General features: G+C 36.5%; 3 protein-coding genes across 4 annotated transcripts; 1 reads left to right on the forward strand and 2 right to left on the reverse strand.

Moving 5' to 3' along the window:
• Positions 1–410: 410 nt before the first annotated feature.
• On the reverse strand, positions 411–4039 carry LOC127813744 (uncharacterized). Its single transcript, XM_052354877.1, has 3 exons — positions 3765–4039; positions 2989–3174; positions 411–796 (listed from the first exon to the last, which is right to left on the reverse strand). The coding sequence occupies exons 1-3, from the start codon at positions 3828–3830 to the stop codon at positions 587–589; spliced, it is 462 nt and encodes a 153-aa protein (XP_052210837.1). The 5' UTR covers positions 3831–4039; the 3' UTR covers positions 411–586.
• Positions 4040–16079: 12040 nt separating this feature from the next.
• On the forward strand, positions 16080–40004 carry LOC127813086 (26S proteasome non-ATPase regulatory subunit 13 homolog B). 2 transcript variants are annotated; one of them, XM_052353824.1, is made up of 6 exons: positions 16080–16402; positions 21911–22357; positions 24447–24527; positions 29150–29346; positions 29425–29524; positions 39421–40004. In XM_052353824.1, the coding sequence occupies exons 1-6, from the start codon at positions 16253–16255 to the stop codon at positions 39604–39606; spliced, it is 1161 nt and encodes a 386-aa protein (XP_052209784.1). In that variant the 5' UTR covers positions 16080–16252; the 3' UTR covers positions 39607–40004. The 2 variants fall into 2 exon arrangements, with proteins under 2 accessions (XP_052209784.1, XP_052209785.1); XM_052353825.1 differs by having other exon boundaries at positions 29425–29568; positions 39421–39561.
• Positions 40005–44131: 4127 nt separating this feature from the next.
• Positions 44132–51817, reverse strand: LOC127812804 (G-type lectin S-receptor-like serine/threonine-protein kinase At1g67520). The gene is made up of 7 exons (XM_052353332.1): positions 51766–51817; positions 46149–47366; positions 45892–46052; positions 45433–45643; positions 45080–45317; positions 44815–44965; positions 44132–44729 (listed from the first exon to the last, which is right to left on the reverse strand). The coding sequence occupies exons 1-7, from the start codon at positions 51815–51817 to the stop codon at positions 44424–44426; spliced, it is 2337 nt and encodes a 778-aa protein (XP_052209292.1). The 3' UTR covers positions 44132–44423.
• Positions 51818–72089: the final 20272 nt, after the last annotated feature.

Below are 72089 nucleotides of genomic sequence, written 5' to 3' on the forward strand. Positions count from 1 at the left end.
TTTTACCTCCTTTCTGTAAATCCGTCAGTAAACCCTTCAGGCCTTCTAACATTTTCCTATTATGAGATTGTTCTCTTCGTATTTTAATTTTAAAATTTATTTTTAATTTTATATTTTAAAATTATTAAAAACACATTCTTTTTATTTGTAATATTTTTCACATTTTAAAAATTTTGAACAAAATAGGCAAAATGACTTTATGTTATTTTAAAATTTCTTTACATTTTTTTTATTTTTAAAAATATAAAAATAAACACATTTTCATTATTTTAAAAAGTTAAAAAATTATAAACAACAAAAAAAAACAAGGCCTTATATTTCATATGAACATGTAGTTATTTGATTTTCTTATTTTCATTATCTCTAAAATAAGAAAATAAATAAAACTTTTATTTTTTGCGAGAAAGCCATTGACAAACAATACATATATCATATTGACATATTGACAACAATATATTTGGTATTACATATTTTCAAGCAAAACTAATTCTAAGAGCAGCCGAAGGTAAAGGACATGAAGAGTGGAGGCTTTATACAGTGACTGTGATAAAGCAACAACTCACAAGCTGGTGTTACGTAGTGGGCTTTAGATCCCAGATGTGTTACATTCTTCAAGCAGTTTAATGATATTGTGTTCTGGGGCACTGATAGATGGCAGAATCATGCGGTTGGATTTTGGCGGCCGTCTTGTTTCTGTGGCCTGGGGGGGCTCGGTGGGAGTCTCCTCCTGCATAACAGGCAAGTCGGCTCTCCTCCTGGCGCCTGCAGATACGCGCTCCTTCCAGATTCGTCCATCCTAATGTTTTTTGAGGAAACAAATATTGTGTTAGTACAAAGACATGAGGATTGCGAGTAAATTAAGGAGGAAAGCAAAACATAGAGACTTCTTTCAGAGGCCGCAACGGGTCACTATGTTTTCAGAATACCCGTCAGATTTCATCATTTTGTCAAGAAGATCAGTTACACATGTTTGTTTAGATCTGTTATTTGATGCAAACGAAAAATCATACGACTTTCAACCACTATTTGACGCAAAAATTATATGACCAACTATGATCTAACCATCCAAGAAATCAACTGCAATGGTAAGTCTTTCTCGAGCCAATGCATTAAATAGAATTTAATGGGAACCAAACAAAGATGCTGGGATTTGTTGGGTCTGCCAGAACAACTCCCTCACATTCATATGTTCTGTTTGTCTCCAAAACAGACATGAGGTAGAGCATTATTTGTTCCTTCACAATATTTCCATTCAAGTTATGAGAAGCATAACATGCATCTAAGCAAATGAACCACACTCATCCTGCAATTTGGACATCCAATCACAATTATACTAGTTGAGATGCAAAACAAAGTTTACACATTCACAAAAATGATTTTGTAACCAGATTAGAGGGTAATGATTGTTTCTTCTATCAAATCTTCAGCAACCTTTGAACCTATCCATCCACCGCATTAGGACTAACCAACTAAATGATAAAACGTGAGAAAAGTTATAGCATTCAATCTCCAACTGGGAACCAACCAAATTTGAAAATATAGTGCATTTGCTCTAATTCATTGTCTTCCTTTCTTGCACTCTTCCACAAAGTTCCTCTATTTTGTTTTTTTGTGTACAGAAAACATCCTCTTAATCTACATAACGGAATTTAATCCTTCATACAGCCTTTTGTAACCACATGTAAAAAGACGCATGACAATAAAGATACTTGGTTTGTGTTTCAATGATAAATGAACAGCAGATTAAGTTTTCTTGAGCCTTGGCATTATTTTTTGATAAGAGAGTCCAAGAAAAACCAACAAGGATCCATAACTATAAGTATCCAAGTTCCTCTAACAATGACCACCTTATAGACTGTATGCAACAGATTATATTGGAGGATTATAAGGAATTGTCTTTTGAAGCATAAGTTACTGTGTTTAAGCTCTTCTAAACTTTTTTACTTTTAAAAGTAGCAGTACATGAGCTCCCTTAAAATTAGCAGGTACTTTGTCCTAGTCCTAGTCAGAAACCTCGAGTCTTCGATCAAAGATTGTCCCCTGAATGTAATTGAACAACAATAAATCACTGAATATCATGTACTTGATTAGAAAGGAAAACAGGTTATTTTGCTCCATCGACAAATCCATAATTATGTTCAATGACATTGTATGATGATTGATGCATTCATATAAAAAATCAGCATGGACAGGCATGGGGCAATACACGTTCACATCTGTCTCATCATCCCATTGTTACCCTGAACTTCTAAACGTAGAAGTCCATGAAATGAATTGTAAATTGCTCTTTGTGCCTATGCCTGTGTCAATCTTGGTTGTGTGCGTGTAACAAAGATAAGAGAGGGAGAAATTCCACTTCATAGACAAAGAGCTTCAAAGTCCCTGTCATTCCACCCCGACAATTGAAACAAATCTCATGAAATACACAAGTCCATTCTTAATCAAAACAAAATCCTCCAACCTAGATGAAATACACCTCACTCAAAATTCTTCTGACTCTTAAGAATTATATCCTTGGTCAAAGTGTGGGTTTAAGGCTGGAAAAAGAAATGGATACAGGTTTGGGTATGGCAGCGGAGATAGCTCACTAATACAGTAAAAACCAAAGTAATCCTGAGTTTCAATGAAGAAATGTAAAACTATCCAGGGAAAACCACAATTTAAACATAAATTTTACTATAAAACTGTCATGATGACTCCTCTAAGCGTGCTGTAAAACCTTTCTCTTTTTGGGAAGAGGCGTTGGGCATCAGCCCAGTATAAATCCATAAAAAGCCTCTAATGACTTCCCTAAGTTTCTAGTGTTGGCAGCCTAATTGACCCCTTCAGCTTCATGCATCCCACCAAAATGAACCAAGAACAAAACCAAAAAAGAGAGGCAGGTTGCGCACAAATTATATTAGTTTTATGACATCTTTGTACACAAGAAAACTCCTGGAAAGATGTACAAATTCAATTATTGGGAATAAGGTAGCAATCCAAGCTTACATTGAGAATTGATGGCTCAGGAAGTGGACATTGGATCGGTCTATCGTTGTCAAGGGGTTCAGTTGGGTGTTCAAGTGGCTTAAATTCAACTGCAACTGCAATCCCATGAGCAGCAGCTAATCCAGAACCAGTAACTGGAGAAGGACCTGTGCCCTCTGTGTTAGGGGGCAATGCTTCTCTCTCATCCTGATCAATGATTAAGCAAAGCAAAATATTAGAAGATACAAAGCTTCAATCATCTTAAGTATATACAACTAACACCTTCTCCCCAATTATCTAAACTATTGCATGCAATTCTCATTGGATTCAATAAGGTATTGAACCAAGTAGACTTCAATAAGTAGAAAATCATCTATGTATCCAAGAAGTGGCAAAAATCTAACAGCCAAAATAATCAAGATGCAAGAACTGGATAATTCAGGAATCACTGAACTCAACTATTTGAACCCGCCATAAAAATGGGTGCAAGAAGTTCTCATAAGAACATAAGACCAAATCAAACCCTATTTCGAAAATTCGGGCCCCAATGGAAATGTCAACACAAATCGTAATTTTGTCAAATAAATTCCAGATGCCGTCTAAATCCAAAATCAAAACGTATATTAGTAAAACGGAATACTATCTGACCAGAATTCTACTCTCAACTGAGAAAACAATCATCTCAAAAGCAAGCAAAACAGAACACGCACACAGAATTACAGAGACCCAGACGATCCAGATCAGAAAAAACAGAAAACTAGAAGCATCAGTTAAGAAATAAAAAGAAGGGGGCTTACAAGCGCACTCTGAGCTCGCCGGTGACCATTTTTGCTGCTGGAAAATCTGGAGAAAATACCCACCATTTCTGGGTCCTCACCGCCAGAACAGCACTTCACCCAAAAGGGTGTGCTCTGATCCTGGTTCTGTCCTATATTTCACTCTCCAACCTCCCCTTCTCTAGATAGAGAGAGAGAGAGCGCAGAATCAGGTGATAAGGTGGGTTCCGCGAAACGTGCCTTCTCCTTGGATCCTCTCGTTCTCCAGGCAATAAATGAGAGACAAAGTGGGTGGTGACAAAGGATAGAGACCCGGGGGGGGGGGGGGGAAGATATACGTAAGCTTGAGAAGTTTCGAGGGTTGTGATGAAAAGGAAGGGATTGCGATTTGCGAATGGAAACGAAAGGACGGTTAAGGAAGGAATAAAGAAGTGAGCGAACTGTGGGAGCCCCAATTGGTGGTAAGCGAACTTGGCGATGTGGGTTGGGTCCCTCTGCTTACTAGCTGTGGGAGCCCCCAATTGGTGGCAAGTAAGAGAACTTGGCCATGTGGGTTGGGTCCCTCTGCGAAGCAGAAAGAGACGTTTACAGAGAGAGAGAGAGAGAGGCAATCTAGTGCAGTTGTCGACTGAACCGGCCCACCACCCACTGCCTGCCATGCCCTTGTTGGAATAGTATTTATTTGTCAAACCTAATTTTTTGACATGACACCTGAATTTAATAGCTTTGGCGGCATGGGTGACGAATGTGGAATTATTGGAAATTTAGAGGGTTTTTAAATTTATTGAGTATGATTATTATCCCAAGATTTAGCGGATTTTTAAAATTGAATTAAAAATATTAATATCTTACCGGGTTTGGAAATCTACAGGTTTGGGACTAGTATTCCATTCAAATTAAGTTCCGAAATATTATTTAACTTGTCAGTTGTGATATTTTTAATGACACTTGTATGTTAAGATGTTATATTTATTTTGATATGATATAAAATATAATATATTAATATATAAAAAAAATTACTGCTTATACAGAATTTGTTAAAAGAGTGTTTTACCGATAATATTTATTTTATTTTTTATTTTTTTATTACTTTTCATCTTTTATTTTCCACTCTCTCCTTCTTGTCACAATCGGTACCGTCGTCGTTGCCACCACCGCTCGCGCCGCCATTGCCACCCACAGTTTCTCGTGCCGTCGTCACCACCTATTACCTCTCTCACTCTTTCTTTCACCATTTTTCTCTCCCACCTATCACCGTCGCTCGCACTGTCGTCGCTCTCGCCATCGCCACTTGCTCCGCCATCACCACCCACAGTTGCTCGCGTTACCATCGCCCCCCGCCACCGTTGCTCGCATTGTCATCACCCCCACCAACGTCGATCTCACAGAAATTGCGTCGCACCCACCACTGCCACTCGCATCGTTTGTCCCTTTCTTCTCTGCTCAATTTGTTGTCACCCCCATCCTCCACCGCTCGATCCGCCATTCTGTTTGTGTTCTTACTATATTTGGCATTTAGTTGAAGTACAATGTGTGCAAATAGGGATTCAAGACCGAGATTTGTTGCTCTGATGTTTCATATGCCTACTTTTTGAATTTTTTCAGTTTGGAGCTGCACATTGAATTGGATTTAGAGATCTAAATGCATATGATGCCTATGTTTTCTTTGTGGGAAGTACCTCAGCGAGGTATTGGTAGTTCCACAAATTATGTCTTTGAATGTTATTAAGTGGCATATGGATGAATGTGAAAATCAAATTCCCCAGGATTGATAAAGAATGCCCATGGTAGGTGTATATTCTTGTTTTAACTAATCTTTCCTACTTTCTATGGGATTTATTTTGGCTACGTATACTTTCTACGAGCTAGAGTGCTTATAGTTGAGTGGGATTAAGATATCACGTTGTGGCCAAGTCTACTTTCTATGGGACTTTAGTATTTAACAGGTTGAAGTTTTTTGCCCAAGATTTGCTAATATTTTGGTCTAGTATCAGCATTGAAGATTTTCTTCATTTTCCTTGATTCCCATAAGTAATTTTATTTTTATCATGAGGACGTTGCCTAAATTTTGGAAGTCTTTGTTTGTACCGCCATTCGTCCCTCCCTCCTCCGCTCGATCCGCCCTTGCCCCCGCCGTCCGCTGCTCGATCCGTCCTCTCTCCCTTCCTCTGCCTCTCGATCCGCCAGTTGCACCCCATACTTAACAATGTATTGGCATTTCTGTACAAGTAGGATTTCTCGTTCTCCAAACATAGTTAAGAAAGGGAGGAAACAGAAAAAAAAGGGCAATAAAGGGTACCACAACATGACAAGTTATCAGTGAAGGACTTTTCTATTGGCACATGAATACAAAGAAATGAATAATGTTTGATATGTAACAAAGTATATTGCCAAATGCCAATACATGGCTAAGAATTGGAGGAAACAAAATTGAAGAGTGTAGGGGTTACTGTTTCTACTCTTTTGTCCTATCATACCAAATGCCAATACATAGTTAAATAAAATTAGAATTTTGCTTGAAATCTTCTGCTTACCCATAAGGAGCATGGATCTGTTATTGTCATTGTGCATCATGTTAGCACAAAGATTAGAATGATTTCATTGGGTTGGGGGTTGGAATTGGAAAATCTCAAAATCAAATGAGCTTATGAAAACAAAATTGTTTTAAGCTTTTTAAATGAGAATGTGAGAATAGCGAGAATGTGATTCTATCAAGATTTAGAGTGAACTCATAAACACTCCTTTGAATTTCATGAATCGTAACTTTTAAATACATTACACAATATAAAATTAATTATATTACACAAAATCTCATGAATGGTAATTTTTTAAATATATTACACAATATAAAATTAATTATACTACATGAATTTCACAATATAAAATTAATCACATAAATTCTAATTTTTTAAGAACTAAATTTACACTCAAATAACAAATTTTAATCAAAATTACAAGAACTAAAATAATTACAAACAAAGTAATATTTAGACATTTTCGTGTTTCTCAACATCATCTTCAACTCTTTTCCAACTACATTTGCTAGCAGGTAAATTTTGTTCCCTAGCCACATCATATAAGCCTAATACACAATCAAATTGTTAACGTTCAGAATTAACCAATCGTGATTTGTAGGCGCGCAATGAGAAAATAAGCCCAAATGCAAGGAGGAATGACTAAGCAGAAGCAAAGATAAAGGAATTTTACGTGGTTCGGTCAGAACGATATCTACTCTATGACTGTTCTCTAGATATTCTAACAGAGTAACAGTATATTATTATGGTTGTTCTCTTTCTTCCAATGGTATTCTTCGCCCCCTGTTTATAGTAAAGGATGTTTATAATTGCATAAAATATAAAAGTATAGAAATGATATCACACGAGACAAGATGTTCATATCATCTCCATAAAATCGAAAGTGGGGCTCCGTATTACCAGAGATCCGATTTGCATCAGATAAAGTAGATGGGCCCCTACCTCCAGCTATTTAGTAACAATGTTGTTATGCGATTTGCAGAGCCGACCCAACCAATCTAGGGGCTCTAGGCAAAAAAAAATTATCGAGCCCTTCTTAAGAGTATTAATTTTTTTATAAAAAAATAAATAATATATTTTTTTACTAAAAAATTTTATCATTTCATTAAATTAAAAAAAATTAAAGTTCAATCAACTACAAAATCTGATAATTTCTTAATGATAGTGAATTTTTAACTAAAATACAATATCTCAGAGATTAAAAAATGCTAAACAACCTATTACAATAAACAAAGAAAAAATAAAACTAATTTTTTCTCAAAACTAAAGTTAATGCAACTCAAGTAAAAAACTATACATTCCTGATTTTTATATAGAAGAAAACAAAATAAAGCATTAAACTGATAACATTAAAAATGTAAAGTTCACAAATAATGAGCAAATTTTATTCCATAAATATGAGTTAAACTATACTCAATTTTTTGTAAAATTAATTTTTCTTACTTTTTGAGATACAAAATCGTTGATTAAATCTCCATAATTAAGTTTATCTAATAAACCATATTCAATGGATAATATAGCTAATCTATTTAATATTTCTTGTGACATAGTTGACCTCAAATATGACTTTATCAATTTCAATTTTGAAATTTTTTTTACAGCACAAGCCACTGAAATTGGAATTGTGAATAATATTCTATAAGCAACAATATATGTATTTAGAAAATAATCAACTATTTTGATGTAGTGAAGAATTTTCAATGTATCATTTTTTCCTTTTAAAAAGTTTCTCTTAACACTCTTAATTCTAAAAATAAATCTAAACCATCTATATTACAAAGTCCATCAAATTTAAGAACATTTTTAAGATTCAAACAATATCCTTTTAAAATGTCTTCATTCATTGATTTTAATTTCTTAAAATTGCATAAAAAAAATTTATATATTCCAAATTACTCAAATCTATTTCAAAGAAATAACTTGATCAATTGTGTACTTAATAATCAACTCTAAAGGATTTTTCAACAGATTTTATTTTATCATCATTGATATTTTTATCAAATTATATTTTGTATTTAATTTTTTAATAAAATATTTATTATTAAAAAATAAAAATATATATAAAAAACAAATTTTTAAAATTTGGGGCCCTCCTAATTTGGGGGCCCCAGGCAGCTGCCTTGCTGGCCTTACTATAGGGCCGGCTCTGGCGATCTGAATAGTTTGTTCGGCAAGCTGACCAGTTAAACCAGCGAGCTTGAAGCATTGCTGAGAGCTCGCTTGATTTCACGATCTGAACTCAGATTTCAGTGATCTATGAGCTTGCCTAATGAGCTCGGCTGGGCCTACTGGGCTTTAGGTGATTAGGTTGACCTGCTGGGTCAAGCCCACCCCATAAGAAGTAGTGTGGGAAATACCCGTAACACAAATAGAAAAATAAATTATGTTATTACAACTCAAAGCAAATCATGTTATTTATTTTCTATTTTTACAACCAAATCATCATCACCACATAAAAAAATAATAGAAGCAAATAAAAAAAGAAAAATATATAAATATATATATAAATGTATATGCGACTCAGGGAGACGATGACAATGTGGTATGAGTGGTGGTGGGTGGGGCCAAACGGTGATGTGGGTAGATGTAGGGGATGACTTGGTGGGGGCAGACGTAGGTGACTGGGCCGATGGGTGGGGCAACAACAGGCGAAAGGGTTGGGGGGCCAACAAGTTGTGGTGACGACCGTAGGAAGGCGACCGTGGTGCAGTGCGAATGGCGATGAGGGGTCGACAATGGTCGTCTAAGTGGCGGTGTGGGTAGTGGTGGGGGGCGACGGCGGGACGATGCAGTGTAAGGGGCTGGCGATAGCGATCCAAGCCAGAGTGTGAGGGGCGATGGCAGTTTGTGGTTGGTGGTGGGGGCAACGACGGTGCGAGCAAGCAAGGGGGGCGACAGCATACGATGCTCACGACGGTGCTAGGATTAAGAAAGAATGTGGGAAAGATAGTGAAAGAGGGAGAGAGAAAGAAAGATAGTGAAAATGAATGGATGCAGTTGGGCTAGCTTTAAAAAGAGAAAAGGATGAAATAATAATTTAAAAATAAATTATTATTTTTGATAAAACTTGTTACTCATATAAATATCCAAGAGCTAGTGAAATGGGTTTTTTGAAAATATTTAATTTTTGCTCTTTGTTGAAAAATCTTTTTAATGTAATCTTTTAACTTAGATTACAATAAATATGAAAATAGATAAATTATGCGACCACAAAATATAAGAGAATTTTATAAAAGTTTAGGTTTATAAAGAGTTTAATCCTCTCTCAAGACTAAACTTAAGGTTCCACTAGAGAGTGAATAACTCTGGCTTTTAATTAAAACTAAAACTAATAAAAAATCGCTTACCTTAAGAATAAATACTAGTTTACCACTAACACATACAATCCTCTCACATACAAGTAAGTAAATAACAAACCTACAACCAAGAGTTTCAATCAAACAAGTAATTAACAATGGCAACAAATTGTTCACCAGCACTTAACTCTCTTGTTTGAATGCTCTTGAAAGTTTGTTCAACATCTCTATCTTTCATGAATAGTTGACTCTCCTTATATAGTGACCATTTTAAAAAAAAAAAAAAAATTGTTACAAACACAAGAAGAGAAAGGAATATCTAAAGGGTTTTAAATTACTTCAATTTTTCAACTTTATCTTCATTTTTTTTCCAGTAATTGTTGGGATCAACATAAACATAAGAGTGCTTTGTTACACAAGGCCAAATTGATAAAGATGAGAAGACAACCTAAGGCATAATTGAGCATAAAATTTATGGAGACAAAAAGTAGTGTATATGTTAGAGCAAATCAGAATTTCAAAAAGTTAACCAAAAGTAGCTTTATTTATAAAAAAAAAAAAAAAAAAAGCTTTACATTTATGAATAGAAATGTCAAATCTGAGTAATAGGGCACAAAGGAAAAAAAATGACCATGGAATATACCTTTTAGCGTGCACCAAAAAAGATACGAAGAGGGAAGAAATCAAAGATGATTGCTTAATTTCGGTCGACTGAAGTTACATCTTTGATCAACTGAAGATCAAATGTCAATAATCTAGTTGCCTTCAGTCGATTGAAAATAATTCTTCGATTGAATAAAGTTATTCAGTAACTGTAGACAAAAAGTTTAATTGTTTATCAACTGACTAAAGATGGAGGCCAAACTTTCTAGTCAATTTCGATCGACTGAAGATGTTCTTCAGTCGACCTAAGTTACACATAGACAAACATACATTTTTTGTCTTACTTCGATCGACTGACACACAGTATCAATCAACTGAAAATACTTGGACACGGAAGAAATATAGAGTATGCACACACAAATGTATACAACACCTTTGAGCATAAATTTTATAAGAATCAATTTTTTTTTTGGTAAATTTTAAGAGAATAATTTTTTATAAATATTAAAATTATTTTATTTTAACACCTTCGAGCATAACAACGCTTTCTCTACAAGTAGCATTTTCCATATACAAGATATCACTAAAAAGTGTTAATGAGTGATTAAATAATATCACCAAAATTAAACAACAGCTACAGGTTGAATAAAATATAAATAACACAACATGTAGAACCCCTTGGTGCTTGCTTATTTATATGTACGCATTCGTCTCCTGTACAGATAATAAATTTTAGATGTGGGACAAGGTGTCAATTTCAACACCAAAGAATACCTTAACCCATACATAAATTTCATTATTAACTTAGGGATCATTATCTACCTTAACCCACAATCTAATGGCTTTAAGTCACAACACTTGGAATTTTTCTTAATGATTATATGTCCAATGTAAGATTGCTAGCTCAATCGGTGATCCCATACCATGTTAAGCGACTCAAGCAATGTAAGATCTTCTTCCAACACAAGATAAACACTCATCTTATACTATAATATAAGATGGTATTTTAGTAGTTATGTACATTAAACACAGCGTCTTGTGAATTTTAGATTGTTTCCAGTTGTATTATTTTTATTACTGTTTGGGCGACAAGTTGGTGATGCTATTAAGAGTGTCTCTAATTACTCTCCCTATTTTACTCTTTATTATATTGTAAATAATTTATTCATTATTTTTTTTACCTCAAAAATTATACTTACTCCAACTACACTCTCTATTTAATTCTCTATTTTATTTATTTATTAATAAACTTTAATTCTAATTTTTTTTACCTTACCTATAGTTTTTGTTATTGTAAAAAATTAATATTTATTTTCTAATTTAATAATAAATATTAATGCATTAAATTTTAATATCATTTAATATATTTTTAAAATCAATTTGCAATCGAAATTCATCATAACAAATACACAAAATCAATAATTAAATACACAAACCCTCTGTATCAATATTGTCTGTTCATCTTCAGTCGCAATCTCCTTTTCATCTATTCATCTTTGACCATTGCTACGTCTATTCATCTTCTGCCTCTCCTTTTCCGTTAACTCTGTCTTCTCTAGCTATAGGTCTCTTCCTATTCGTCATGTCCGACTGCCTAAACCCTTTGTCTCCAAAATTGATAACAAATTGACTGCAATCATAGCATTGTGGTTAGAGATGGCGAGGGTTGCGGTGACAAGCTCGATTGCCAAATCTAAGCGAGGCGATGATGGATTACTATCAATATGGCAATGGCAAGCAACGTTGAAGTAAATAAATGTAAAAATCTTCTTAAAATTTTGGTTTGACGAGGGAAATGCCAGTTGATTGGAGATAGCTTAATGATAGGTCCTTCTTGTCATGGTGTGTGTAACAAGGGTTGAATCCCCACAAAAGTGTTAAATCTTTTCATTTATTTGATTCAGCATAAAATAAAATAAAAAGTCATCCTCATAAATTTTTTATACAAAAACTCTAATAAAATACACTTTATAATTATAATTTATTTTAATACATATTTTAATTTTAGAATATATAATTATTATTAAGTCATTTTATTTTTTATAAGAAATTTATTCAAGTGTCTTACTCAAAAAAGAGATAGAATTCTTAAATCTTAGATTTTTTTGGATAAATTACAAAAAAAAAAAAAAAAAAATCCAATTTTCATCTTTGTTTCAATTTTGGATTAGACTTCCAATGTTTTCAATTGGGTTACTCAATTTTGTAGTTGGTCTCAATTCTATATTATACTTAGTTGTCGATGTTTTTTACTATCAATTGTTGAGATGGCATATTGAGTTGGAAAATAAATATACACGTGTCTGCCATGTCATTTCATTTTTTTTTCCCTTTGCAATGTTCAACAATCATCAATGCCATCATTGCGTTCGCTAACTTGCCTTATTAAAAACTCTAATTGAAGAGTCTCCATCGGCATAACTTAGTAGTTGGGACCATACACACGTTGGTTATAAAGAGTCATAGATTTAACCGTTATATGGACGGTGCAGGTCCCATGTTCGATTCCTAGCCATTGGGTTCCATGATTTAACCTCCTCTGTTGAAATCTTGGGGTTGAGCTGCAGGGATCCCAAAGTGAGGAATTTCACTTTTTCGTCCCAAAAAAAACTCTAATTGAAGTTGTTGAGATAAATATTATAGATGATAATAAAGAATTATTCCTCGTTACAACTCCACCTCGTTTTTTTCGCCTCTATTTTTCTCTACAGAGATTGACCATCCCTTTTTACGACTTCCTTCTCTCCATCTCTATCTCCTTTGCTTGATCTTATTTTCTGAAGCCCAATCAACATGAGGTTACTCGTTTAGGGTTTTTGGTTAATTGAGACAGTTCATTGTACCTTAAGCGATTCTAATCCCCATTCATGTTTCTAATTGGGGTTTCAAGGGCATAGGCACAATGAGTATTCCATCATCATTATCTCTGATTATGGTTTCACGGCCATGAAAGAAAGATAAATGGGAGTCTGGAATATTGGACTGACTTGATGCGTACGATTTATTGCCTGGAAGCATTAACCATTACAAAGATCCACCATTACAGAGAGGCAATGACCACGGGAGGGAGATTGAGAGGCATTGGATCGAGGCGACAAAAGGATTATATACAGAGATAAATAAATAGAGAGAGTAATAGAGAGGCAACGTAGGCAATAATAATTCTTGGAATGATCATTCTTATACGATTTTTAGTACTCGTATTTTTAATTATGTCGAAAAAAGTAAATTTTAAGTTAGGCTTTTAACTCTTACATAGGACAATAATCGAACTTATAACCTATCGAATTAACACTGACATATTACTCATTGATTGCTCGAACTATATTAAATAAGCAACAATAATAATTCTGATTATCCAAAATGGTAGAAAGAGAAGAAAAAAAAGATGGCATAGCAAACGTGTGTATTTTTTATTTCTTAACTTAATATGCTACCCTAGCTAATAGTTAACGATGAAACATAATGGTAACTAATGGCGATATAAATTTGAAACGAATTAGAAAATTGAGTAACCCAATTGAAAAAATTGAAAGTTCAATATAAAATTAAAACAAAAGTAAAAGTTAACTTTTCTTTTTTTTTGTTGTTGTAATTTCTCTTGTAAAATCCTATTAGTTCAAACAAATGAAGTTTGATTATGATATTAGATAAGAATAAGAAAAGTATTATATAAATGAATTTAATAAAATTTTCTTTAAACATCTACATATAATATAAAGGATAATTATTTTTCCTAACCACAAAACTATTCCCTTTAAATAAAAGTATTTAATTTTTTTTAGTTCAATATATACTGAAACATAATAAGTAATAACTAATAATAAACACATCCAACTGGGCCTTCTAATTTCAGAAGAACCCCATGCATGAGAGCAAATGTTTAAAATAACAGTAATTTCATAATTACCATTCTCCATTTTAATAAAAAGATATAGGTTTATCAGTTTCTGTACAGATTGGTTTCAATTGGCAGTATTTATAGAGATAAAACAGATTGCAATTGCTATTCCAATTAAACTTATGTAATGTTTATTTTAATAAGTAAAATAAGCTTATATTAAATTAAGATTGAAATAATTTTCAGATCAAGATATAAAATAATTAAGATAAAATTAGAAAGTATTTCAAAAACTTTATCAAATTATTTGTTAATTTTTTTTTGAATGAACTAAAGAATAGATGTGTCGTTTTTTTATCTGTAAGGTCCAAGATAAATTTATCTCTTTAGGGGGCGTTTGTTAAAATAAACAAGATAAGAGGCATCAAGATAAGATTTGAATATTTTTTAAATCAAGATATGGAATGATGAAGTATTCTAAGATTTCTATCAGAATGTTTGTTAAATTTTTTAGAATTCACTTATAATTGTACTTTTTCTGTTTATGTGTTTGTTAATGTATATAATAAACACCAAGATAAGATTTTTTTTTACCAAAATATATATCCCTATTACTAAATCATTCAAAATTGTTTGTTAATGTCAACAACAAATAAGTCATGTGACTTTTTTTTCAGGGGTCACCAGATTAATTAAACAAATATAATGAAAAACACTTTTATTTATAATGTTTTTCATATATCACTTTTTTCAGTCTATATCTTAGTTAACAAACAATACCTTAATTGATTGTCATAATTCTTTTGTTTAATTTAATATTTTTTATATTAATTCATAATATTCATTGCATTATTAAATTTATTTTTTAAAAACATTTTTTTATACATAAAAAAATCTCTTAGATTCCTCACCAATGCAAATCATAGTTCTCAACAAAACATATTAAGAGCCATAATAATTGGGTATTGTGGTAAGAAATTATAGTTATCTCTTTTGTCACTAAAGTTTAAATATTGTGTATCCATTTGAATTTGGATTCATTGTATACATTGGTGATGGATGATGATTAACCTAGAGAGTTCATCGTTCTTTTATTTTCTAAAGTTAGAGGAGGGGAAAAAAAGAATGAATGATGAAATAGTCATTTTATCCATAGATTATTGCTATTTTTGAAATATGAAAGGTGAATTTAATAATTACTTCAAACCTTAGAGGTATTTTTGTAATTTACTCATTTAAAAAAGATAACAATCTTAATTTTTTGGTTATAAATTTTTTTATTAACTTCACTGAAATATTTAATTTGATTCAACATATTTTGAATAGAAGTGAAGTGGCATTTTACACCATTTTAGTTGCCTAATTTATATTTTTAAACTCATATAATTTAAATGAGATGATTTAAATAAGATGAGATGAACATATCAACATTAATGCTCTTTTTTGAATGGTAGATTGATGATGATGTATATTTGATATAAATTAAAAATATTTTGTTAATTAGCAATGTAAATGTATTCGCAACTAGTCTCAATTAATTTCATTTAAAGTTAAAATAATTATGAAAATAAAATTATGGGTATAAGAGTTATTTTAAATTTTGCTTTCAGGGCATAAGTTGGGTGGCAAAGGATGGACGAGCGATATGCTGATGTCATTCTGATGTGTCTTGAATTCGATTCCTGACCTCCTAAATGCACATCTTATAATTTATTTCTCCTGCATAATTAAAAGCATGAGCGATTGTATAATGACAAATATGTCAAGAGTTATTTGTAAATTTTTAAGTCACTAGAGTTAATTGTTGCGATTTATATATTAGTGATAGTATTAAAAAAATTAAAATTTAATCTATAATTTAAAACGCAGTAAAAAGGTTTTTTTTTTTAATAATTAACCTCAAAATGAGACATATGTTATGTGGGCAAAACCCATCTCAGGCGATGGGTCAACCCGATCCGGTTTTGTTTCAATTTCGCCCATTATTATGCTCTTAATTACCATCAAAACCCAGGTTGAAGTTCAACCTTTCTCTCTCCCCCCCCCCCCCCCCCCCCCCCACCGTCTCTCTCTCTCTCTCTCTCTCTCTCTCGTCTACATTCCTTTCTTCCGCCAAAAGAAACGGGACGGGGGGGATTTGGGAGAGAGGTTTTATAGAGATTTTTACAGAAGACCCAATCTGGTCTCAGATTTCTCTATCCGTCTCTCTCAAGAATTTTCTAGCTATCTGCAGCAATGGCGGCCCTGCAGTACCTGGATTCGCTCCGCAATGACCATCCGGAGCTTGCCGACTGGTACAATACCCTCGCAGACCTGTATCAGAAGAAGCTCTGGCACCAGCTCACCCTCAAACTCGAACAGTTCGTCGCTCTCGCCGTATTTCAGGTTCTTTCCGTTCTTCCCCCTTCCGGTGCTCTCCCACTTCTTCTCATGTCCACTTTCGATGTATGCATGATGCGGAGAGTTCGGATTTTGAAAATTTAGGGCTTTTATTCGTTTAATTTGGATTTGATTGGGGTTCCTATAATTATTTGAAGTTAGGGAATTTTGGGGTCTTGTTTCTTATGGTGAATTGGGTGCGTTGTTGTTTCTGAGAAGCTGCAGGTGCGAGATGTGAATGAAGTTTGAATTTTCCGTTTTGTTCGTTATGTTTATAGAAATAGAAAACCTGACTGAACTTGAAAGAATTTTAGGTCGGAAATGCCTCTTAACGACTGACATGTCTACGATAAGATCGTACTTCCCTATTTGAAGCTCGATGATCACGAGGGTCAGTAGAAATTCGGGGCTTCTGGAGCTAGAACCTTGAAATCATGTCATTCTAATGATTTTAGCGTTGAACTGAGAAAGAATGCTATTAAGTCAAGTAATAATTAGGCTTTTAGGAGTTTCACTATCCAAGTTCTAGTACATGTCGGAAGGTCTCCTTACCTTCCTGTGTTAGAGAAAATTAGTCAGAGTCCTTGAAGTTTGATTCAACGGTAACTGATAAGACACTGGATACCTGTAATATGCGTGACTGAATTATTGTCAACTAGTAATAGATTCCTTCCACATGGATGATCATGTCGTGATATGGATACAGACACCTATGTTATTCCTGATTGTGATTTATTGGGGTCATCTTGTTGATCATCTTTTGGGAAAGAGGTTACAGAGGATGCTTAGGAGCAAATTCTCCCATGTGGCACAGCTATTTTCCATCCATGCCATGGAACCCACTTGAGAGAAATGGGAGCAAGAAGGGGAGTTGGCAGTAACTATGAGCAGCAACTCACAAGATCCATGGCAGGTACAGGAAATCAACTCCCTTAACATGCTTTTGATTGAATTTAAGGACCTCTTTTCTAAACCAAATTCCCTAAGAGACCCTATGATCACACCATTAACCTTAAACCAAATATAGAGCCTGTTAATTTAAGATCTTACCGTTACCCACCTAGACAGAAAGCTGAAATTGAAAAGCTCATTAAGGACATGCTGCAAAAGTCTATCATCCAACCAAGCCATACCCCATTTGCATCACTTGTGTTACTTGTCAAAAAGAAAGATGGTTCATGGAGATTTTTTGTTGATTATTGTCTACTCAATGCCATGACCATCAAGGACAAGTTTCCCATACCAATGTGGAAGATTTACTTGATGAGCTTAAAAATGCTTATGTTTTCACCAAACTCGACCTAAGATCAGGTTATCATCAAATTAGGATGAGGCCTAAAGACATTTCCAAGACAGCCTTCAAAACCCACCAAGGGCATTATGAGTTCATAGTAATGCCCTTTGGTCTCAACAATGCCTCAACAACCTTTCAAGCATTGATGAACCAGATTTTTGAGCCATATCTATGCAAATTTATTTTGGTATTTTTTGATGACATTCTAATCTACAACCCCACTTTTGCCCAACACCTAGACCACCCGAAAATCACCCTTGAGGTCTTTAGATTCAATAAATTGTATGTTAAGGAGTCGAAATGTGCTTTTGTACAACAAGAAGTTGAATATCTAGGGCATATTATATCAAAAGCAGGGGTGAGTACTAACCCTAGCAAGGTGGCAACAATGATTGCTTAGCCAAGGCAGTGTTCTAAAAATCGGCCTAGGCAGCCGCCTAGGCGCCGGTGAGGCGCTAGGCGGCCCCTGGCCGCCGCGAATATGGCCTAGGTGGCCCCTTTAGGCGCCGGCCCGATTAATTGGGCAGCAGCGGCGCCTGGCCGCCTGGGATGCCTAATTTTTGTGTTTAAATTTTACTTTTCGTCGATTCCGAAGCCTCTTTTACTCCTCTCAGCTGTCGCCCTCTCATACTCCTTTTAGCTTGGGTCGCCTAATTTTTGTGTTTAAATTTTACCTTTCGTCGATTCCGAAGCCTCTTTTACTCCTCTCAGCCGTCGCCCTCTCATACTCCTTTCAGCCCAAGGTTGCCGCTGCCTCAACGTTGCTGGTACCTCCTCGCTGCCTCGAGCTCCATCGCGACCTCCTCACCGCTTCTACGTCGTCAAGCTCCATCCTTGTTGTCGCATCCTCGCTGCGTCAACGCCGCCGCCGCTGCTGTCAAGCTCCATCTCTACTTCCACTTCCACTTCCGACCCCCCCTCTCTCTCTCTCTTGCTCGCGCGCTGGCGCTGTTGGGTCTCTCTCTCTCACGCTGTTGGGTGTTAGTATTAGGGTTTATTATGTTATTTAATTTTTTTTATTTATATGTTAGATATATATATTTTCTTTTTTATTTATATGTTAAATATATTAGATATCTATATTTCTCTATTTCTATTTATATGTTAGATATATATATATTTTCTTTTCTATTTATATATTAGATATATATATATTTTTCTATTTATATGTTAGATATATATCTAATATAAGCTAGGCCCCAGCTTGGTGCCCGACTAGCGTCTAGCACATTTTAGAACACTGAGCCAAGGCCTCATAATGTTAAGGGATTAAGGGGATTCTTGGGATTAACTAGCTATTACTGTTGGTTTGTTAAAGGGTATGGCGTCATTAGCCGTTCTCTCACTGACCTATTGAAGAAGGATGGGTTTTAGTGCCATTTCAAAATTAAGAAAAGCTACATGGTCTGCTTGAAGCAAGAAAGGGGAAGACAAATTTCTAAAAGTTGTGCAGGAATTCATTGTTTTAGATCTCTCAAGGAACCTTATACACAAGCAGGATCAGCAATGAAGCTTTTTCTTTTTGATAGTTAATATGTGAATAAAAAAGAATTGCTCCAAGGGGGTGAATCTTGTAATAAAGCATCCTAAGGGGGCACATATTGAACTAACAAAGAGGTAAGAAACCAATAGTTCCTGGCTTCCCGCTATAAATTAAGAAGCAAAGTAAAATCTTCAAATTTTTTTTATAAAGAAGTACACACAAAAAACTGAATACTCCATGTCTCCAAAAGCCCTTTTGTTTCTCTCTCCAAAGGCAAAGGCCCCGGAAATTCACAAAAGGATAGTCATCCAAATTGACCTCTGTGGAGTAGATGGGTAACTTTTATGCCGCAAGCATAAAAACTTGATGTTGGCATAGGCTCATATTGGAAAACATAAAAAACTAAACCTCCCAGTCAGTGGGTAATTTGTAGGAGGATATGGTCCACTGTCTCGCCTTTGCTCATCAATAGTAGTACGAATCTAGCACCACTTGCTTGTGTTTCCCTTGTATCATCAATGGTCAAGATGGCTCAAAGAACAACCATTCACACAAATAACCCAACTTTGCTAGAGGCTCTCATTTTCACAATGGGTTTCTAATTTTGGTCTTTTATAGCTCCTCTTATGAGTTTTCTTTTAAGAATTTATTTTTTCTTCTTTTGCTTAGGAATAGGTGGACTTTACCAGTTGGTTGAGTGATTCTCTCAGCACTTTTAGTGTTGCTATATTTCTTTTATTCAAAATGGCACAAAGCTCAAACAAAGGAGGAATGTTTCCATTACACAGTAGATAAGTCAATGTAAAATCATTGTCATATATCATGAATTCTAGGCAAAACTTACAAGTTACTAAAGGCATGCATCATAAAGTAGAAACTTGTGTTAGTTCTTGAGGAGGGGATATGGAGAACTTGTTTTGTTACACTTGGGTTACATCAAACATTTGCATTGAGCATTGACCTTTTGCTCTTGTGATGGATGAACGCACAAAACACATCCGAGAAGAGGTACCTTGGAGTATGTTTTGTAGATGATATTGCCTTAGAGGTGCCTTGGTGTATTGTTTTGGAGTATTAATCTTGAATTATGGAGGAACACCTTAAAATCTAAATGTTTCAAGTTGAGTAAACCGAAAAGTGAACACATGGAATGTAAGTACAGTAAAAATAGAGCTTTTGTTTTCCCCAAAATTTGAAACCATTTACAAAAAAATTCCACAAACCAAAACCCAGGCAAAAGTAATTCCAAGCTAAAACTCCTTGACACATCATCTCTACTAACTGGCAGCTTTTGAGTCAGAAGAGTGGCATTGAAAGATAATAGAAGAAACTGCCTTGATGGTTTCTCCCTGAAATAAGAAATTGATTTGGCAGTGTCTCATTTAAAGAAACCTATTGGTTTGTTACTGTTGCAACCCGGGGTGATTGGAGGCATTGTAGAAGTGATGTGATGAGGAGTTTTAGTGTGAGAATTAATTTTGGAAAAAACTCAAAAATAGAAGTTTGGATGATGTGATGAGACTTGAAGATCAAATTATTCCTAAAAAGGATTAGCATAGATATCTCAGATAAATTGTTCAAAACAAAGTCAGATTGTTGAGGATGTTACTCATAGAATCATTGGTAGGATGGTTAAAGTGTAATAGTATATATAGCATTCTGTGAGATTGTAAAATCCTTTTAAAGCTAAACAAGAAGTTTTATCTAATAATTGTAAGACCATATTTGTCATATAGCTCATAACGTTGGGCAGTTAAATGCTAATTTGTACAAAATATAAGTGTGAATAAGATGAGGATGTTATCATGTTAAGGTGGATGTGTTGCCATCCAAAAAAAAAGGGTACCCTTTAGTGGACGTGCTTGTCAGGTTACATAAGCTTTGATTGGTCAACCAAGGGGTACCACTTGAAGACAAGCTGTTACAAATTGCATCTGCCATCCTCTTTCATTAGTTAATTTTCATACAAAGAAAACTATTATATTATTTGCAGAAAAGGACTTTTAGTTGCATATTGACATGTATGTTGGATGAAAATACCTTGTACTCTATGGAACTACAAACATGAAAGATAGGACTTGGACATACAGTTACAGTTTGTTCTTAACATGAAAGGACATAGACGTACTACTAGGACAATCCTGACTGGAAGATGACGGAGCTATTGATTTAAGTTAATTAAAATAGTAGGACAATTGTCAATTATTTTAAAAGCTGAAAAGCAAAAATCAAATGTCATGTCCTCTTTGTTCTGGATGACTTAAAAGGGTGCATTGGGAAGTTTTTCTGACTTTAGGGACACAGCATAGTCCTTGTATGGGTTTTTGGTCATACTACCCTACTTGACATGTGATAACTTGGAAAAACATGGAAGAATGGGTATGTGATACCCCTGCATTGTGGTGCACATCCCTTCAGAGTGGGGATTTGGTGTCTATACAGTGAGCTGTCACATAAATGTCATCAAATCATTAAACTAAAAGCAATAACAACTTTGAAGAACTACAACTATTTTTGACATGCAAAATATGTTTGTCATGCAGTAAAGTTTCTAGTTATTACTTTCACTTTCACTTTCACTTAATATGAATCTTGTTTTTCTTTATATTTTGATTGTGTTGGCAAGTTGCTTTTGTTTGTAAGACATGTTGAAACATATAATTATGCCTTCATACTCTCTCTCTCTCTCTCTACATGCATGTGTGGTTGACATCTTTATGTTTCCTATCATCTTCAGGCTGGTGATACTCTCATACAATTATATCATAACTTCATCACTGACTTTGAAACCAAGATCAATCTTCTTAAGCTTGCACATTTTGCTGTCGTAGTCTCTCGGCAGTATCCAGATAAAGAAGCTGCCATTAGTTATCTAGAAGGTGTGATTGAGAAGCTTCACGCTACTAGAGAGACTCGCATTGAGGAACCAGTTGTTTACATTAAAATGCAAATAGCTACCTTAAAGCTTGAGAAAGGCGAACAAAAGGAGTGCAAGAAACTTTTAGAAGGTGGGAAGAGCACACTTGACAGCATGACTGATATTGATCCATCTGTGTATGCCAGTTACTATTGGGTTTCATCACAATACCATAAATCTAACCAGGAATTTGCTGAATTTTACAAAAGTGCTCTTCTTTATCTGGCATACACATCAGTGGAGTCTCTATCTGAATCATTTAAGCTGGTATGCAATTACTTGTTCCTTTAATTTTTTTTTTTTAAAAAGGTCCATATTTATCTTTGTTGATTTCATTTAGTCATGCACTGTGGTTATTTCTATATAATAGAGTTGTGGAAGGTCAAAATTAGTTATTTACAATTGGATATTTGTAAAGCTTGCTTTCTTGGACTGCACTTGCTATAGTTTTCTAATTTTTTTCAATTGTTATTCTATTTATTTCTTGTAATTACTTAAAAATTAAGAGAGAATTTTAATATGCATTGGTCTTGAAAATGCTCTTTCTCCTGCTAAGAACCAAGTGTGTTGGTTAGACGGGTTTTCAGTACATATGCAATGATTTTGTATGCTGTAATACACTAGGGCTGTTTTAACACAACAAAATTCTGGAGTTTGAAAATTTGTTATTTACAAATGGATACTTCAAAATCATGTTTCTTTCTGATGTACTTATATTTTCTTGGTATTAAAACAATTTTTCTGGTAGAATGACCAGGTGCATTGTCAGTTTAAGACACTGTCATGAACCTTGGAGATGAGCTAGGGTATGAAAGGAAGATCGAGAATAATAAGAGAAGAACTTGGGGAAGAGATCAGTTGGGAGGGAGAGAACAGCAAGAAGATAAGGGAGGAGATCACACAGAGAGAGAGAGAGTATTCAATTCATTTTCAGCATGCTCTCTTCTTACAGCTGAAGCAATATATATATATAGCCTCACTTAGCTGCCAGACAAAGCTCTCTAACCCTCTAAGCTACAAGACAAAAAGGGAAAAGACAAAAAGAGAAAAATATCCTAACAAACTATTGCAACCCTATTACAATGATGCCCTTCTATTGTTCCTTGGGTCATGACAGACACATTTTCAGCACTTCCATATATGCTTTTGTTTGATGATGAGGATGAGTTTTCTTCACATGAGAAAAATGTGTGGGTATATTTTGGATTAGAAAGGAAAGCAACAAAAGCACTACAAATGAATACAGAGAATAAGAAAAGGCTTGCTGACGTAAATATTTAGTGTCTGTGAAGCATGATATTGCTTGCACTGTTGCACTCAAGGATAGTGGTTTCAGTTCACTATTGTTGTTTAAAATATCAGCCTTAATTATATTCACCAAGGCCTAGAAATCTAAACGAGGAGATACGAAACCAATCAGTTTATTGTTTGAGTTGACAGGGATTTTGTTAATCTGTAAAACCACTCTTGCTTCCGATATGTACTTGGATCTTTGTGTTTCTGATTTATATTAATAGATTGGTTGCTTTGATTTTTAGAATAAGCCATTATTTATTTACGGATTTACCTGTATCCCCCTTCAAAGAAGTCCCAGTAAGCTCATAAATGTTATTGAAAAAGTTGAAATGTTATTCCGTTACTTCCAACCCTCTGATTGAGCAGACATCTAAAATCAAATGATGCAAAAGCTGGATTTAGCTTCTGTCAATATTTGTAGACATGCTGGTTGATTCATCAGTACACGTGGGTAAGATCTATTCTTGCAGGGATGATGAACTGATGATGTTTAGGCTTTATACATAGAGATGGCTACAAAGGATAGAATGGATGGGAGATGGGGTACCCCACCCAAATGTCAACTAGATTGCCCTTCCCCAGCCATGCACACTGCACTACATTGCGCTGCAGTTGTGAAATGTCAACCCCATACTGCCCAACCAACAGTTATTCTAACCAAAATTTTTACTGAACCAAACTAAATGTGAGAAATTAAGGAGAACATGCACTACATGATATCCAGTAGTGTTAACAAGTGCAAAAATAGTTTCTGTAGAGAGTCTTTTATGGATACATACACAGCTCTTCTTTAATTCTTTCGTTTCTTCTTGTGACTTTGAAATCAATTCCATATTTTTGATTTTCAAACGGTCTACATTTGAATTCATGGTGACATTTGACTATTAGATGTCTATTAAAATCTAGTGGAATAAGAATCTCCAATATAAAATCATTGTTTTCTTTTAGTAAATTGTCTCGACTAGTTTTAATGTTTCCTTGATGGATTGCATGCATGAGTTGTTGAGCTTTTCATTGTTTCCTTAGTGGTTATTGAGGCTCTAATTCTGTCTTATTTTAGGATTTGGCATTTGATTTGTCCTTAGCTGCATTGCTTGGAGAAAACATATACAACTTTGGGGAACTTCTTGCGCATCCAATTGTAAGTTCATTTTGAATGTATTCTTGTTCTTTTTTTGGTACATCTCCTGTTAGTTATTTTTGCTTTCTTGTGTTATAATTGTTTAAGCTTCTCTGTTGCTAAATGTGTTGTTTACTGTTTAAATATTTTCTTTCACCACTCATTACTTGTGAAGCTGTGTCAAGTGACTTGACTCAATTTTTTCCATTTGTGTTATGCATGCAATATGGTTGTATTTGTATTTGGCTGTAATTGGATGGGGATGGGAGTCATGGGACATTGGCCTGTTTGGTCAGGTTGGAAAACTACACTTGCCCAAGATTTAGTGAAAGCTTGACTTAATTTGTGATTTAATTAAATAAGATCAAACCTTGGGCAGGGTAATGATGGCCTTTGTAACCTTTAGCTAAATGTACTTGAATATAAATCAATGATTCCAGACAGCCTCCTGCAGTAGGTTAAGGATTCTAGGACCTTACAAAGACAAGTTCTTATCAATTTTAAGAAGTGGAAGATGTGAAGAAGTCGATCTATATTTTGTGACCACTGGAGCTTAAATATATTTTCATCAATAGTCAAATGGAAGTGAAAAGGTCTAGATGGATTTTTCATGTTATGTTTTTAGTGCAGCAAAGCCGTCTATGCCAATTGTTCGAATGGTGCAGTGGGCTAGTGTTATCCTTCCTGTGGTCTTTTTAGGCCATGGAGGTTGTTTTATGTGTGACAGGATTTTGGAATCTAATCTTTCATAAATATTGCTCTTTCCTGCCTAAGAACCATGGACATTTCCTAGGAGATGGCATGCCAGTGTCGCTGGTGTGTTGGGTGCGCTGGCACACCACCTATATGTGTTGGACATACCCACATGGTGTGTTTGACACTTTTTTAAGAACATAGGAGGGACACACATAGGATATGCATGCCCCCTCTGCAGACACTTTGAAGACATTAAAAACAAGGGTTTTTCTAATAATTCTTCAATTTTCCACTTGCACGTGTCTTCAGTTTTTCCACCTTTTTTATCGCACAACTTTTTCAGTTTCCATACACTTCATTCTTCAAGCTTGTATCCTCTTTATCTTTGAGCATCGACTGAATTTTGACACGCTTGTATCCTTTTCAGTTTGTGTTTATTTATTTCCTAGCCATAGTTCTGAAAGGTGCGAGGCGCAAAGGGTCTTGGAGCTTGTCGCGCCTTTGCAAAGCAAGGTGCACCTTTTAGAAAAAAAAAACTCAAAATCTTGTAAAATCATAAAAAACTATCAAATTATCAATAATAATACATGCATATCATTAATGATTCATTATCTTCAAATTCTAAACTAACAACATTAAAGTTGATTCATTCATCATGCAAATTCTAAACTAAAAACATCATCAAAGTTCAAACTTAAAGTCTTAAACTCAAACAAGTACCAATCATCATGCAAAGTTCTAAACAAACATATAAACACTATAAGTCCACAATTAAGAAAATGTTTTCATTTTGAAAAATGCTATTTTTCTAAGTCTGGAAGATTAGTGCATTATAAGGAGACATATAGGAAAATGTTTCCATTTTGAAAAATTATCTCTTGGTATTTTGATAGCTAATACTCATTGTTATTAAAATGATTTTTAATGAATTTTTCAAGAAATAGTAGGTATGTATTTTGGGGGTGGTAAAATCGCTAAATCCCGAGTTTGTACTAAAACCAAAATTTTATTTTCTTATTATTATGGATTTTGATTTTTAGATATTTTTATTGAATCCAAATGGGGGTACTTTCTTATTTACATTTATGTATTAAAGTAAATAGAAGGTAAAATATAAATAAAAGAAAATGTGGACATTTACTTAAACAAAAGAAATGTAAATATGTTGTAATGTATACATGCTGGAACTGACAAGAGGGGAGGAATTGAGCTGCCCAGGTTTTAATTAAAACTAAGTTTCATGAGGCGCGCCTAGGCGCCTCTCGTCTCGGCGCCTCACCATGCAAGGCGAGGAGCCAAATTGGCGCCTTAAGGTACCTTGCGCCTAGGCGCGCCTTTAACAACTATGTTCCTAGCTCTAGTCTTTATTTTCTTTTAATATTAAATACTTATTTTGGACCTCTTGGTGTTTGGATTTGAAATGAGTAAGGACTTATGGGATGGTTGTAACTAGATTAGAGTTATTCATTTGGAATTTTGGATTATGAGTTTTAAATGCATATTTATGAGTTAGGAATATAGTTTTGATACTTTATTATGCCATTCAAAATATAAAAATTTATTTGTTTATTAATGTACTTGACCTTTCCCTCACTAGAGGGTTGGCTCAAGAGGGATAATAGAGCTCATTTAGAAAATATAACTCTTTTCTCTTGAAAAAAAAAAAAAAAAAAGCTTCCAGAGAGGGGGCTCTTCCTTTACCGGACAAAGAAAGCCGAAGAGGCCTAATAAAACTCATTGAGAAAATGAGCAAAAGATGAAACATAAACAGGGAACAAGCCAGAAGTCCACAAAAATAAAGAAAAAAATAGGGCCTTTAAGGAAATGGTAGAGTGCTTTGCCCTTTGAAAGCTCTATTATTTCTCACCTTCCACAGTTCCACAAAACAAAAAAGAACATTATCATCATCACAAGCCTTATCCCCACTAGATGGGGCTGGTTTTACGGATTCTAGCTCTTCAATCTTCCCTATCCATGGCCATTATATCTCATGTCATGTTTCTTTGGTCTTCCTTTACCTCTCTTGTTACAAAATCTTTCCTTATGTCCACTTTGTTCATAGGTGCGTCTGGTGCTCTTTTTCTTGATGTCCAAACCATCTTAATCTCATCTTGTGCATCTTATCTTCAATTGGCATCACTTCAACCTCTTATTATGAAAATTTTTGTTTCTAATGTTTTTTCTTGTATGACCCACATCTATTATAACATCCTCAGCTAGGTTATGCTTATATTTTTCACATGTTAGTGCTTAACTACCCGGCAAAACAAAAAATGGAGGAAGAAACTAAAACTTTTTTTTTTATTATTTAGATGCCGGATTCCCACACCGCAACCAAACTAGGAACTCAAAACAGAGACAGGCATTACTCCCTGGAACTCAATCATAGGAAAGATGTCTCATATCTTTCTAGAGCCTGAGCAACGAATGAGCAAGACTACTCACAGGCCTTACACATAAAGCAGCAATCAACCAAGCCTGACCTCTTTTTCTCATGTCATCAACTGTAAGGATGAAAGCAGCCAGCTAAACAAAGAAAGCTGCTCTTGGGAGTGGTTCCAATAATCCATCTCTAAATAGCCTTGTGAGGGAAGGGCTTCCTGCAGTTGCACAAAACATCATAGAAGGAACTCAGAGAGAAAGAACTGCCTGCCGAAGGCTGCCAAACCCAACTGCCCTTAAGCTGACCAGGTGGACCATGCTATCAGGCAACCCAAAGAAACACTGTTCGAGAATCCAATTCCTAATCTTGGAATTTTCTTTCTAAAAGTGGTGGTGAAACAAAACCAGAAGAAGAAACATGAAATTAATTATTAATGCTGATTCACTGCTTCTAGCAAAACTGAAAAGATCTGGAAAAACACTCATAGGGGACTATTGCCACAGAAAATCTTGTTCTAGAACCGTAAAGGACCCTAGATCTTCTCATAAGGCCTCCAATCAAAATCTACTTCTAGAACCATTACCTGCTTTGATCCTTACAAATGTGGAAAAAATCTCCCAAACTGACATAAAGCCTCTAAAAACACCCTTCCCATGAGCCAACGAAATGGCTTCCATGGACCAATCTCCCTCTAGGCATTGATATTAACCCATTATAATGTTCCTACTAGACAGTCCCTCTCTAGAGAAAACCTCCAAAGCCACCTGTCATTATGTGAAGATCTAGGGTCCTATATGAGTCAAGACTAGCATCCAGATAGGCATAAAAATTCCTGGAAATCATATTCTTTGGTCAAAACCAAAGAGACTTGAACCTGGGAAAGGCACTGCCTTGATTGTATAGCCAGAATTGCCTTCATTCTCTATTGGGACTTGGAGTAACGTGGTTTGAGTGGCATGCTGTACAGCTGTAGGCCTTTTACTTTGTGTTCTTGTGTTAGGAAATTGTAGTTTTTTTGGGTTTTATGTAAGTTACATGGTTGGGGATTGAAGAGTGGGCCAAACCACAATTTCTAAAATGTGCTGTTGAACTATGTATTTTTCAATTTGCAGTGATCAATACCGGTCATTCTTTTTGTGCATTCATAACATGAGAATGTAGTTTCAGTGTTTCACATTCTTTCTATTCTTTTCATTTATAAGAACAATATGGCTAAGTAAAGAATGTTAGCAATTTGAAAACTGTCCATGCAAGAGAATGATAGGTTTTAAATGGTCTAGGTAGGTACCACATCATATGTGTGGTATTTGAATTGACGATATGCTGCTGAGAGGATAGATAAAGTAAGATATTGGACTAGCAAAATAAGAAAAAGGGTTGATATATTCAATAAAGGTAATATTGATGATAAAATAAAAGGTCCTATAATTCTTTACCTAATATTTAACAACTTATTTTCTTTTAATCATGATAGGTATGAAGTCAGCAACAACATTATTGGCCTTACCTTTTGTTCTTTAAAAAATTTCTTCATTATTAATTTTGACATCCTTTACTGATACAGATAAAAAGTCTTCTAGGGACAAAGGTTGAATGGCTCTACTACATTCTTGAAGCATTTAACACTGGTAATTTAGTTCGTTATCAAGAATTATGCCATGTGCATAGAGCTGCTCTAAGTTCTCAACCAGCACTAGTGGAGAATGAGAAGAAGCTTCTTGAAAAGATTAACATTCTATGTTTGATGGAAATCATCTTCAGGTATGTATATAGCCATTATTTCCGGAAAGCTATCAGCTTTACATTTTACCAACTGAACTAGGATGTGGTTCCTTGCAGTCGACCATCAGAAGACAGAACCATACCACTGAGTATCATTGCAGAGCGCACCAAGCTTACTGTAGAGGATGTGGAGTATCTTCTCATGAAGAGCCTTTCTGTAAGTTCTTTTGCTATTGATGCTTGACCAATAAAATATTCCCAGTAAGTGCCAAAATCACTCCTTTTCCTGATATGTATTGCCAAAATCAGTTTTCATGTACCTAACACACACACCCCCCCCCCCCCCCCCCCCCCCCCCCCCCCCGCGGCGGAAAAAAAAAAAAAAAAATCAGCTAGTGTTATATATGGAATCTAATTCAGTTGTCTTTGTGCTTGTGTGCATGTATATGCTTCTTTTGTTCTTTTTTAAAAGTTCATATTATACAAGTGTCTAATCAAGTTATTTTTTCTTGATTTATCAGAAGAGAAAAGGAAAGGAAAAAAATAGTTATATATTTTAGGATTCTTGTGTTGTAAGAAACTGTTAAAAATGAGTCAGAGCCAGTTATTTCCAACTACGACTTGGGAACTATTTGACTTCAGTTTCTAGAACTTAAAAAGTATGAGAGGTTTGGATATTTTTGTTAGTAAACTTAAGGCTAGCAAGGTAATTAAAATTTAATGTATTACGAGATAAAGACAAGGAACAAATGACTACAATTTGTTTTGAAAACATCATATAATTCAACTTCTTATGTTATATACTTAAAATTGGGGTAAAAAAGGAGAATCATCCAACATGGAGAAGGGAAAGATGAATCATTTGGAAGGTCTTTGTTGAGAAATTTAAAGATAAAATTACCTTATAAGTTTGAGCTTTTAGATGAAGTGGTGGTTAACAATTCAACATGATAATAGAGCAGGCAAAGGTTCTGAGTGCAAACCTCACTACTAACCCAATATATAAAAGGTTACACATGTTTGGATCAGACATGCAGTGAAACCTGGCCACACATGCAAGGGACATTTTGAGGAAAAAAAATGTAAAAAATAAAATTACTTTTCTTTCTACAAGCTTGACCTTTTAGATAAAATGGTGGTTTATAATTCAATAGTCTTCAAGTCGGTTGAAGAATAGGGTCACTGTCAGACTGCGCACCTTTGGAGGCCTGCTCCTGTGACCCTCGATAAGAACTGGCAAAGAAGTCTTGATCTAGTGCCTAGAAATTTTTATTTAACTAGGCATGATGCGCAATTCACACCTCTGTTTGTCACTGGCTGGATCCTAGTGAGTGCTTCTCCTCTCTTCTTCTTTGCCTGGCCTCCTTCACCTATATCCCCTCAGTCTCTCCTCAAAGGAGTAGCATCTCTCTGATTTCCTGACTGCTGAAAATCCCCAAGATTTCTTCACTCAACCTCTCTAATGCTTCACTCTCACAATTTCTTCTTGCTCTCTGATTTCTTTGCTGGTGTTGATGTATTAAAAGCCTCCTCCATTCTATCTTTATTATTGCCAGAGAGGTCACCCATGAACACAAATTCCTTTGGTTTCTCCTCCACTTTCTCATTTCCAAAATTCTCTATCCACTCCCCCCCCCCCCCCCCCCTCTCTATCTCTCTTACAAGTTTGCCCACTCCATCTTTTATCCACGTTCAATTACTTGCACAAGGTTCATCTTTATGTGCTAGCTTGCCCATTTCAACATTTTGGAATTTGGATTGCTCTAACAGTTAAACATTTTCTGGTGTTACATTGTGGGAGATTGACCTGAAGATTTTGAGTGGAGAGCACTTCCCAACATTGAGGTTTTGGATCATTTCCCCATTTTGGGGGAAATTGGAAGAAGTAGATGGCTTTTAAGTTTGAGAATGTGACTTAACAGAAAAGGTCTCAAGTATCGGCAGGTTCTTAGTGGCGTGGTGTTACGAACAAACAGAGATAGCAAAATCTCCAAACGCACACACACAGTTCAAAATCGCCATAGATGAACTCACACGAACTGACCGATAAACACAAATCAATATAGACAGTATTGAAAACATAAACAAGAAACAAGAGGCACGAGATTTATAGTGGTTCACCCAAAAAGGGGCTACGTCCACTTGAGCTCCGGTGAGAAGAGCTCACTCCACTAAATAGATTCAATCTGATTACAACGTAAAACATAAACAAAACAACCCTGATTTTCTACACGATAAGCTACAAAATCACTAACAGATTAGGAGCTTACCTTTAATCAAAACCAAAATCAGGAACGCTAAAGAAGACGATCTATACAACATTTACAGAGAGAGAACGAGAGAGAGAGCAAAAAGGAAAACCCTAGAAAATGACCGACTCTCTACAAACCCCTCGATCGTTTCCGTCTTCAATGCGATCTCAGAATCAGCAATCTCGAGGCGTGATATAATATGATTTAATGGCTCGGATTGCTCTCAGTAAAAGCAGCACCAATGGCTTGGATCAAATCGTGCAAAAGGGACAGCAGCAGACAAAACGACAAAAGCCACAGGACAATTGGGCTGGCCCAAAGTGGCTGCTTTTTATGGCCCTCCAGTGGACGCCCAAGGAGCAGCCCACGGTTGCCATAAGAAGCCCCCCAGCCTTGGGCCTCATTTGAGGTTTCATTAAATATAACACGTGGCTTAACCGGATACAAGGGGAATAACTCTCCTACTTTGGTTTTGTCTAAAAGTTGAAACCCCTTATCCTAGAGTTGGAAAATAGATGTGTTTGTTATGTAGAAATCCTTAGTTCTGGAAAATATTTGGCGCTGCATAAGGAATAAAGGGGCATAGGTTTGTTCAAGGCTGAATCTGAGGCAGAATAACTGAGGTGAAGTGGTTGAGAAGATTGTTAAAATTTTGGAGATCAATGGGAGACAGAAATCCTTGCTGTAATGGCTAAAGCCAAGGCCAGAATATGGGCTTTTTTCATAAGGTGGCCAATGTGAGTCAAGGGTCTAGTGTCGTTAGTGAATTGTGTAGGGGGGATATCTGATGTGGCAATGCAGGTTTCTATGAGTAGTTGTATTTCGATCCAAGTGGTTGGAGTCTGAATGGGGTTTGGAGTTGAGTGAGAGGTCTGGGCTGGGGCGGCCTGTTTTGGTGAGTTAAGTGTTTTGTTGAGTCCTTCAAGATTTCATAATGCTGCCGGTTTTGACAATATGACCTTTTCTTAGCAGATCTTGGTATTGTTGCCAGTAATATGCTCGATATGTTGTATAGTGTCTCAAGATGTATGCTTTATGTGTTGGATTTGGGTTTAATTGAGTATCTTTTGATATGCTCAAGATGTATACTGTCTTTGGGATTGAAAAGTTTATATGACAAAACATGAAGATTTCAGTTATGCCTTTATCCCCTAAAAAGGAATAGGAAAGGATATCAGATGTTTCCGGCCTGTTAGTTTGTTGCATGGCTTATGAGTTTTTAGCCAATGTGCTCGAACACTTGTTGGGTTTTTGATGGTTTGAGTGCAAGCTACATGATTTGGATGTGGCAGTAGACTCTTTTGGTTTGATGGCCTTATTAACCTTTGCCTTTCTCCAAGGGGGGAAGAGTATGACAAGTCCACTTGCTTTAAAATTAGTTCTTTTTATGATGTTGTGGTGATCATTTTGAGACTGGAAAAAGGAGTTTTGAGTTTCTAAGCTCCTCTACACACACGCGGCATATGTATTTATGTGCATGCGTATGTTCTTTTTGGCTTTCGCATTTGTGGTTTGTGCACAGTAAGAGGCAGATATAGTAGCATAGATGTCAATCTTGTACCGAGCAAATTATCATTTTTTCTATTGGTATGATCATAACCAGTGTATTTTGGTGTACCACTTCAAATTTATTGCTATATCTACTATATTTTATTTTTAAAATTTAATCCATACAATATAATGTCACCTATTTTTACTATTATTCGTTGTTAAGTTATAAAATAATAATATAAATAAAATTATTTAAACCTCATTGAACAAAATGAAAGAATCTAAGTAGGAAGACCTCGAACAAACAAAATGTTCCTCAACTTGTATTGAACGTTAGATGAGATATTTATACATGAGCAAGCCTTGGTTTGCACCTAGACTATAGGGATATAAAATACATAATTTAAATATAATACAACAGATAAGATTGGAGTAGGATTTAAACTTAAACAATAGTTCTATCCTATTTTTATGGAACTACTTTATAACTTCTTATCCCTTCTTTATCGTCCCAGCTTTCTTTTAATTTTATAACTTTCAAATGCTTCTTATCATCCTATTTCCTCTCGGTACAAGTATTCTTGTCTCTTCTCCCTTCAACACTCCCCCTTAAACTGGTGAATAGATGTCTCTGATTCCTATCTTGCTTCTAATCATTTCAAAACTCTATTTAGCCATTGCTTTGGTAAAAATATCAACCTCTTGTAAACCAGTAGGAATATAGGTAAAGTTGATCCCTCCATCTTCAATTTCCTGTGTAACAAAGTGTCGATTAATCCTCACATGTTTCATCCGGTCATGTTACACTAGATTATTCACAATATTTATTGCTGATTTGCTATCACTGTACAACCTTGTAAGAGTAGTTATAGGTATCTTTAGATCTTCCGTTAGTTTTCCAAGCCAAATGATTTCATACACACCTTGAGCTATAGCTTGGTATTTTGCCTCAGCACTATTTCGAGCTACCACATTTTGTTTTTTGCTTCTCCATGTAACAAGATTACCCCAAACCTTAGTACAATATCCTGATGTAGACTTGTTATCTTCAATAGATCTAGCCCAATCAACATCCACAAAACCCATTATTGCTCGATCTTCAGTTTTCCTGAATAGTAGCCCCTTTATTGGTGTTCCTTTTAGATATCTTAGATATGGCAAGCAACATTAAGGTATTTACTAGTGGGTGAATGCATAAATTGGCTCAATACACTCACTGCATATGCTACATCTGGTCATGTAAAGGATAAGTAGATCAATTTGCCTACTAACTTTTGGTATCTTTCTTTGTCCACTGGACCCTCCGTTCCATCCTCTTTATTCTTTCAATTTGGTTCTAGCAGTTTGCTAGTTGGCTTACAGCCAAGCTTGCATGTTTTCTTCAGTAAATCCAAAGTGTATTTTATTTGGGAGATAAAAATTCCTTCCGTACTTCTTGCCACTTCCATTCCTAGGAAATACCTTAGTTGTCCTAGGTTTTTACTTCAAAGCTTGCTATAACTGTCCTTTAAGCACCTCTATTTTCTGAAAGTTATCACCAGTAATAATAATATCATCCGCATACACAATTAGGATAGTTTTTCTGCCATCTGCTGCATGTTTAATGCACAATGTATGGTCAGCCTGCCCCTGACTGTATCCTAGCTAATTTAAGGTGTTATGGTTTATCCGCCCAAATTGTCTATATATATGAGGGCATAGGGCAATCGCTTCGCATATACTAATCATTCGAGTCTCATGTTGTTGAACGAGTGCAGTGATAGAGAGGAAAGGTTGTGATTAGAATAGCTTTTGTAATCTCGTGAGAATAGAGGGACTCTTGTATTCTGATTTCTTGTTCTAGTGGTTTGCTCTCTGGATTGGAGTAGGCTGGATGTAGGACTGATTTTAATCAATCTAAACCAAGAAATTCTCGGTGCTTATTGTGTGGTTTGATTGTTCTAACTCTACTATTTTCAATTCTTTACTTTCTATTTATGTTGTATGATTGTGTCGGTGAGAGAGCGTGTTAAGAGTGTTTATATTCGTTGGTTTCTTGGGTGAATTTATAGACTACCAGTGCTCCTAATTGTAACATAAGGTTGTACTGAATCGTTTGAACCAAGCCCTAGGGGACTGTTTAAGTCCATATAATGATTTCTTCAGCCTACAAACCTTACCTTTCCTTTCCTTTCCTATCTTCAATCTCAAAACCCGGAGGAATGCTCATGTAGATTTCTTCTTCTGAATCACCATTGAGAAATGCATTTTTAATTATCAAGTTGGTGTAACTTCCAATCCAAATTAGCTGCAAGAGATAGCAAGACACGTATAGAATTTAATTTTGCAATTGGAGCAAAAGTCTCCTCATAATCTAATCCTTAGGTTTGGGTGAATCCTTGAACTACCAATCTAGCCTTGTACTTATCAAGGCTCCCATCAGATCTATATTTAACAATAAATACTCATTTATTGCCTACCACCTTCTTATCTTTAGGTTAAGTCACAATCTCCCAAGTGCCATTCTTCTCCAATGCATGCATTTCATCCATTACAGCAGTCTTCCATTGTGCATCTTGTAAAGCACTATGGATATCCTTAGGGATTTGAATTTCATCAACTTGTGTAGTAAAAGCCTTGAACTGTGGAGATAATTTGGAATATAACAAGTGATTAGATATAGGATGCTTAGTACATGACCTTACCCCTTTCTGCCAAGCTATTGGGATATCTAGATCATAGGTTTCTGTTTCTATTTCTGCAGGTACTGCCCTATGTTCTTCTTCTTCAAGTACTGTCCTCACATCTTCTTCTGGTACTACCCTTGGTCCATCCTCTTCAGGCATTGGACCTTCCTCTTGAGTTGATGGTTGGCTTTGCTTTGGGTCATGGGTCTTCGAGAATAAACCAGAGGTGGTTTTCTAGGAGCTTGGACCGGTTGTTCTCCTCCTTGACCTGTTACATAACTCGAAGTAGTAGGAGTAATTATAGTAACTGCTTCTGGACAAAATAGAGAATCCCAACATTGCTCTGCATTAGGATTAGAAGTCCCTTCCTACAAAGATATGTAGGAATAAAAATATTGATTCTCGAGAAAAGAGACATCACATGAGACAACAATTTTTTTAGTGTTAGAACAATAACACTTGTAGCCTTATTGGGTTGGAGAGTAGCCAACAAACACACATTTCATAGACTTGGGTTCCAATTTGGAGTGAAATAAAGAATAATTATGCACAAACGCTGTACAACCAAAGACCTTTGGTGATAGTGAGTTAAGCATTCTAGTATGAAGTGGATAGCTAGCAAGAAGAGTACTCAAGAGAGTCTTGAACTTTAGAACCCTAGAAGGAGGCCTATTTACAAGGTATGCTATTGTAAGAATTGCCTCTCCTCAATAGAAATTAGGAACTGAGTTGTAAACATTAAGGATTGGGCAGTTTCAAGGAGGTGGCGATTCTTTCTCTTAACCACTCTATTTTGTTGTGGATTATAGGGACAAATACTTTGATGAATGATCCCATGTTCACTCAAGTAGGTATTAAACTCATTGGAGAAATATCCCTACCATTATCTGACTGAAGGATATAGATTGAGGTTTGGAAATCATTGCATACCATTTGGTGGAATTTTCTGAAAATTGTTTGAACTTCAGATTTTTTCCTTCATTAAGAAAACCCAATAAACCCTGATATGATTATCTATGAAGGTGACAAACCAGCTTGTGTTGGTTGGATTAGGAATTCTTGTTGGTCCCCATACATTCACTATGCACCAAGTAGAATAGCTTGGAGGGTTGGTAAGAATGAATAGGATGTGATACCTTAGTTTTCTTAGCAAGTATACACTACTCACATTGAAAAGAATCACTCCCTTTATTAAGAAACAAATGAGGATACAAGATTTTCAAACATCTAAAACTAGGATGACCTAACCGTTTGTGCCACAACTGAATGTTGAAATCTGAGACGTTAGAAAGAGAGGATTTATTATGTAACCTAGATGAAGTAGGAGTGCAGTTTGCTCCATTAATGTAATAAAGACCTTCATTTTCCTCAGCATTGCTAATCATCTTCCCCGAAATTAAGTTCTGAAAAACACAATGAGTTGAATGAGCCATCATTACACAATAAGTTCTGAAAACAATAAGAATTTGAGTATTATTCTCACTTGTAGAAATTGAATTCATCATTACCTTCTTACGGCTTTCCTTCCTTCTTACCTTTGCAAATGCCTCATGTATCGATGGAAAGGTTTAGTTCCTAGTAGTCTTCCTTGAACCTTGCCCAGGTTAGAATTGAGACCATGAAGAAAATCAAACACTCGTTCTTTCTCCACCATTTTATTATACTTAAGTCCATCTTCAGTGCACTCCCATCTAATGTCATAAAACAGGCCCATTTCATGCCATAACTCAGTCAATAAGTTGTAGTACTTAGTGACTAAATGATTACCTTGCCTTGTTGGCTGAATAGCCAACTAGATTTCTATACATTGAGCTGTATTGTAGAAAAGATAGGTTCTACCTATCTTTGGCTCCCTGGAATTAATGAGCTAAGCCATAACAATTAAGTTCTTGGCATCCTAGACTTCATAAGTAGCCGCCTCAAGATCGGGCATAGGAGTGGCACCAGTCAAGTATCCCATTTTTCCTTTCCCTTTAATGACCAACAAAACTCATTGAGACCATTCTTGGAAATTAGTCCCATTCAGTTTATGTTGTGTGATTTGAAGAGTATGGCTATTTAGAGAAATCGGAACAGCTGGGATCTGTGTGGTTCTGGTGGGTGTAGGGCTGGTAGTGGAAGTCTCACTCGTTGGTGGATTACTAGCCATTGAAATACTACTGTTTGGTGAAGAGGAAGAATAAGATAGTTAGCCGCAAGATCGGTTGCTTTGATACCATGAACAAAATGAAAGAATCTAAGTAGGAAGACCTTGGGTATAATCAGAGATGAACAAACAAACTGTTCCTCAACTTGTATTGAACTTTAGATGAGATATTTATAAATGAGCAGGCCTTGGTTTGCTCCTAGACTATAGGGATTTAAAATACAAAATTTAAATATGGTACAACAGATAAGATAGGAGTAGGTTTTAAACTTAAACAATAGTTTTATCCTATTTTTATAGAACTACTTTATAACTTCTTATCCTATCTTTATTGTCCCAGCTTTCTTTTAATTTTAAAACTTTCAAATGCTTCTTATCATCCTATTTCCTCTCGGTACAAGTATTCTATTCTCTTCTCCTGTCAACACTTATATTCTTAATTATACATATTAAAAATAAAAATAAAAATAAAAATAAAAATCTTTTAAATGCTCCTGATTATTTATTAACTAATCTTGATTGTGTTTAATTTATAATAGAAGAGTTCTCTTATTGTTTTTTCAATCTTGGGCTCCTTTGTGAATGGTAAATATATATTTTTTATTCTTAACAATTAAAAATTAACTTTAGAAGGTTAATTTTATGAAAATAAAATATATATATATATAAAGAGGGAGATAATAATATAAAACACTCTTCATGACTTAAAAGGAGCCCAATTTTAAATTGTAATATTACAATATTTAATTTAAATAAAAAATCATAATTATCTGGTACAAGCTGGTATGAGCTAAAAATCCCAGTTTTAATTGGCAATCTGGCATAGTAGGTACGGGCGGTACAAGTTCACATGCTAGTCAATATTAAAATATGCTTTTAATTTTTTTATCGCTTTTCATCTCATACAGTTTGGTATCCTTGAGTATTTTATGGATAATTTGATTGGTGAGTGGGGTATGTGCGAAGCTGTGTGAGTCCATGAAGACATCTTTTCGTCCATGTTTCAATTGGCAGAGTTGGGATCCTCCTCCGCCCATTTGAGGAATATTGGGTGTTTCCTCGGGGATGTAAATGGACAGACTTGCTTTAGCTATGAAAGGAGCTAGTGTTCATAAATTTACAAGAAAAAGGGAAAATGGTTGGTTTTGATCCCTTGCACCATGATTTGGTTATTTAATGATAGAAGGAATAAAAGGATTGGTTTTTTGTCACTCACATCATGACTTGAATATTTGGTGACGATGCAATTTTAGATCCTTCTAAGCTTTTGGTGATGACAGATCCTTGTATAGTTGGTTTTTTTAAATGGCAGTAAACCATCATTGATTCTAATCTTTTAGATGCTCCAGATTACATTGACATTCTAAACTTGAGAGTTTCTATTCACTATCTGGACATAGTTTTTATATTTGATCCTAATTGTCACTTACCAGTATTATTTGGTGCATCCTTTCCTTTTTTGAAAGAAGTGCACATGTTTAACTTTGTCGTTTTATGAATTCTGTATTGGTATTTGTTTTCAATTCGAAATTTAATCATTCAAGGAGTTGGGGTGCAGGTTCATCTTATTGAAGGGATAATTAATCAGGTGGAGGGAACTGTTTATGTTTCTTGGGTGCAACCAAGAGTTTTGGGTATTCCTCAGATCAAATCGTTGCGTGATCGGCTGGATAATTGGATGGGCAAAGTACACTCGGCTTTGTTGTCGGTAGAGGCAGAAACACCCGATCTGGTTGCATCTTAATGTGTTGGTTACAGATTTTTTGTCTCTGTTGGCCCTGTGAAACGAACTCTATATAGCGCGCGCGGCATAGAAGGAGGATTGTTAGTAAATGGTTGGGGGGGCCATGCCATATCATTTGAATGGCTTCAAATAGTTTCCATCATTTATATTTCTTTGGAAGGAACAGACAGTGTCTTCTCTTGTTCTTCCTCTCAACTGGCAGTTTTACGTACTCTTTACACTAACTAGTTGTTGGACAATGTAGTGCAAATCTTCCGTTGTTATGCTCAGATCAGATATGATCCATGCAATTAGTGGATCTGCATCTGCTTGTGGTGGTTTACTTTTAACTTCGGCAAACGTGGCATTTTCACATCTTGTTTTCCATTATTATTATATTTTTCACATCTTTTCATTAATCGGGTTCATTCTACTTAAGCAATATCACACACATTTGTGCATTGATATGGATCCAAATAACAATATTGCTTTCTCATAATGCATTTTTTTATACATATCAAACCTAACAATTTAATCGTTTCAATAATAAAAATCCTGCAGGCAACCTTTTTAGTAATGCCCTTCTTAAAAAAATAGGAGCAAAATTCATTAATCACCCGTGAGGTTTCTTATAATTGTGACAATCGCTTCTTGCTTTTGGCTTTATGTAAGATGGTTTAATGATAATTTTTACCTCCATTAAAAAAAAAGAATTTTGATTTTTTTTAAAGAAAGAAAAAAAATAAGGAAAGCTAGTGGTGGCTAGTCATTGTGTCAACCACCTTTGGTGTTGTTGATTCTTAGGTCTCTTACCTAAAAATAGAAGGAAGGGGGAGAAAGAGAAAAAAAAGACTATTGTTGAATATCGTTCTTAAAAGGAAAGGTGATAACTAGAAAGTAGTTGTCGTTGTTGTCTCTTAAGATTTTTGGAATTAAAGACCTAACTAGCTATTATCACCTGTGTTACTAATTTGTCATGAAGATTCAATCTCTTGCCAGGCCAATCTAGTTTGTCATGGAGATTCAATTTCTTGCCAAGCCACTATCATCTTTGTTCTTCTTTCTTGTGTCTCATTGCCAGGCCCTAGTCTAGTTCCCCTCTTGATCAAATCTCTCCCCCACACTCCATTCATGACCAATTAGCCATCAAATCTCGCAATCAAATCGTTTCTTTTCTGTTTAGTTCAAATAGTCACAATGACTCTCTCTTAAAGGGCTTTATATCCTCTAATCTTTCTATTTCGGGTCTCTCTTTCTTTCTTTCTCTTTCATTGTCTCAGCCTCATCGTCAACGAGATAAGGTAAAGATAGGATAGCATTCCTCATTCTCAACTCTCCATACCCTATGCCATCTTCGCATCTAACTAAAAATAGGAATGATGTAGTCGTAAAGTACAAAGAAGATAAAATGAGTATCGAAAGTTCGAATCCTTATGACGTCTTGAAAGATAAAATTATTGTTGGAATGCAGTATTAACTAAAAGACAATAATAAAGCTAGAAGGCAAATCACTCATGTGGAGATAGGGTCATAGTGGGCCCTGTCACTCCTCCGGAGGTCTCGTTCACACAACATAAAGGTTAGGTTCACGGGAAAGATAGTCATTTCTCGGAAATTCACTTCTAGTGTGTATAAACTGTGATCACATCCAGATTTATTTGGAGGGTGAACTAGGGGGGAAGGCTGCTCACCCCAGAATTATTTGAGCGAAGGTCGGACACCTAGCTCATCAAAAAAAATATTTTGAAATAATAAGAATCCCAATCAAAAGTGTGAGAAGTCGTGAGAGTTTGCATCAGAAGTTTGAAAAAGTCTTAGTTAGACTTAGTATTTGTTATTGTTTCAAATTCTTGCTCCATATTTTTCTATTTTCAGGTAGCAAAAGTAGGGCCAATAAAATCGGAATATAGTTGAGATTTTTTAGCACTTTTAGATTGGTTGTAAGCCTATAAATAGGCATTCTCATTTATGAAATTTGTTGAGTCTTTATTTTACTCAAAATTCTCTTGCAACTTCTGTTTTAATTTAGTTTTAATATTGCAACAAAAAGACGTTATTTGCAGAGGAAATGTAAGAAAAGGAATTCAGCTAATCACCTTGCCTGAGGGTGTCAGACAAGAATGCAGGCTATGCAGCTGCGAGAGGTGATATTACTACTGGGAAGAAAATGAGAGAAAAAACAATTACCATAAGCAGGCTTTCCATGCCAGCAGCCATTGACGATGATCTTTACTTCCATGGCTGTGGATGGAGCTAGAATGGTTCTGTTGGAGGATAATCAAACGTCAAAGCCAATATTATGGTGATTGATTCCCTTTCCTAAGTTAGCTAGGTCCAATCCCATGATTGGGGGATCACGATTGTTTAGCCCCAAAATCAACACTGATTGATTCTTGTCCAGCCTATATATTTTGTACTCAAAACACACACAGGAGTCAGACACAGCCTTTGCAATTGTATCTCTTATGGGTTCCAGTTCCAGGTCTCCGCTGAGTCCTGGCCTTTTTGACTTCTCTTTACTTAAATTAGTTAATCAATGCTTGGCGTATTCGTTGAGTTTATCTTTCGCGTACACGGAGTCGGAGTTGGTTTCAAACATGACGGTGACATTATATGTGTTGTTTAAATTAATGGACTAATGGGTCGTCGGCGTCAAACCCTCTACCTAGGAATCAATTGTTCAATACGTGTGCGTGAAGGGGAGGCAAGATGAATTTGAAAAATCCCCACTTCAGTGAGTGCAACACACGCCATGGATCAACCAAGGGAATGAATGAATTGCAGTTGCCGTGGAAAATAGATCACCAAAACAGTGAGAGGCCACACTTTGGTGATTCAACTTTGAATAGTTTTCGATACACCTTGGTTGCTTTGATGGACAATAATTGACTCTATCGTCAAATTCAAATTTTAATTCGAGGACAAGTTCTCATGACATCAGTTGCTGAGAGTGACAATCAACTACCACGCACCTAACCTTTGAAATTTAACTAGAATTTCTGGTGGTTGGTTGGTTGGCACTTGAATGATGGAGTTTGAGGTCAACTGCAAAAAACACAGAATCTGATTAGATCGGTTTTAGTTTTTACAGTCTGATTTCTATCAAATACAGAATATAAATTGTACCGACTGAAACTTTGACAATCGACTTCGAGATCAGCTCTCAATTCCAAAATCCAAGGATTATGAAATTAGGAGTAGTTAATCAATCTTTTAATGCAAGTTGCATCAACACTAAAGAGATTTTATTTTTAACTACTGAAAGAGACTGCCATTACCCCTATCCAATCCTTCTGTTAAGAGATAACATGGACTTGAGATGTGCAAATATATTACAATGACATAGCTTGTAGACGTTGCCACCTCATTTCCCACCTTTCAATTTGCCTAGCAAACTTTCCCAATCTTTGGGGTTTGCTAATGGAAGAGGATGAGCAACAAACATTGGTGAGCGGGAGAGAGAAATTTCATCTGCGGTAATTAAGGTGTGACCTTGTAAACTCATCAACTCTAATGACCAAACTAGGCACACAAGATTTAGATGCTGGGACATCTAAACAACTCGCCCTTGAGGATGACAATGTTGAAGCAGAAGACAAGAAAGAAGCAGGCAAACCTCAAGGAACTGAAACAGTTCATACAATTATATGAACTGAAATGAAAAATCCTAAGGAACCATATTTCAACTAAGACCAAAAAACAACCCTCAATTCCCAATCCATGAGTGCTTTCTTGTTAATTCTCACAATTCATTTCTGTCTATGCTCTGCTGTATGCTAAGTTTCTGTCTTGACCCTTCTGAATTTAAGAAATTGAATAAATGAACCAGCAAATGCTATTCTGGAAAGTGATATTGTACTTGAAAAGCGATAACATCAATTTTGGAAACCACATTGCACTCAAACTCATTTAACGGTTACCGTTACCTCTCTATGTTGCAGCTGAATTCTGCTACACTGCTATTCAACTGCCTCTCTGTTAGTAAGATACTACAGAAGAAAAACATCTAAGGGCTCCATCATCATCGGCTTGTTGTTAATTTTGGAAGAGAGTGAATCTCTCGGAGTGTATGGATGTGGTGGAGCACAGGAAAAATGCCGGGAAGTAGGTACTTAAGTGAAGGTGTGTCTGAAAGCAATACCCTTACCTGAAGCAGTGAATGTAGAGCACAGCTCATTAATATTACAAAGTTAATTAAGTGAAATATTCGACTAGATTTTGGTAGCAAGACAGTTACAAAGTTCTGTATTGGAAAATACAAAAATACATCCATGAAACTAAACAGATTCTTCCCCCTGCAAAGGCCTATGAGAAGTCCAGTTCTAGTTATCCAAATATTTTGTAATACATCAATTACAGGTTCAAACAGCACCTTACTAACGCCATTTGGGTTCTTACCACCCATGATGTTTGATTGAGAAAGTTTTAATCCTCAGCAGTAACGTTTTCGACACGGATCAATCAATAGATTCTTTTTCAAGAGGCCCAATGCAAAAGAACAAATATATTTCAATTATTATAAAACTCAAAACTGAAATTATCAGCTTTCCTTAACAACAGGAAGACTAACAACACAGAAAACTGAAACTGTCAGCTCCGGCTGACCCGTTATTGGGGATAACATTACTTGGTGAATTAATTAAACCTAAATAGACTTGCTCTTGAGAATCCACACTAGACCAAGAACTGGCATGAATGTACTATCATATATCAACTAAGAGTGATCATAAAACTTTCTAATTGTGTGGAAAAATCTTTGACCCCGATGCAACCTATTCCACAACAGACCAATAGAAATTAAAAAGAAGGAAGAAAATCACAAAGGGATCGACAAGCCTCTATCTGGGAACCTCCAAAGAAAAGGAAAGCTCGTTCACTGAACATTTTTCCAGCATGCTTTTGTTTGAACCTCCCTCATCAACCCCTTTTCCAAAAACAAATGCCGGTTTTTTGGGCTGCGGCAAAGCAATGGAGTCATTAGTCAACATGGAAATAACATCTGGGATGGTTGGCCTATCAACTGCATGGTCTTGTACACATAACAGAGACACATGAACGCATCTTAGCAGTTGTTTTGTGCATGAATGGGTTAGCATTGGATCCATGAGCTCTAGTGCCGCATCTTTGTTCCATAATTCCCATGCCTGAGTAATAGCATTTAAGCATGTCAGTGGTGTAGTTTGAAGTTAGTATGGGGCAGAGCCCAGAGCCGTGTTTTATGCGACTTACATGTTCTATTAGGGTAAGTGGGCCGTCAATTTGATGGAAACTGTTGGTCCTCTGGCCACTCACAATTTCAAGTATTAGCACTCCCAAACTGAACACATCAGATTTTATTGAGAACATGCCCTTCATGGCATATTCAGGAGCCATGTAGCCACTACGAAATAATGCAGCAAGTAAAATCATTGTGAGGTCAGTTAAATTGATAATATGCAAGTTAGCTGATCATTAAACTCACAAAATGACATGAATTAGTCTCTTCTCAACTTACTAAGTTCCAACAACCCTTTTGGTATTTGCTTCCAACACATTCTGCTTGAAAATTCTTGCCATACCAAAGTCAGAAATTTTGGGGTTCATTTGTTCGTCAAGCAATACGTTACTAGCTTTCAGATCTCTATGAATGATCTTCAGTCTTGAGTATTTATGAAGGTAAAGTAGTCCTTGAGCTATTCCCTCAATGATGCTGAAACGTTTCTGCCAAGCGAGTTGCTCCTTTCGAATAGGATCTGCCTAGGAGAAAGAAGTGTGTTAAAATATGTTAGCAGAGGTCATATAAAATACAACCTTCTGCCGAATGATTCTCAATGACTTTGGAAAACAAAACCAAAGGCATTTGCTGACCAAACAGAAAGTAGTCCAAACTTTTGTTGGGCATATACTCATAGATAAGCATCTTCTCATCTCCATGAATGCAACATCCTAGAAGACGAACCAGATTCACATGCTGGAGTTTGGCTATGAGTACGAGCTCATTCTTGAACTCCTCTACTCCCTGACTCGACCTTCCTGAGAGCCTCTTTATTGCTATCTCAGTTCCGTTCGGCAACTTTCCCTGAAATGAAATCTGCTGCTTGGTAACTTGGCCCTTTCTCCTGGGTGAAGTTAATCTTTTAATTGTTATTAGTCTTCGTAGACAAGAGTACCTAGCAAATTCCCTATTTTTTCTCTTATTTTAATATTCTTTCCTTTCAATTTAAATGAAAATGACAGCATATATTTAATTTTTATACAATATTTAATTAACAACCATTTTTTGAACAAACTCTTCATAAGAATAACAAATTTTCTTATGTGATATACCTTATAAACGCGTCCAAAACCACCCTTTCCGAGCTCGTTTTCCGGTGAGAAGTCATTTGAAGCTACAGTTATGTCTCGAAAATTAAATGCTCTGAGATTATTACTCTTGTTCTCACCATTTTCCGAGTCCGTGTATCCGTCAGTGGCATCATCACGCGGCCCTATGGATGTAATGAACACACAAAAATGAAAATTCTAATATAAATAATTATGGCAAGCATAGACATAAGGAGAGCGGTTCCTTTTTAGAGATATACCATTGAGTTTGATCTTCCTCCTCCTCCTCCTTAGGTAGCACAAGCAACCAAAGACGAGTAAAACAAATGCACTTATTGCAGGAATAACAATCCATATCCACTTCCTTCCCGAGTGTACGTGGAATGATGGTGGGTCTGGGTGGTCAGTAAGAAGATAACGTTCTGGTGGGTCACCGTATAAATGCTCATAAAATTGACTCTGATTTCCTCGATAAAATGTACAACTAGTTGCGTTTACATCATAGTGAAAGCCAAAGCAAGCACAATCATCCCAACAGTTGGCTTTACAGTCGCTGAAGCTCAAGTTTCCAACACGATCATTTTGCGGTTCTTCAACCATCCCGGATGTTTTCTGAAACGACTGGTATTGATTCCTGCACTCAGGCTGTTGCCATAATTGACACCCCTTATTAAAATCATTCTTGTAGCCATAACATAAAGTGCCATCGGAAATCTCCATCCCGGATTCATAGATTGACCCCTCATCACTTAACCGCCATCCCGATATAAACCTATCACTTCCCTCTCCGCGGAGTGAAAAGTATAAGTACTCATCCTCGCTCGTAACATTCCTAAATTCGTGAAGTATATAATAAGAAGAAGTCTCTAGAAACTCAAAGCCTTCGTCCCCTAAGACCCCAGAGGTCCAAAAATTCATCCCTCGGCGCCTAACGATGAGCGCGCGTCCGATGGGATCCCATTCCATGGTGAAAGCCCCAGTAACTCCCACCTCTATATTCCACCACGACGTAAGCGTCCATTTCTTGCTGGTCCTGGGATTCACTCCTAATTTCATCCCAGGAAGAAGAGTGTCGGAAGGGTAATCAAAGCTTTGCCACAACACTGATTCAGTATCATTGCTCTTCACCTCTCTCACAATGAGATTCCCGGTGTTCAATAGAGTAGCAGTTGTGTTGATGCCGCTTGGAGCGCTGTATAGCTCAATCCGCTTCCCAACATTATCTGCGATAATCAAATTACCTGCACCGTCTATGGCCAAAACACAAGAATTGTGGTCAATTTCTGTGTCTCTGTTGCCAATCCATACTGGAATGTTGGCCGGATCACTCTTGCACCATATTGCTAAGTAACTGCGACCAGAATACAGCTCCGCAGTGTAGAATCCAAGCTTGAAGAGTTGATTCTCCGAGAAAAGGAAGGAAGAAGAATTCAGGCGATCACCTTGCCTGAGGGTGTCGGACGATGCAGTGACAGAGAATGGGAAGAAAATGAGAAAGATAATTAGGATCAAACTTTCCATGCCAGCCACTAATGATATTCACATTCACATGGGCATGGCTGTCCAACGTGAATAAAAAGGTTCCAGGCTCCAGGTCTTCCCGGTCTCTCTCTCTCTCTCCCCTCGATTTTCCTGGAAAATGCTGAAGAAATCCAGCCACCATTAGACATCTCTATCTTTACCTTTATCTTATTAGGGAGTTAGGTTTTATTTGGCTTGTTGTTGACCATGCTAATCTTCAGATTTTGAGGTCCTAAATCGAAATGTAAAAACGGGCTCCCGAATCATAGTATACATTCAAATTTTATTTTTTATAATAAAATATAAAAAAATAAATAAATATTCATATCATATCAAAGAATAAAATCAAAATTTTTTTAAATAATCAATTAAAAACTACTCTCCTTATAATTTTAGAAGCAAAAATATTAATCAAATTTACATAATCAAGTTGTTCAAGCATTTTTTTCTTAATAGACAACATAGTCAATCTATTCAATCTGTCTTATGACATAATTGAGCAAAGATAAATCTTGATCAACTTCAACTTGAAAAAACTTCTTTCTGCAAATGCAACTGTAACATGTATAGTTACCAGAACAATTGAGTTCGGAATTACAGCATTCTAAAGTACATCAGAATAAATATTTGAAATACTATTTGAAAAGCAGAATATTTAAAATACTTACACATGTTTAGCCCAATAATAGAAAGTATCACATGAAAATATATAATAATAAAACATAAATTCTCTACGTATTATTTTACATGTTGCTCTACATATTCTCAAAGTTCTTTAATTTTTTCACTACTAATCTCAACAAGGAATTTATTCTCAATACCTACCTACTGTTGGTGAATAATTTTTTTTTCTTTTGTCAAACTAATGAATGCATAAAATTCTAGTTACCCATAACCCATTATCAGAGTTTCTAATTCACTAATATATATATATATTCTGTAAAAAATAATAAAAATATAAATAGCTCAAGAAAAGGGATCTCATTGCCAGACCCCACCGGTCACTGTGGCCAGTCGTTTCTGGCGATCAGAGGCAACCACCCGACACTTTTATTCCCATCGACCAATATACCAAAAACCTAACAAGATCCAACGATCGAATCTCCACAGATCTAAGATTAAACTTTCGGTCTAACTTTAACCGTGTGTATATATGTATATATCATGGATTTATACTGAAAATAATTGCTAATAAAACTAAAAGATTTACCTTCTTGTAGATCGGGGCTAATTTCATGATAAAAATACAGTCGGATCCAAGATCAAACGGCTAGATTTTATAAAATCAATTATTTAAAGAGTTATTCTTGAGAGAGTGAAAGAGAGGATGAGAGAGAGAGTTGTGTTCTGCAGATTTTTTTTTTTTTGGGGGGGGGGGGGGGAGAAATTTATATAGGGAAAAAATCATCATTTTGACATAGGGACAAAGTAGTTAATTTTCTCTCAAATTTATGGGCCCCTAAATTAACATAATTATGGGCCCTGAGACAATGGGCTCTTGAATTACACTGTAGGTCCGAGTCTGCTAACCTTGCATCCCCTATGTATACCTGTTCTCTTTTGTTGTAAATATATCCTAGTTAGAGGATCATTCCAGCTTGAGAGGATCTAGAGAGAGAGAGAGTGTGTGTGAGAGTTTTTGTAATAGAAAGTTTCTTGTGTAAATACTTTGTGAATTTATTTTAGTGAAATAGATTCGATTTTTTCTCTTATTTTATCTCTTCATTCATTGTTTATATTATCTGGATTTCCCTACAAGTGGTATTAAAGCCTCAGGGTCGAGTGCTGGTGAGAGAAATTGAAGAACAGAGCCTTTGTTATTCAAACTCAAATTTTTTGAAAACGTCAAATTGGTATTTTGATCATACCAAAAGACTCATCATGCCAAGACGAGCACGTTGGTATTTTTCTCAGGTTAAACGAACGCTGCACGCTCCCACATGCGTTTCCTGAAGATCTGCAAGTAGCATTCACGCACCACACGTGCCGTCTGGAGGTTGAAGACGACCACGTGGCTGCCACGTCATCCGATCATCCACGTCAGTCGCCACATCAGCACATAGCAGGATTTTGGCAAAATTTCAAGTTGGTCCCTGAAGTTTTCTGAAATTACAATTTAACCCCCTAAACTTTCAAAAATTATACATTGACCCTGAAATTTTCTAAAATTACATCTAGCCCCTGATTTTTTCACAAATTAGAATTTGACCCCAAAAGAGTCAAACCGGACGCAATGGTGCATTCCGTTTTGGAAGATTCAACTTCGTTTTTGAACGAGTTATAGTAAATGGAAAAGTCAACATCATCAGGAGCCATGATAAAGCTCACGTCCACCAACTACACACTATATATGGAGACCTCGGATGGAAGATCTTCTCAGTTATAGAGATTTGTACGGTCCCCTGAAATTATTAGGTGTAAACCCTGATCATTCCAAAGAAGTAGAGTGAAAGAAATTAAACAAAAAAATTATTAGTCAAATCAAACAATGGATTAATCATAGTGTCTTCCACCATGTAGCACAAGAGATAGATGCATGTCCTCTAGATGAAGTTAGAGGAAATGTACCAGGCCAAGACCGTTCGAAACAAAGCCCTGTTAATAAGGCGATTAGTTAATATGAAGTTGAATAGTGAAACTTCAGTTGTCGAGCACACCAGTGAGTTCCAGATCTTGGTAAATCAATTATCATATGTAGAAATGTCGCTTGGGGATGAAACACAAGCGCTCTTACTTCTTAGTTCTCTTCCTGATAGCTAGGAGACGCTAGTAGTCTCTCTCAACAATTTGGCCCCAAATGGAAAACTTACCATGTCTATGGTTAAGGATGCCCTATTCAACGAGGAGGCCAGGAGAAAGGACATAAGAACAAACCAGACTCATGCCCTTGTAACAGAGAACCGAGAGAGACAACAAGGAAATAGTTGAGGCAATGGGAGAGGAAGGAGCAAGAGTAGAGGCAAATCACAGATGAAAGAAAGCCGACATACAAGTGCTACCATTGTGGTATTGAGGGCTATTTAAAGAAGAACTGTCAAAAATTGCTATGAGAGCAAGGTCAAGGCAGTTCCCAACCGAAGAACAATGATGGAGAAACACTAGTCACTATCCATGGAGAGGTAGCCTACTGTTCCATCCATGATGAGACATGCCTTCACGTCTCAAGAGAAGACCCAGAATGTGTGGTAGATACTACAACATCTTACCATGTGACTGCCCACAAAGATTTCTTCATAACATACAAAACAAGTGATTTTGGAGTAGTGAAGATGGAAAATTTCAATTCCTCTAAGATCGTTGGAATTGGTGATGTTCAGATACGAACAAGTGTCGGGAGCACAATCACCTTGAAGGATGTCAGACATGTGCCAGATCTTCGGCTGAATCTACTTTCTGGAGTAGCTTTTAATAGACAGGGATATGGTAATCAATTTAGCAATGACACATGGAAGTTGATAAAAAGCGCCATAGGAGTCGCCCGAGGACATATTTGTGGTACTTTGTACAAGACTCATGTGAAGATATGTGCAGAAAGCCTCAACATAGTTGAAAGCGAAGTTTCTCAAAATCTGTGGCACCAGAGACTTGGTCACATGAGTGAGAAGGGTTTGTCAACCCTGGAAAAGAAGAAGCTTATTAATGTTGCCAAAAATACTGCTCTAGATCCTTGTAATCACTACTTATTTGGAAAGTAACATAGAATCTCTTTGCTCAGTCCGGTACACTCTGATGTTTGTGGTCCCCTAGAAACTGAATCATTAAGTGGAAACAAGTATTTTCTGACATTCATTGATGATACTTCTCTCAAAAAGTGTGGATGTATTTCATAAAAACAAAGGACCAGGTATGTGATTACTTTAAACTACTTCATACCATGGTAGAGCATGAAACAGGAAAGAAGTTGAAGTGCCTCCGGTCAAATAATGGAGGTGAATACACTTCCAAGGAGTTCAATGCCTACTGCGGAAGACATGGCATCTGATATGAGAAGATCGTCCCACACAACCCCACAACATAATGGTAACCGGACCATTATGGAAAGAGTCAAAAGTATGCTCAGTATCGCTAAGCTGCCAAAGCCATTCTAGGGAGAAGCAGTCAAAATCGCTTGCTACCTAATCAATAGATCATCGTCAGCACCACTGAACTTTGAAGTTTCAGAGAAAATGTGGTCTAGTAAGAATCCCTCATATTCTCACCTAAGAGTATTTGGTTGCTTAGCTTCTGCACATGTATCCAATGAGCTTAGACAAAAGCTTGATGCAAAGACAACCCCATGTATCTTCATAGGCTATGGAGATGAGGAATTCAGATACAGGTCATGGGACCAAAAGGAGAAGAAGGTGATCAGAAGCAGGGACGTAGTGTTCCATGACAGCCAGACTATAAAAGACATTAAAAAGCCCATAATGTCTCAAAATCCAGATTCTAGTACCCAGGAAGATATTTCAAGACCAGCACCAACACAGTTTGCCACAAATAATGATTTGGTGCCTGAGGAAATACCAGAAGCAGAAGATGAGGAAGAAGCTGAGGGTGTTGAGCAATGGGAGTCACAACCCCCTCCACCAGAAGTTGTTGGACCGTCACTAGGATCAAATGATGGTGAACCTCCTAACCAAGAAGTTCGTAGATCTAAACGAGGTCAGATTCCGTTGACAAGATATCCAGAATCCGAGTACATTCTGCTTACTGAAGATGGGGAACTAGAAAATTCTCAAGAAGCTGTATCTCATAAGGATAAAGAAAATGGTTGTTTGCAATGCAAGATGAGATGGACTCTACAGAAAAACCACACTTATGAGATAGTCAATCTTCCACACGGGAAAAAGGCTTTAAAAAATAAATGGGTGTTCAAGTTAAAGAAAGATGGCAGTGGAAAGGTGATGAAACATAAAACTCGATTGGTAGTCAAAGGATTCCAGCAGAAAAAGAGAATTGACTTTGATGAGATTTTTTCACCAGTAATAAAAATGACTTCAATAAGAGTCATTCTTGGCTTGGTAGCCAAGTTGAACTTAGAGCTTGAACAGATAGATGTCAAGACAGCATTTCTTCATGGAGATTTGAATGAAGAAATCTATATGCAGCAGCTAGAAGGTTTTGAGGTTTCAAGTAAGAACCTCATTTACAAGCTAAAGAAGAGCTTGTATGGTATATGAAGCAACCACCAAGGCAGTGGTACAAGAAGTTTGACTCTTGCATGATAAGTCAAGATTACAAGTGAACTATTGCAGATCAGTGTGTGTATATTCAGAGATTTCCTGATGGGAACTTCGTTGCTCTTCTACTATATGTAGACGATATATTGATTGTGGGACAAGATGCAACGAAAATCAAACAGCTAAAGAAGGAACTCTCCAAGTTCTTTGACATGAAGGACTTAGGACCGGCTCAACAGATTTTAGGAATGCACATAGTTCGAGACAGGAAAAACATAAGTTATGGCTATCTCAAGATAAGTACATTAAACGGGTGATTAAGAAGTTCAATATGTACAATGCCAAACTGGTAAGCATTTCTTTAGCCAATCACTACAAGTTGAGCAAGAGTTCATGCCCTTCATCAAAGAAAGAGATCGAGGAGATGTCATCAATACCATATTCTTCAACAGTGGGAAGCCTGATGTATGCAATGGTATGTACAAGACCAAATATTGCTCACGCAGTGTGTACAGTGAGTCGTTTTCTCTTTAACCCTAGAAAAGAACATTGAGAGGCAGTCAAATGGATTCTTAGATACTTAAAAGGTACACCAAAAACATATCTTTGTTATGGGGGAGCTGATCCGATCTTGGAAGGATATACGGATGCAGATATGGCAGGAGATCTTGATGGTAGAAAATCTACTTCAGGATTTCTCTACACTTTTACAGGAGGAGACGTTTCATGGCAATCAAGGTTGCAAAAGTGTGTTGCTCTATCCACAACAGAAGCTGAATATACTGCAGTAGCAGAAGTTGGGAAAGAAATATTGTGGTTAAAGCGTTTTCTCCAAGAACTTGGGATCATGCAAGAAGATACATTGTGATAGTCAAAGTGCTCTGGATTTGAGCAAGAATTCAATGTATCATTTCCGTATAAAGCACATTGATATTCGCTATCATTGGATATACAAAGTGATGGATCAACAACTGTTGAGACTAGTGAAGATCCATACAAAGAAGAATCCAACTGACATGGTAACAAAGATTGTTACTCGAGAAAAGCTAGAGCTATGAAGAGAGATAGCTGGGATGCTTGACAAATAACAATTGATCCAGATATGGCTGAATAGGGAGAATTGAAGAAGTCTAGCCATCATTAGGCATATTTGTCTTGTTAGGGAGTTAGGCTTCATTTGGCTTGTTAGGCTTCGTCCTTGGCTTGTTAGGCAGTGGGTTTAGTAGGTTACACAGTATTAGACGGGTTCGACAAATCTGCCTAACCATTGTTGACTATGCTAACCTTGCATCCCCTATATATATACATGTTCTCTCTTATTGTAAATATATCTCAGTTAGAGGATCATCCCAACTTGAGAGGATCCAGAGAAAGAGTGTGTGAGAGTTTTTGTAACAGAAAGTTTCTTGTGTGTAAATACTCTATGAATTTATTCTAGTGAAATAGATTCGGGTTTTTCTCTCATTTTATCTCTTCATTCATTGTTTATATTCTCTAGATTTCCCTACAAATGCTTGCAAAAATGGTCTCTAAAGTCTAGTGCCTCCAATGAAAATATTCAAATTTTGAGAGACTAATTCTACACACGACTCGCCATCCTTTAGCTGATTGTACAGCTGCTAAGTTTATCCCATATCCATGAGGTTTTCAATGTTTTGGCATTTATTTAGTGTAAAAATAATAAAATATGTATAAAATGGATTTTATTATTTAACTGATTAATAAAGAAATATTTATGTAACAAACCTTGTAATCAATAAGTTTAGTACAAATTTTAGGTAAATTCTATCTATTAGCTAATTATATATTAAAAATTTATATAAAAAACTTAATAATTAATCTTGTAATGATTTAATAATTAATTCTATTTGAAACAGCTCGGAGATGTTGTTTTGGCATTTTTGAAACGTTTCCTATTTTTGAAACTCCAAAAACATTAAAAATATTTTTGAACTATTTTTGTAATTTTAAAAACGTTTAGAGGTTGTTTAGTAATAAACTGAAAATGTCATAAACGCGTTTCCAATTAGGAAATGTATTTTCATCCATGAATGCTAGTTAGGGACATAATTTCTTCTATCTCTAACTAGCATATATTAACTCTCATTTGAGGCCCAAGCTGCCCCAGTCTCGACTCTCGACTCTTTATCTCTCTAACCGTTTATCATTGTTCCACTTTGTCACCCCATTGCTCAATGCTCGATTGTTCGCATTTCCAACTCTAATTACTCAGTTTCCCCTCGTTGTCGATTGATTGGCATACATTTATACAAACCGACATTTCCATGCTCAATGCTGCCATTTCTATCCAACGTGAATTGATTCATAACTCCAATTGCCTGGTGTCACTATTAATTCACAAGCACAAACTAGGCTAAGAAGTCGTTAATTCACAAACACGAATTAACGTTTATGTGCTTAGTGTCGTCGTTTTCGTGCAATAATACATCATAACACCAATTGCTTCATGATGTCGTTTTTGTGCAACACAAATCCTTGATTCATCTTAAAGGGTATGATTTCTTTTGTTTTTCTTGTTTTGTCTATTTCTTGGTCTTATTACTAGTGATTATTGTATTTCTCCCTTTTGACTTGAAAGGGTCTACTACAGTGATTATTGTTCGTAAGCTAATGTTTTGTTTTCATTGTGATAATTTGATTGTGTTGTTATAATCTTTCAGAGTGATTTGAAACCTTTTCTTACTAGGGTTGTTGATTTGAGGTTGCCCCTATTTTCTTTTTTACCTCTTTATATGGGTCATATGCTATTATGACCCATTCAACTTCAAGTTCAGGATCTAGCAGCAGTATTGCATTAAAAAATAAGAATGAAAAAAATAGTCTCTTGTGGAAATATGTAACTAGAATTGAGAAAATGGGGAAAGGAGAGGGTGGTTGGAAGTGGATATGCAACTTTTGTGGTTTACAAAAATTTGGGACATACATAAGAGTTAGGGCTCATCTATCAAATATCAATGGAAAAGAGATTGCTTCTTATAAAAAAAAGATGAGTTCTGAAATTATTTCTGAAATAAAAAAAAGTTGAAGGGGAAGTTGTAAACAGAATTTCAAATTTACAACCTAAGCAAGTGTATTTACCAATTACTAATGATTCCTTGGGACCTTCTTCATCTTTACTTGAACAAGTGCTTTAGTACATTTAAAGAAGAGAAAAAGCATTGATTCACCTATTGCTAGAGCTTTGATATGCAATCTAGAGCACAATTAGATACTAAGATTACTATAATGTTCTATACTAGGGATTTTCCTTTTAATCATGTAATTGTTGTGACATAATTTTTGATATATAAGAAAAAGTGTTTGATGAAAAACCAAATTAAAGCCTAAAATTTCAATGTGTTAAATTCGAATCAACCATTCTAGGTTTTGAATCTTGCATGTATGGTTTTGGCTCAAAAATTCAAAAGTTTGTGCATAATGTTTTGAAACATTGTTACTCATATTTCGAAATATATATTTATGTTAGTAATGTTTGAAAACTTGGTGAGTATATTTCGAAACTTCTGTAAAACATGTTTTTATGCTATGTTTCGAAATATTTTATAATGCTTATGTTTTTAAAATGAGTTTTTTGTTTAAATGATTTTGTCTAAGTATTTATGTTTCCAAACTTGCATCGCATGTTTCCAAACTTCTGTCATTTCTGACAGCAGATTAAAGAAAATTTGAAATACATTTTTATGAAAATTTATCTTTTTTGTATCTAAAAGCTTTTCAAGCTATTAGAATCATTTTTGTGAAAGTTACATAAACTTTAAAAAGGTAATCATTGCAAATCTTAGTAGGTAAGAGTTTTTGCTTTGTATTAAATGCTATCCCAGTCTATAGGACCTATTGTAAGGTCAGAGATTTTGAAACATGTACCCCATGTTTCGAATCCTTAGTGTAAATTGGTCGTTTCTAACCATTAGAGACAAGAGGAATAGTAAGTGAATTCAAGTGGTATATTTACTCCTAGGCTCTCCTTGTATAAAGGTTTGGTAAGAGGTTGTTACAGCCATTAGTAAAGAGTTATTGTTATAAATTTTTTGGGTTGTAAAATTAAATCCGTTATTTTTATCAATTGTTGTAAAGTTTGAGTTTAATTTTAAAAACTCATTGCATGTAAAAGTTTTAGGGTGAACTTTGATAAAAACCCTTGTTTATCTTGATTGATAGTCTTTAGGATTAAAAATCCCTCAAGTGAAGAAACTTGAAGGTAGTGGACTAGGACTTGGTGCCAAATCACTTTAAAATTCTCGTGTTCTCATTTCTATTTTCTTTATTGTCCATTGCTCAATCACTTTTAGGTATTTTGTTAAAAGTTAAAAAGATTTTTGTTTTGTTAACCAAAGCAAGTTAGTAAAATTGATCATAAACATTGTCCCCTATTGTTTTTCAAGAAAGTCATTACTTTGATAAAATTGAGTTTTTGAATTATAAGCTTAAGATTTCGAAATATCCAAAATCAAAAAGCTTTATTTTGAAACATTGCACCCACATTTCAAAACCTGTCAAGCAGAAAGTTTAGTTTTGAAACATATAACATATATATCGAAACTCCCCATTCTTCCTCTATATAGTGTTATTAAAATTTAAAATTTATAGATATCTCAATTCACCCCTCCCTTTGAGATATTTTCACCATTAATCGAACTAACAGTAATAAACTCATATTATTTGAGTTCTTATTCATTTGTTGCCACACATCCATTGGGTGGTTATATTCCTCCGAGTTATAATAAGTTGAGGACCACATAATTACTTCAACAATAAAAGACAAATGTTGAAAATTTGTTGGAACCTATTAAAGGCACTTGGTTGGAAAATGGTGTTAGCATTGTTGCTGATGGTTGGAGTGACCCACAAAGAAGGATCTTCACTAATTTTATGGTTGATTTTGAAAATGGTTCTATGTTTGTTAAATTATGAATTGTTTATGTGAAGTAAAGAATAAAGTGTTAGCTTTGTGTAATCTAATGGCATCTTACCGCCAAGATGAGGGGTGAATGTGACGTCGCTCCCACTGCTCACATACCCGATCATTTGTGAAGGGCGGACTATGTTTCAACATGAAACGCCTTAGGTGGGAACTAGGTTTTGTCATTCCCTTCCCTCAATCCTAGAATCGACTAGCAACTTTGGGCATTAATAAATTACACACTTGGCTAATTAATTTTCATTTAATTTGCCCAAAATCTCTTTTTAAAATAATTTATTTCTTCTTCTTTCGAATATTTCACCGAACACCAATAATTCAAAATTCCAAGCTAACCCATTGATTTTGTCAATTTCGAGGAAAAACTCATATAATTTATATTTCTAAAAATTTTGGCATTTTCTCAAAAATACCCAAAAATCTCTTTTATTTTAGAAATTCCTCTAGGGCCCAAAATTAATCCATAAATGCCCCCAAAATTCTAAATTTTTCAATTTTATTCTAAAAAATTAGCTGGCGGGGCCTACTGGCGCACCCGAAGCCTAGCTCGGTGCTAGCAGTGCCAGCTGGCTGTGTGCCCACACACGCCTGACTACGCCCACTGTGGTCCTCTGGTGGCCCCTTGGTGCCCACCTGCTACTACCAGCTGCCTTCACCATCTTTTTTTTTTTTTTTTTTACTTTGGGCTTCTTAGCCAAATTTTTTCAGAATTAAAATACCACAAATATACATATAAAATCTTGCCATTTTGCACCCCGACTACAATTCTTTGGCTTTGAAAGCCTTACAAAAATTTTATTCATTTGAGCCACCAATATAAACAATGAGGGTCTAACCCAAAGACACATGGCAACAACACCACCCTTATACAACATAAATAAACCAAAATTACAACCCATGCTTTAGGCTTCAACAAGCCATAAAACTAACAAAAATCCACCATAAGCTTTCAAATTTCAAGCTTGTAACACTCCCAACCTCTTGCCATATGAACAACCTACAAGGTGAGGATGAAAATCTCATGAGTTATAAAGCTCAGTAAAGGTGCAATACATGTAAATATGAATATAACTATGATTATGTATACCAAATGCATGAAAATGAGGTTAGGTCCTTTCATTCTCACAACCCACCACGATTTGAGTATCAACCTAGCCCTCTCACATCACAAGTCCTCCATATGGCCATAGGTCCACTAAAACTCACATCATGCAAGTGTTAACCACTACATGCAAATGCTATATAAAAATTTTATAAACCATATTTACCAACTTGTAAGGCCACCTCCACATAGGGCTATCCCTTACCTCTTTTCTCCTTGGTGTTTCAAGCCTTAACCTTCCAAGACTCCCTTTGATTCTAACTCTCCACTTGATAGAAACTAGAAAAGAATGAAGAGGCTAAGCTACCATTCAAAGAAAAACGAAAGGATTTACACTATTACAAGCAAGAATACTTACCTGTCTTCCTTATCTTCTTTCCTTTCATTTTCTTCTCTTTTTTTTTCTTCCATTTACACTCTCTTTAAATCCCTTTCCTTCTTTCTCTCTTTCTTACTTTCTTCAAGAGACTTCTTCCAATTTCCTTTTATATCTAATAAACTCAAAATTAAATCTTAGCCTTTGGATTTACTTTAGGAGAGCAAATCTCATCCACACAAATAAACACAATCCATGCCATTTGATCTCTTTAAATCCTAGCCTTTGGATCACTTTGCCTTTTGCAAGGCTTACTCTCAACCACTCAAAGAAAGCACAATCCATGTGCCTATCCAAGATTAAATCTTCTCCATGGATTTATTTTGGGAAATAAATCTCCATCATCCATCTCATCCCCCTTTATAAATATCTCCACCCATTTGGCAATCCATGCTAATTTTCAAGAATCAACCATGATCTTTGGATCAAATCTTATTCCAAGACCAATTCTCAACCATTGAATTTCTTGAATTTCCCATTTCTTTCTCATTTATTTAAATGAGACTATTTTCATATTTATCACATTGAAAGACATAATTCATTTATTTTCCATTTAAAGAATTCTCACATTTTCACACATTAAATGGGAGGCTAATTTCCATTTTCTTTTGATTTTCCTTATTTCTTCCATAATCATTCCATCAATAAATGCTATAATTACTAATTTTCATTTCTTTTTGACTTAATTAAATCATTCATTTCTCTTGGACAAGAGTTTATCAAGTATCACCCTTAAACACCACCATTGGTTTCCAAGTTTTAATCCAACCCATCCATGTGGCTCCACCACATTTAATCTCCAATTTAGGGAAAAATAAATTATTTCTCACATATAAAGGAATTATAATTAATTTTCCTCTTTAATAATTTAATTCTCTCATGGAATTATACTCCAAATTACCAAAATGCCCTTAAGAATTAATAATTCCTTCAATTCCATTAAATTGCACAAATGAGAATAATTCCCAACAATTTTTCATTCCATCTAGGAAATACTTTTCAAAATTTTTCAATTAGCCTTCATTGGATCTCGCTACCCAATTTACCAAAATGCCCCTCCCCGAGGGCACCATTATTTCCATAGATCCACTTATTTCAAGGGCATTTTTCGAAAGTTTCTATCAACCTTCCATATTTTCTAACACCAATAACATCGGGTGTTACATTCCACCCCCCTTAAAAGAATTTTGTCATCGAAATTCACTTTATCTTACTCTTTTACCCAAGACAATCACATTCTCGAGTTACTCACCAAATTCACATTCTCAAGAATCTCATAGCCTAGCCATTTCTCATCTTTTCCCCCTCAGGTTATTCCCGCCTTGAGGTTTCACTTAGGCTTTTTGTAACGGCCCACCTCCCAGAGCCCCCGCGCACATAGAGGATCCGTGAGAGGGTCAGTACACTTTTGATCCTCTAACTCTCAAGGACATTCATCAACCACTGCCACTTTGACCTCTCGCCAAATCGCACTACTGGTCACTGGTCATGTCTACTACAACAATGTCCATCTCTTGATGGATTTCAACTGCCTCAAAGCATCGCTTTGCAGTTAACTTCTCATTTTCCAGATCAACTGAAACCAACACAGGCTAACATTGCATCACTAATCAGTCTAGAACAATTTTACGCTGCTCACCCATGGCAATGTTTCCCTTGCCAATCACACATGGCCACGATTTTACGCTGATCAAACATAGCAACGTCTTAGCACTGATCATCCGCTGTAATGTCACTTCTAGTGCCCACAAGACACTCTGACACTTATTCCACCATGGCATTCCGACATCAATCATAAGCATGCATAGCTTGAGTCGACCCTCATGGCAACATCTCATTACCGATCGACCATAACCACGCTAGCACAATATGGGAAGCAACCATTTGGCTCATTTAGCCATACTCAACCATTCATCACATGGTCTGTTATCCTGACCAGTCGACCATCATTTATCGTTGACTCACGCATAACTCACATACCCACACATCATAGTGGGTAATTTCATGCTTCTGCTAACAAATTGCACTACTCAAGTCCCCACTCGAGTTTAGCAACGCACGTGCAATAACACTCCCCCCCCCCCCCCCCACCCAACTAGGGATTATTTCCATACTCAACAAAGTTACCGAAGCTCTTCTTATTAGCCGATACCCCTCGCCAACTAGGATCACTAATCCACATCTGAGAACTCTTATTGGGCAAGCCCTCTTAAATAGGTTTGGACCCAGTCCTCAAATTTCTATCCTACTAGGCTTTACCCTAGCTGTCCTGCCTTACATGTGTGAGCGGTCCTACCATTTCGCCTTTTGGTTGTGGAACCTTTAATCACAGCCCTTGTCACGCCTACCGTGCTTACCACAAGTCTTCGGCCCTTGACCACTCGCACAATCCCTGATGTTACCCAGTGCATTAGGCGAGCCAACCCCAGTCCACACAACTGTGTTGCTCCCATATAGCCACACCAGCCCAACAATAGTCCCCAACAGCATGGCTCAGGTCCGTCACTACTTGCATCACACCTATAGTATGACTCCAGGCCTTTAGGTCCCACCTCTACTACCTCAAGCCATCATGGTTACACCACCACCCCTGTAATGGTCTTTTAGCCAAATTTACCAGCCTAGGCTTAATCTCATAGGAATATTTTCGAACTCCATAATTCCTCGCCATAGCCTTACCCTCACAAGCACCAGCCTTCATGGTCATTCTTAATCAGCTTCTTTCTCAGCCCACAATAAACATTTGACTTCGAGATCTTACCATGCACAATGGTCGCCTTTGACCTCCCTGACAACATCATTTCCCCGACAGTTGCAATGACATCACCATGTCATCTCAAGAGACTCGCTGCATCCTGAATCTCACTAGTCATCTTAACCAGCATGACCCCATTCTTGAATCAGCCTTTCCTATATTACCTTGCTATCCTTATAGCAGCTAGCTAATCCCTGAGAGACTCTGTTTTCTCCCGAACTCTCTTTTATACACAATACTTCACTCGGGCTCACACCTATTTGGATAGCAACCACAACGACCTTAACGCCATCACCACCCCAATGGTTGTTTTCTTTCACAACAATCAACTTTTAATCGTGAAGCTAATACTCATCAATTGCCCACTCACCAGGACATTCCCCTAACTACATCATTCACAGCTATCAGGTGATCTTACTATCACCCAAATCCCATTTATGAAACCCAATTTCATTTCGCGAATTTCTCAACTAGGCTCTCATTACCCGTTGGCGCAATCTCTGGATTTGCCCTCAACTTCCATCTAATTCGCCCGATTAGACCCGACTACACTACCAAGCTCACACTAATATAACATCCATCAAGCACCACATTAGCAATCATCAATTCATTTACCAATTAGTTCCCACTCATGGGAAATCACCCCTGCTACCTTCGTGGAATTCACACTTTCACACCATGTCGTAAGACCCTTACTCCTACACCAGGCATATGCCATCGAGTTGGCTTTTCATGGGTGATACATCATACTCATCTTTTCCTGGGAGAATAACTCAAGTTCTCACCCAGGCCACACTTGAACTACATCTTTTGAAACCTGGATCTCTTTCTCCAAATTCGACTGATCTGGCCACCAGCTCTCGCTGAACCCTCACAATTGTGACCTTTCACATATTCCACCATGCCATAGCCACACGTTCAGCCTATCACAACTCCCATCACAGGTTTAGAGATCCGTATACTTGAAACCCCAACATGTTTCAGTATTCCCATCTCATGGTTGGCTTCCATTTCGTAAGCCTCGCCCTTTACAGCACTTACTTCACCTGACCTCTCGGGGTCACTTGCCAACTCTTCCAATTAACCCTATATTCTCGCATTGCCACATTATCACTATGGGTCCACCATCCCAATTTACCAGATCAAACACGATCAACTTTAGCCACAAATGCGTTAGGACCCTTTAACAAGGAGCATCGTCTCGCGTCTTGTCATCATCCCACAAGACATCACTCAACCACCTCACAAGCTTTCTACTACCACGACAAATTAACGGCACTACCACAACACCTCAGTCCCCATGGAACTTAGACTTAGCTTGGGCATAACCTACAATTCGCTCTAGGTTTTCGGCATCTAATCTTCTCCACAACAGACCGGTTACTCTTCACAGAAGGTTGCAGTCCCTCATCGTGAGCTAACCCATTGACCACCTGCCATTTGCATTCAGTGGTCCCTAGCATTAGATCCGTCACTAATAGGCACCACCTATAGCATTATTCCATGCTATAGTCATTCCTCGTTCCTTGGGTTCCACTTTTGGACAACTCAATCCACCATATGGCCTCAACATTCATCAGACCATTTCATCATCGCTTCACCAAAACAAAGGGCTCAAACCCCACTTGGGCCTTTGCCCACTTTACCCAACTTAGCCTCCATGCACTTTCCCGACTTGCAATTTTAAACTACTCAACTAAGCTTGCTTCCTGACATGAAACGCCTAATCATCACGACACGCGGGACACTATTACTAATCGAGCTACCCTAGCTCCTCAGTCACCATGACCTTCACAAAATATTTTTGATCCTACGAAACCTAAACCCTTACTCGACATAATTCTTATGGTGCTGCTCCAACATTTCGGCATCTGATTGTCACCTGCAGTTTACTATGTTGCTACGGCTAATAGGCCACCTGCCCTTACTGTGAGCTAACCCACTAATCCTCTGCCACATGGTCCATAGTATCAGATCTGTCATTGTGAGCCTTGCACCTGTAGCATAATGCTACTACATAGCCTCTGCGAGCTACGATGGTTCCACCACCCTTGAATGGAAGGGACCTCATTAGGTTGTCCCTGCCTTGATAACCTCAAGCTCACACCATGAGGCTCGTTTCTCAAGACTTTACATCTCTTACAGCTCTCAAGAATCTCAAATTAATCCAACTCTTAAAGCCTCAGGATCTTATCCCACGAGATCACATCTCACGGCTTCAATCACAACTCGAAAGATCTATCTTTCCACAACAATGAATACAAGTCCATCCTGATTCACTTTGCCACCAAGCTCATACCAAAGCTTGATCATCTTTTATTCGATGGGTTCTTCACCAACAGATCTAACGGGCTTCATAAAAAGGAATAAGCTAAAGCTTAAGCCCATCCATTTTCTAACGATCTGACTAGCATCGCTCTCTCAATCCATACCCATCATGCTAAGTTTACCTCAAGTTTTGGCACCCATCATTCGGAGCGCATACTGTCACCCTCCAGGTGAGTCGAGACCTCACGTCTCTCCTTACACACTCATGTATGCATTCAGCCACTACGCCCAGCTCGGCCTTCCAACATGCCTTACTCGATTTCCCTAGACTTTGAGAATTACAACCCAGGGCCTCTGCATCACTCACCATGCCCCTGCACACTTGGCATCCGAAGTTGGCATTTTCGGTACGCCCATAGTCCATGGATGTCCTGTTGCCACAAACTCATTGCCCTCGGCTCACATACCCATTCATACCCCTTATTTGGTGACCTCATCGTCTCCCCAACAAGGATCTCGTTACCTTAGGCATCACCCCCGACCTCAAGTATCACAATGAAGGTCTATTCACTTCTCATCTCCCAACCTTAGGCATCCCACTTAACCCCAAACATCACCATGAGAGTTTGATTGGCCCATCATCCATCAATCACATGAACAGTCTCTTGGCCGGTCGTAACATGGACTTCTAATCCTATGGCTCTCACACGCATATCAACACATGCCTAACTTCTTCATTCCTAATCTGGATTCCCCTGAATTCTAGCTCGACCCACTAGGGATTTTTTGTCTCGTACAAATGCCCGCTAGGGTCCATTTTCCACACACATATCCTTCCCTAGGATAAACCTCGTTTCATCATGAAACCAGCTAGGGTCTACTCATACCCTAGGCACATTCCCTCAAAGATTGCCATAACAATATGATCACCTCGTTCCTTATTCATCTAGCATGCATACATCACATATGACTCCCCTCAGAGTCCTTCCAAAGACCACTTACGCCATGCCTACCCTGGCCATGACATGCATAAGCATTACATGCACACTCCTTTCCTGGAGCTCGTCACATAACCCGATGACGACTCATTTCCTTGAGCCTCGAGCTAAATCTCACTTTAGCTCACTCTGTCTCAAGCACACAACCCTTCTCGCACCACTTGTAAGACCCCGTTTCGGCATAAGATTGCCATGTAATTTCAGTAAGATTAAAATACCAAAAAGTTGGCTTAATAGCAAAATAAATCGCCGAATTGACTGTAGGGAATGCCCTGGAGTGTAATTGGCTATGAAAAATGATATGGTCTCGATGAGCATTCTGAAATAGGATTTATGATAGTAAAAGAAATTGGAACTGAGATAATTTTTGGTACAGCTAAAATGCAGCTATGATTTAGGCTGAAAAACCAAATTATTGTAGGGGATGTCCAAGAAGTCAACGGAACCTTGAAGGGGCTCTGATTTTTCGTAACAATCAACCATGAGATGGTTTCAGAATGAATCAAGGGCCAAGTTAGGACACTGGGGCAAAATCGGTCTTTATCGAGTAATTGTCGATTATTATTTTTTGAGAAATGGATGTTTTGAGTGGTTTAGTGCAAATTAATGGGTCGTTAAAAGGTGTTTTTGCTATTTAAGGATTTTTCAAGTGAAATAAGATTGAATTATGAGGATTAAATGTGCAATATAAATATATAAAATTCATGTGTGTGCTCGTGAGATGACAAAGAAGAGCAAAATGCATACGTAATGGAGGCGTGTGAGGCAACCGAGATTTGCCCAAGATTTGAAGGAAATTTGTAGGGAGATTAGGCAGCAAAATTTGAGAAAATCCTAAGAAAATCTGGTGAGATAGGATTGCAAGTGTAAAAAATATATATATTTATACATATCTATGCTGTGTGTGCAAAGCCGGCTCCATAGTGAAGCCAACTAGGCGGCTGCTTAGGGCCTCCAAATCAAGGAGGCCCCATAATCTTAAAAAATTATAATTTATATTTTTTTATTTATTAATAATAAATATTTTATTAAACAATTAAATATAAAATATAAACTTTATCTTCCTTATTCTCTTCCCACCATTCTAAACCCACTAAACTTTTTTTTGTCTCCTACTAAACCTCATTTCCCTTCCCAATTAAACCCCCTTAAACTTTTTTTTTTTGTCTCCCACTAAACCCCATTTCCCTTCCCAATTAATTAAACCCCCTTAAACTTTTTTTTGTCTCCCACTAAACCCCATTTCCCTTCCCAATTAAATCCCATTTTCTCTCTCTCTTTCTGTTGCAATCCGCTCACTACGTGCATGTTATTCTTCTTCATTGAGTTCACTCACTTCTCTCTCTCTCTCTCTCTCTCGCTTGCTTGCTTCAATTCAGAGTTCAAGCTTCAGTCTAACTGTCTAAGTCTTCACAGACTGATAGTGTAATTTGTAGCTTCAATGCCTCACTTCAACTTCAATCTTCAGGTTTCGCCGCTTAGGCAGATTGCAAAATGTTCGGTAACTTTGATTTCTTCTTACTTTAACTTTTGTATTCTTGTATTATTTTTCTGGCTTTGATTTGTTGATTGTTCATTGTTGTATTGTGATTATTGATTAAAGCTATTGTAACTCTAAGCTAGCTGTCTTTCTTTCTTTCTTTTTTTTTTTCACTACCTTTCAAGTTTCAACCAACATGTATGTATAATATATCTTCAACTATTTTTATTTAGCACAAATGATTTGAGATGTGACCTAATATAAATTTATAATACATTTTTCATAGGTCTAATGTAAATTTAAAAAAAAATATTAAGTTATTTTTTTGTAGTTGATTGAACTTTAGTTTTTTTTAATTTAATAAAATAATGAATTCTTTTTTGTAAAAATATATATTATTGATTTTTTTATAAAAGAAATCAATACTCTTAAGAAGGCCTAAAAAATTTTTTTTGCCTAAAGCCTCTAAATTGGTTGAGCCGGCACTGTGTGTGTGTGTATGAAGAAGCAAATGGCCGAGAGGTTTGAAGCAGAGAGTTCATGAGAGCAAATGTGAGAGAGAGAGAGAGAGATATGAGGGCTCGGGAGAGAGACCAGAGAAAAGAGATTGAGAGAGGGAGGCGCTGGCCGAAATCATCAAGCATGCGAGTGGACAGCAGCCATGGCCACTAGCAGTAAGCTCGATCGGCCATGGCAGCCGTAGTGAAGGCAAAGCAACGAGCCAACGCGAAGTAGGGGTGGCGTTAGCAACCAGCATCGACCGCGATGGTGGCTGTGGTGATGGCCAAAAAGGTCGACGATGGCTGAGGCGAATAGCCAGCGGACATGGCTGGTCGCGAGGAGGCAAGGGTAGCGGTGCAAGCAGGGCGGACCGAGAGTGGTAGCGGGGGCAAGGCCGACAAGGCAGAGCAGCGACCGGTGATGGCACACGGCGGCGCTAGGCGCAGTGGCGGTTGGTGGCTGGCTGGCATGGCAGGTGTGCGCAAGTGCTTGCGCAGGTGAAGAAGATGGAGAAGAAGGTGAATAGTAGAAGAAGAAAAAAGAAAGAAAAGAAAAGAAAAAGAAAAGAAAGAAAAGGAAAAGAAAAATCAAAAAATAAATAGGAAAAAGATGGAGAAAAATATAGAAAAATAGGAAATTGAGATTTAGTAATATTCTAGAGATTTTATCGAGAAAAATAATTCGGGCACTCAATTCAAGGTTAGGCACGAAAATCGAGATGGTGCACGAAAATTGACGTGGTGTGTGAGAATCGAGGCCAGCTCGAGAATCAAGGTTGTGCACGAAAAATGAGACATGTCACGCATACCGAGGAAGCCTGAGAGGCTAAGTCAATGTAAGTAAAATTTTCTAAAAAATTTTAAAAATTCAGAAATGTTATTTTATGTATTGTCATAGTGAAATATTTGAGAAAATAATTGAGAAATATTTAGTTTGGATTTATTGAGGAAAAATAGGAAGAAATAGGGAGAAAAATAAAGAAAATTCAAGAAATTATGAAAAAATAGGTTTTAATACTTATTTAAATAAATATGATGATTAGGATGCTTTGAGGCTTAAGTTGAAGTGTCTTGTGCAAATTTTGAGGTTGGCTGCAAATCGAGATGATGCACGTATTTCGAGGCCATGCACGAATATCGAGGTAGTCCGATAAGCTTGAGAAGGTAAATGGTTCGACTCCAAAATCTGATTTCAAGTAAATGATTTTATCATGTCATCATGTCTTGATGTGAATATGTTCATGTAGATTGCATTTACATATATTGATGATGAAATATACATATGTACACAATGATATCATTAATCATGCATTCGCATAAGGGTTTGAGAGTACGAGTCGGGACCGCTACTCTTCTAAGGGTGCACCCATACACCTCGGCCTGGTAAGGAGTCTGTGAAAATGGGGAGTAGCAATAAGGTACGATCGGTTCAAACCGAAAGGAAATGGAAATGACATTTTGCATAATTGCATCCATGCAAGAGATATGTTTATTGTTCCCTTCCTTAGATGATTTATCATCTAACTTGGGATTTTCTCCTAGAATATTCAAACGTTCTAGATGGAGATTGTAGCAGAAATGAAGATGAATGAGGCATGAAATGACACTTAGCAAAGTACATGATGAATTATATGTATGTTATGTAGCCCATATATTTAAGTTCTGCTACTTTGTACTCTAAGCGTTTTGAAAGTCCATGATGTAAGATATGATTTATGATTGACGTTTGAGAAATGATAATGTATAACCCTATTTAGGGTTAATGTTAGTTGAGAACTTATGTTATATATTAAGTTATGTTGAGAACTTATGTTCCATTGATGAATAGCCTTGTATTGAGGATGAAGTTCGAGAAGCGGTGATGTAAGAGTTGATTTATGATTAATGTTAAAATGTCATGTTCGATTCTAGTTTTCGCATTTGATGTATATGATGATTCTCTTTAAGATAAATGTATGAAAAATTTGGGATGGATAAGAGTAATTATATGGTTTAGTCGTAGTTTTAAATAGAAAAAATTTATTGTCCTAGAATTAACCCACTTTATAACATGCTCGAGAAAGTAGGGTGTTACACCACCTCTAAGGGAATAACTCCTCTTCCTCAAACATGCTTAGCCAATCTCTCAACATCGAGACGATCAACTAATCCCCTCCTAGATTAGCTATGCCTCGACTCTCCTTACCCCTTCATAATTCTTATCATGACTCGGCTTCATGTCCCCACACGAGCCTTAACACTTCAATCACAAGAAACTCTCATCCTTCGAACACTTCATATTCCCCGAATTCCCACATTCGGGTTCCTTGCCACCCACACCCTTGGGGGTTTTAGTTCTTCTTTGCTCGACCCATATTCCACTCACGAGTATCCCACCGAGCCCATACTATTTTTTTTCCTACCTTTAGAGTGGGAATATCCTCGCACACCCATCAAACAATCATGAGCCTCATCATCTCAACCCAATCCTTAGGGTCCTCAAGGCCATATGTCCTACTTTCAAGGTCTACGGATCAACATTCATCCATTTTACGTCAAGCATCTCCCACTCGGCACTCCAACCACCACTCTGATATCAACTGTGACAATTTGCTCCCATTTACGGGTGTCACTCGTAAACAATTATCCAAATTGCTCACATGCACGGTCATTTGTGAAGGGCAGACTATGTTTCAACACGAAATGCCCTATGTGGGAACTAGGCTTCATCCTTCCATTCCTACAATCCCAGAATCGATTAGCAACTTTAGGCATCAATGAATTCCACACTTAGCTAATTAATTTCCATTTAATTTGCCCAACATTTCTTTTTAAAATAATTTATTTCTTCTTCTTTCGAATATTCCACCGAGCACCAATAATTCAAAATTCCAAGCTAACCCATTGATTTTGTCAATTTTGAGGAAAAACTCATGTAATTTATATTTCCAAAGATTTTGGCACTTTCTCCAAAATACCCAAAAATCCCTTTTATTTTGGAAATTCCTCTGAGCCCCAAAATTAATCCATAAATGCCCCAAAAATTCTAAATTTTTCAATTTATTTTTTAAAAAAATTGGTTGACAAGGCCTACTAGCGCACCCGGGGCCCAGCTGGGTGCTGGCAGCACAGGCTGGGCCGCTTGCCGCTTGCCGCCTGCCGCGCACGCCTGCTTGTGCCCACTATGGCCCCCTGGTGGCCACATGCTGCTGCCAAGCTGCCTTCACCACCTTTTTTTTTTTTCCTTTTGGCTTCTTAACCAAATTTTTCCAGAATTAAAATACCACAAATATACATCTAAAATCTTGCCATTTTGCACCCCGACTACAACTCTTTGGCTTTGAAAGTCTTATAAGAATTTTATTCATTTGAGCCACCAATATAAACAATGAGGGTCTAACCCAAATACACATGGCAACAATACCACCCTTACACAACATAAATAAACCAAAATTACAACCCATGCTTTAGGCTTCAACAAGTCATAAAACTAACAAAAATCCACCATAAGCTTCCAAACTTCAAGCTTGCAACACTCCCAACCTCTTGTCATATGAACAACCTACAAGGTGAGGATGAAAACCTCATGAGCTATAAAGCTCAGTAAGGGTGCAATGCATGTAAATATGAATATAATCATGATTATGTATGCCAAATACATGCAAATGAGGCTAGGTCCTTTCATTCGCACAACCCACCAAGATTTAAGGCATCAACCTATCCCTCCCACATCACTAGTCCTCCATATGGCCATAAGTCCACTAGAACTCACATCATGTAAGTGTTAACCACTACATGCAAATGCTATATAAAAATTTTATAAACCATATTTACCAACTTGCAATGACACATCCACATGGGGCCATCCCTTACCTATTTTCTCCTTGGAGTTTCAAGCCTTAACCATCCAATACTCCCTTTGATTCCAACTCTCCACTTGATAGAAACTAGAAAAGAATGAAGAGGCTAAGCTACCATTCAAAGAAAAACAAAAGGATCTATACTATTACAAGCAAGAATACTTACATTTCTTCCTTCTCTTCTTTCCTTTCTTTTTCTTCTCTTTTCTTTTCTTCCATTTACACTCTCTTGAAATCCCTTTCCTTCTTTCTCTCTTTCTTACTTTCTTCAAGAGACTTCTTCCAATTTCTTTTTATATCTAATAGATTCAAAATTAAATCTTAGCCTTTGGATTTACTTTAGGAAAGCAAATTTCATCCACACAAACAAACACAATCCATGTCATCTGATCTCTATAAATCCCAACCCTTGGATCACTTTGCCTTTTCCAAGGCTTACTCTCAACCACTCAAAGAAAGCACAATCCATGTGCCTATCTAAGATTAAATCTTCTCCATGGATTTATTTTGGGGAATAAATCTCCACCATCCATCTCATCCCCCTTTATAAATATCTCCACCCATTTGACAATCCATACCAACTTTCAAGAATCAACCGTGGCCCTTGGATCAAATCTTATTCCAAGATCAATTCCCAACCATTGGATTTCTTGAATTTTTCATTTCTTTCTCATTTATTTAAATGAGACTATTTTCATGTCCATCATATTGAAAGACATAATTCATTTCTTTTCCATTTAAAGAATTCTCACATTTTCACACATTAAATGGGAGACTAATTTTCATTTTCTTTTGATTCTCCTTATTTTTTCTGTAATCATTCCATCCATAAATGCTAGAATGACTAATTCTCATTTTTTTTATTTAATTAAATCATTAATTTCTCTTGTATAAGAGCTTGCCAAGTGTCACCCTTAGACACCACCCTTGGCTTCCAAGCTTTAAACCAAGCCATCCAAGTGACTCCACCACATTTAATCTCCAATTTAGGAAAAAATAAATTACTTCTCACATATAAAGAAATTATAATTAATTTTTCTCTTTAATAATTTAATTCTCAAATGCAATTATACTCCAAATTACCAAAATATCCTTAAAAATTAACAATTCCTCCAATTCCATTAAATTGCACAAATGAGAATAATTCTCAACAATTTTTCATTCCATCTAAGAAATACTTTTCAAAATTTCCCAATTAGCATTCATTGGGTCTTGCTACCCAATTTACCAAAATGCCCCTCTCCAAGGGCACCATTATTTT

The sequence above is a fragment of the Diospyros lotus genome, chromosome 11, assembly GCF_014633365.1.
Source record: "Diospyros lotus cultivar Yz01 chromosome 11, ASM1463336v1, whole genome shotgun sequence".
Classification (NCBI taxonomy): domain Eukaryota; kingdom Viridiplantae; phylum Streptophyta; class Magnoliopsida; order Ericales; family Ebenaceae; genus Diospyros; species Diospyros lotus.

Coding starts and splice junctions, on each gene's coding strand:
- LOC127812804 (XM_052353332.1), bottom strand. CDS start 51,817: ATGGGCTTTTTAATGTCTTTTATAGTCTGGCTGTCATGGAACACTACG. Junction 46,053..46,148: donor GAGGAAGATCAAACTCAATG/GTATATCTCTAA, acceptor TTACATCCATAG/GGCCGCGTGATGATGCCACT. Junction 45,644..45,891: donor GTTTTGGACGCGTTTATAAG/GTATATCACATA, acceptor ATTTCATTTCAG/GGAAAGTTGCCGAACGGAAC.
- LOC127813086 (XM_052353824.1), top strand. CDS start 16,253: ATGGCGGCCCTGCAGTACCTGGATTCGCTCCGCAATGACCATCCGGAG. Junction 22,358..24,446: donor TATCTGAATCATTTAAGCTG/GTATGCAATTAC, acceptor GTCTTATTTTAG/GATTTGGCATTTGATTTGTC. Junction 29,347..29,424: donor TTGATGGAAATCATCTTCAG/GTATGTATATAG, acceptor GGTTCCTTGCAG/TCGACCATCAGAAGACAGAA.
- LOC127813744 (XM_052354877.1), bottom strand. CDS start 3,830: ATGGTGGGTATTTTCTCCAGATTTTCCAGCAGCAAAAATGGTCACCGG. Junction 3,175..3,764: donor GGCGAGCTCAGAGTGCGCTT/GTAAGCCCCCTT, acceptor ATCATTGATCAG/GATGAGAGAGAAGCATTGCC. Junction 797..2,988: donor CTGAGCCATCAATTCTCAAT/GTAAGCTTGGAT, acceptor AAAAAACATTAG/GATGGACGAATCTGGAAGGA.